Source organism: Pseudopodoces humilis, chromosome 8 (genome assembly GCF_049639895.1).
Source record: "Pseudopodoces humilis isolate 2021_Gansu_Grassland_sample_001 chromosome 8, ASM4963989v1, whole genome shotgun sequence".
Taxonomy (NCBI): Eukaryota; Metazoa; Chordata; class Aves; order Passeriformes; family Paridae; genus Pseudopodoces; species Pseudopodoces humilis.
In genome coordinates this window covers 15,457,452-15,526,651 of record NC_142207.1, presented here as the reverse complement: position 1 = coordinate 15,526,651, position 69,200 = coordinate 15,457,452, and the positions used below count along the sequence as shown (strand labels likewise).

The 69,200-nt window shown below is 51.5% G+C and overlaps 3 protein-coding genes across 4 annotated transcripts in view; all 3 read left to right on the top strand.

Moving 5' to 3' along the window:
- The window catches only part of IHH (Indian hedgehog signaling molecule), an 11,091-nt gene extending 6,828 nt beyond the window's left edge, over positions 1 to 4,263 (top strand). Inside the window, exon 3 of the mRNA XM_005519709.2 lies at positions 2,365 to 4,263. Within this exon, the coding sequence (XP_005519766.1) occupies positions 2,365 to 3,026 (662 nt within the window). The 3' untranslated portion in view covers positions 3,027 to 4,263. The remainder of the gene's footprint in view (positions 1 to 2,364) is intronic.
- An 11,908-nt stretch (positions 4,264 to 16,171) lies between these two features.
- On the top strand, positions 16,172 to 24,880 carry LOC102101941 (uncharacterized). The gene is made up of 3 exons (XM_005519708.2): positions 16,172 to 16,607; positions 23,516 to 23,676; positions 24,188 to 24,880. Exons 1-3 carry the CDS (start codon positions 16,172 to 16,174, stop codon positions 24,494 to 24,496), a joined length of 906 nt encoding a protein of 301 aa, XP_005519765.2. The 3' UTR covers positions 24,497 to 24,880.
- Positions 24,881 to 27,925: 3,045 nt separating this feature from the next.
- Positions 27,926 to 59,424, top strand: CFAP65 (cilia and flagella associated protein 65). Of its 2 annotated transcripts, XR_015773091.1 has the most exons (33): positions 27,926 to 28,296; positions 28,603 to 28,754; positions 29,412 to 29,514; positions 30,939 to 31,105; positions 32,204 to 32,403; positions 33,072 to 33,217; positions 34,310 to 34,532; positions 34,848 to 35,113; positions 36,323 to 36,523; positions 36,938 to 37,300; positions 38,036 to 38,173; positions 38,971 to 39,216; positions 39,645 to 39,869; positions 40,112 to 40,264; positions 41,496 to 41,661; positions 42,219 to 42,347; positions 42,844 to 43,069; positions 43,953 to 44,081; positions 44,362 to 44,538; positions 45,214 to 45,280; positions 49,047 to 49,157; positions 49,930 to 50,121; positions 50,914 to 51,072; positions 52,383 to 52,523; positions 52,967 to 53,083; positions 53,675 to 53,812; positions 54,322 to 54,387; positions 56,024 to 56,238; positions 56,607 to 56,738; positions 57,259 to 57,525; positions 58,184 to 58,321; positions 58,886 to 59,056; positions 59,162 to 59,424. XR_015773091.1 is itself a non-coding variant. In XM_014249266.2 (32 exons), the coding sequence occupies exons 1-32, from the start codon at positions 28,228 to 28,230 to the stop codon at positions 58,920 to 58,922; spliced, it is 5,259 nt and encodes a 1,752-aa protein (XP_014104741.2). In that variant the 5' UTR covers positions 27,926 to 28,227; the 3' UTR covers positions 58,923 to 59,424. The 2 variants fall into 2 exon arrangements, 1 of the variants encoding a protein (XP_014104741.2); XM_014249266.2 differs by having other exon boundaries at positions 58,886 to 59,424.
- Positions 59,425 to 69,200: the final 9,776 nt, after the last annotated feature.

Genomic DNA, 69,200 nt, shown 5'->3' with positions numbered 1-69,200 from the left:
GAGGCGGCCGCGCCCGGGACGCGGCCCCCGCCGACTGCAGGCTGCAGAGGGCAGCAGCGCCCCGCGCGCGGCAGCCGTGCATGCAGCGGTGCATGGGCCGTGCTGCGCCCACGTCTCCACAGGCTGGGGCGGGCTCTGCCTGTGCGTGGGCTTGCGTGGGCACGGGGGCAGCCTCGGCACACGCGGCCAGGGCCGTGTCCGCACACGCAGCCCTCGCACACGCAGGCACGGAGGGCCGTGCCAGCGCGCACAAACACAGCCGTGCCCGCGGCCCCGTGTGCCACGCACCGTGCGCGGCGGGACCGGGGCCGGTGTGCCTGTGCCGCCCCGCGTCTCTCGTCCCCGGGCTCAGCTGCCACCGCACTGTGCCTGTCCTACTGCCCTAGCCCGCAGCCAGCGGCTCGACACCCCCAGACGGCAGCCGGGCCCCCCGCGCTGACCCGCTCCCCGTGCTGATGCCAGGACGGGCACAACGCCGGCCGGCGATGGAAGTGGGGCCACCGCGCCGCAGAGAGGGAGTGATGCGCCCCCGAAGAAGAGGGACAAAACGTGGCCGGAGGACCAGGACTCCCGTGCCCCGGGGCACCCTGTGGGGCTGGCAGGAGGAGTGGGGCCAGGCTCCGAAGCAAGGACCGTGACTCCACAGCCATGAGGCTGGCCAGAGGAGTGGGGCTGCGCCCCTGGAGAAAGACAGAGGCTTTGAATCCTGGGATGCTCCCCTTCGACCAACTGAAGCGGGATGCCATAACCCAAGCTGCAGACTGGGGCCCTGAGACCCTGAAGGGCTTCCAGAGGCTGGTCATATTCCCCGCACTCTGCAGCAGCTCCTCAGGGCTCTGGGTCCCCCATATTTATCCCCCAGGCCATGGGCAACCCAAGATTGTGTGGTGGAGGCTGTGGGGCACACATCCTGATCCCCTCAGGACTGCGTACAGAGGGCAGCCGGGCTGCCCCTGCCTCTTAGTAAATGGCTTTTATTTTTGTATGGATGGCCACATGGCCTGTTGTATGTATTGTGTCTCCTCGGGTCCTTCCCTGCACCCACCTACCCTTCTGTGCCCAGCACCTATGCCATCCACTTCTGCCAGGCACCCCTCTCACCCTCCTGCAACCCCTCGCCACGGCTCTGCTGCCTGTTGGGGGATGCAGGGTACAGGATTTGGGACCTGGCCTCCGGGGCAAGGACAGGGCAGACGCTGCACCTCATCTGAGCAATAAAAGGATTCTGTCCCAGAGATGGATGCCTCTCTTCATGGGCTTGGGGGCTGGGATTTGGTTCTGCCCAAACCTGGGGAGAGATGGGGGCAGTGCCATCTGGGTGGGGACATTCAGGGATTAGATGAGAGAGCTGGGAGAGGGCCCTGAGAGGGGACTTAGAGCTCAAGGACTGAACTGTGCAGAGCTAGGAGCAGGACCCTGAGGTGAGATGCCACTGGCAGAGGGTGGGAGGGTGTCATACAGACACTAAGATGGGAGTTGCTGGGACTTGAGGGAACACCACTGCTGGGGTAGCTAACCACCATTCCTTGGGAAGCCAAGGTTCCACTGCTAAGTGCCAGAATGGGCCCCTGATGACAGCTTGCAGCCTCCATCTGGGGAGGGGTAGGAGCTTTGTGCCACCATTCCAGGAGACAAGCCCAGAGAGTTTGGGTCCTTTATCCTGTGGCAATCACTAGGGAAGCCCTACCCAGGAGGCTGGTGGCCTTTGCATGATGATGGCCATGGGTTGTGACAACTCCCTACAACCCAGAGAAGCAGGAGCTGGCTGACATTGGTGGTGAAGGGCTGAGCAGGTGGGACAAGTGAGCAGGACAGCCACATGGGGTGGAGGGGTGCTGCAGTGCTGGGGAAGGGTGCTGCATCCTGCACTGTTCCTTGCAGCATCCTCCCAAGCAGTACCCAGGGCCAGCACTGCAGGGAATAGGGATGCTGTGAGGATATGCAAAGTGAGACCAGGCACTCTGCTCCTCAGCCTGACACCATCTCAGGGCTCTGCCTCTGCTTTTTAAAGCTTCAGGTGTCCCCTGGTAGTGTCTTGCACATTTCAGGTTGTGGTTGTGTCCCACTCACCCAGCCTATTTTGGGCTTAGGATCTGGCTCTATACAGCAGGCCCAATACCCTGGGACCATGCTGGAGTCCCCAGGTGCCGCCTCAAGTGACATCTTGGCTGGGGGATGAGGTGCCTAGGGGAGATTGGTGGCCGGGGGTGCGTAGGGTACAAGCTTACATTGGGGATGCCAGGGCAGTGTTATGCCTAGGTGGGCAAAGCCGGGCAGACTGGGAAGATGTCTATGCACAGTGGAAATGTGGTGCTGAGGGTCTGGCTAATGGGTAACCCTCCTATCCTCTCTCTCCCTGCACAGAGCACTCAGCCGCTGCGAAGACAGGGGGCTGCTTTCCTGGGCGGGCACTGGCAACGCTGGAGGACGGTGCCCAGACGCCACTGTGGGCACTGCGCCCAGGCCAGCGAGTGCTGGCAATGGACGGGGCAGGCAGGCCCACCTACAGTGACTTCTTGGCTTTCCTGGACAAGGAGCCCCGTGCCCTCACCACCTTCCACGTCATCGAGACACAGGAGCCACGCCGGCGCCTGGTCCTGACGCCCACCCACCTGCTCTTTGTGGCAGAGAACGCTTCGGCGCCCACCGCCCACTTCCGTCCCATCTTTGCCAGCCTCGTGCTCCCGGGACATTTTGTGCTGGTGGTGGCTGGGGGAGGCAGCTTGCAGCCTGCTGAAGTGGTGCGGGTGCGGCACCGCAGGGATGTGGGAGCCTATGCCCCGCTGACACGCCATGGGACACTGGTGGTGGATGGCGTGGTGGCCTCATGCTTTGCTCTGGTGAAGGAGCAACAGCTGGCACAGCTGGCCTTCTGGCCGCTCCGGCTCTACCACAGCCTGCTGGGGTGGCCAGAGGTGCAGGGGGATGGCGTGCACTGGTACTCAGGGTTGCTCTACCGCCTGGGCAGGCTGCTCCTGCCCCCTGACAGCTTCCACCCACTGGGGATATCCCAGGCAGAGAGCTGAGGGTGCACCACAGCCCCAGCCAGCACAGCTGGTGGAGATGGTGGCTGCAGGATGACTCACTGGGGGCCAGTACCCCCTCCCAAAGCTGGGTGCCCATGGGGAGCTGCCTCCAGCCCTCTGCCTGCTTGGGGTACAACCGTCTCCTGGTTGGGGGGCACCGAAGCTCCATGGTGTGCCTCATCCATGTTCACCACCCCCTCCTCAACCCCTGTTCCTGGGGACAGGAGGGAGGCATGAAGGGTTTCCCCCGGGACAGGGGGCTGCCCCCAGCTGGATCCACATGCTGCTATGTGTGTGTGTGTGCAATGTGTGTGTGTGTGCAGAATTAGCTGACGGAGGTCTGATAGACGAGTGGGAGGGGGAAGAGGAGAGAGCCCTGGCTGCTCCACCGGGGCTCCCACCATGTCTGCACCCAGTGGAGAAGTTTAGGGAGAGGGGCCCAGGGCCCTTTGCTAGGCAGCCTGGGTGGGAAGGCAGGCAATTCTGTTTTCAGCTCTGGGACATGGCAGCTGCGAGGAGGGTGACCCAGGTACTGGGACTGTGCTTTGTCCTTAGCCCAGGTGCGGGGGGCACCCAAAATAAGCAGGGGTGGGGGGGTCTGGAACAGCTCTGGCATGAGACCTCCGAGTTGGTGACACAAGTGCCACTGGAGTGATAGTGGGGAGTGAGGTGCCAAGTTTTGCCCAAAGCCAGCACCAGAGTCACCCATCTGGGCATCCTGTGGGACTGCTGTGACAGCATGGGGCGCTCTGGCTGGCAAGGGGGGCTGTGGAGGCAGACACACGGGCAGAAGGGTGCAAATGCCAGCCAGGCATAGACACACTGGTAGGAGCAGGGGTGGAAAGAGTCAGGGCTGCAGCCCCAGCCTGCTGGGGCCTGAAGAAAGAGGCAGAGGAGAAAACCTTCCCAGCATCTGGCCTTGAACTGGCTCAGCCCAAAGTCTTTCCCTGCCCCAAAGCTAAAAAAACTCCTCAAGCTTCAGACTCTGGCTGGCCTGACCTCCCCAAGCCCCCAGTACCCCAAACCCTCAGGGTAATTCAGGTTGCTGCTCACCCACTTCTGGGACCTGGGGAGAGTCTCAACAGACCTGCAGCCACAGTTCCCCCACTCCAAATCCTAGCTAGAGCCTCAGCCTCCCCTAGCTCCACAGAAGTGGAGGGGAGGGGGCTGAGGGAGGCTGTGACCCATGTCCCCCCTGTAGCATCACGCATCTTTATTTATTTATCTGCTCTTTGTATGTACCATAAATGGGAGGCAGCGTGGGCACATCCAGGGTGAGTGGAAAATGCAGGGTGGGGGTGGGAAATCGTTTGGCTGGGTGGGGGGCGGGGGACGAATTTCTTTTTTAAAAAAAAAAAAAACAAAAAGCAGAAATTATTTAAAGATTGTTTTAAAGCACAGCTTTTCTGGTGATTGTTGTCCAGGATGAAGTGAGGGAGCGCAAGTGTGGCCAATGACAGGTGTATTTTTGTCTCTTCACTGGATGTACCTCTCCTGGTTGGGGACACAGCCGAATAAATCCATTGTCTCCCTGGTGGGAGCTCTGAATTCTGGTGCAGGGAGGGTAGCCAGGGATCAGGGGTGCTTACTGCACCCACTGCTAAGGGGCAGGCAGCGCTAGAGAGCATCATGTGCTTCTCTAGGAGCAAGATTTGGTCACCCCAGTGCCTTCCACTGGGAAGGATGACATCTCTCTCACTAGTTAATCTGTACCCAGGGGAGGTGGGCAACTGGGGGCTGTGGGATTGACCCAGTCTACAGGACCAAACTGTCATTACAGCCACCTGGAAACTAGGGCAAATGGGACAGGATGTAGTAGGACAGCCACTGTGGGACTGCCAGGGATACCTCCCCATCCCAGTCTGGATTCACCTCTTCAGTGCCTGTCCATCCTTCTGTACAACCCCCAATCACCGTAACACCTGCTAAGATGGAGCCTGTATCCTGCAGACAGGTTTCCAGTGTCACCAGTGTTAATCAGTGCTGTCCCTCACCCCTTGTCAGCCCTCTCGCACCCCTCTACCCCATCCCCATGCCAGCAGAAGGAAAGTCCACCAGCCAGCACCCCATCCAGCCTCCCCATCCCTCTCCCACCCACACAGCTCTCTGTACACACCCTGCCCCATCTCCAAGCTGCCCTGCCATGGTCTCCTGGGCCATGCTGGGATCAGGATCTCCCCAGGGCTTTCCTCGGACCCCACAGCCTGGCAAGTGTGAAGCAATTCGGCAGCAGGCTGTCAGCGAGGGCCCTCATCACCGGGCTAATTTAAGCGCTCTGCAAGGCGGCACAGCTAATTTAATTAGGTTCTTATTACAGAGAAGGACAAATTGGTCCCCAGGGGGCCACAGGGTCAGGCTTTCGAGAAGTGCTTTATGGAGTGAAATTTCAATCAGGCTGTTGTCGCAGGCAGGGGGAGCCAGAGGCAGAGGATGCATAAAGAGATTATATGCTCTTTGGGGTGCCCGCTGGGGGAAATCATCTCCAGGTCCAGGTTTTTAAGGAATCAGTGAATGTGGGGCAAGAATTCTTTGCCCTATTAGAAGGATGCTGCAGGGTGTATGGCAGCTGCTTTGGGATGGAGGGAGGGAAAGCAGGGAGGGCCTGGCTCTGAGCTGGCTTCAGGGCAGTGAGGGGAAGGGAAAACACCCAGAAGATGCTAGGGTCTTTCTGAAGCTCCGTTAACTCCCCCACAGGTCCATAACCGCACATGAAAAGAATGTTGAGGACAAAATGATGTCAACCTGACAGACAGGACTTATGGGGGTCTCTTCCTTGCCTGGGTGTCATCTTCTGCCTCAGCCCCAGGAGAACCAGCCTGGGAGCTGCCCCACTGCCCGTGAGCAAGTGAAGCAGTCCCATCTCCCAGCGTGCCAGTGCCAGGCGAGGGGTGGTCCCAGCAGCGTCCCAGCTGGGCGGTGATGGATGGGGATGCTAGTGGGTGGCCGGCAGAAGGGCCGGGCTGGAGGGTCCCACAATGGATGTCTCTCCATCAATTTGTCCTCATTACCATATAAATGGTGGGTGGGAGGGAGAGGAAGGGCATGTGGCGACAGGAGACACCCCCCAACATGTTCCCATCTGGGGTAGCACGTCCCCGCCCCCATCCTTCCAACCCTGTCTTAGCGTGTTAAACCAGCTCCAACAACTCCCGGCCTCTAATTCAGCAGAAGAGAGGTACCACCCCCTATTCAGAGCCTTGAAAAGGCTACAGGGTCCGGCGCTGTTAACAAGGGGGGGACATGGTCCCCGTCCCCGCCTCTCCCGTCTGTCCCCTGCCCCACGGCCTTCTGCCGTGGCAGCGCCAGCCAAGCTCGTTCCCGGCTCCCAGCTGACCTGCTGGGTGCTGGGGTCCCGGCAACGGAGGGGCAGGGGAGCACTGGGGCTTGGGGAGTGGGAGCGGAGCCTCTTGAAAGAAGCCCCTGTTTGTGGCACAAGGACGACAGCGGGGTGGGATCCTACCGGCCTCCCAGCCAAACCTGCCCTGCAGGGGGACAGTGTCTCCGGGCATGATGGTGGTGGCATGTCCCCAGCGTCCCTGAGCTCCAGCCAGGTCCCCACGGCCCGGGCTGTGACGTGACTGGGGTGTCGCCCAAAGTATCCGTGCCTGCGGACATCGGTAGAGCAAGTTGCAGGGACCCTCCTCCCAGCGAGGGCTGACCGACCCATAGCTGCTGGCCAAAAATCCCCGGAGGGGCTGCCCAGCCCGGCTCAGCCCTGCCCGCTGCCCGCCGGCAGGTGCCCGAGGAGGGAGCCGCTACCAGCTCTCACTTGCATTAGCGTAATTAAACCTGATGGCTTTTCGGAGCGCTGCTGCTCCGGGAGCGGGGGCAGGACCCCGCTCTCTGCAGCCCTGTTACGGGGGGAGGAGGAATGTCCCAATGCAATGTCCCCGAGCCCACGGAGCCCCGGGGGCAGCTGCTGAGCCCACCCTGCACCCCAAATTCCTCCTCTACCTCCCCCTCTGTCCCGAGCCCTCCACCTCTTGCCCCTCTCTCAACCGTGGCACCTGGGTGAGAGGGACGTCGGGAACATCCCCCCCACTACAGATGCTGCAGAGCCCCTCTGCCTGCTCGTGGCAGCTTCTCCCGGGCAGGGATGGAGGTGTTTTAGCAGGCAACAGCCTCTGGGTGTCAACCAGAGCCTGCTGTGCCTGTATGAACACCGTGGACAGATAGACAGATGCACGCATCCTGTCCCCTACACACAGCTTTGTCCCCTGGACAGACACCTGCCCACCACTGCACTGGACACCCACCAGCTCTCAGAATCGCCATCCAGTGCCACAAATTACTTTTTTTTTAGCTTGTATCCTTTATGTCCCAGGAGCACTCACATGTGGCTTTGTCCCTGATCTCTGTCCCCTCCAGGAATAAGCTGTACATGCAATTGGCCTATAGTGACAGCAAGGCAGTGTGAGGACAACAGGACATTGGCAGACCGTGGCAGTGCCTACCCCTGCAGCCATACCCACCCCTGCAGCCATGCCCACCCCACATCTGCCAGGTGCAGAGAGTACTCTGGACCCATGGAGGGGCCTGACAACCTCTCCCAGCACACAGGGTGAACCCTGCCAACCCTCCTGCTGCTGGGGCACCCTTAGCTCCCGCCCCCGCAGTGTGGGCTACAGAGCTGACACGACAAAGTCACCCTTTCCCTCCCCTTCCCCCCTCCCCAGTGACCGGGGCACACTCAGTACCCACAGCGGGTCCCTGCTGCAGAATTGACAGAGCTGGGGGTGATGCTGGTGGTCCCCACCCTCCAAAGAAGTGAGAGGCAGGCAGGGGCAGCTGGGGACAATGCAGGGGGCAGCTGGCATCAATTGCTACCTCATGTCCCAGCAGGAGATGGGGGACTCCGAGCGCTGTGAGAGCAGTGAGCAGGGTACAGCCCCAGGAGAAACGTCACCGCCGTCCAGCACTGACTTCCACGAGTGTGGTGTCACAGGGGCACTGGGTGGGGGTGTGTGAGTATGCAGCCACACGCTGCGGATGAGTAAGAATCTAATCAGGGTCCTTTTCTGTAATAAATCATTTGTCTTAATCCAACGCCCTCCCTCCTGCTCTAATAACTCCCAGCGCTGGGCCCCACAGCCACAACAATGCAGCTAATGGAACAATTTATTTTCATAATGGTGCTGGTGGGGAGAAGGGGTGGCTGGGGTGGGGGCAGCATGGTCTAGGGCAGGAGTTTCTAATTAGTGAATGAAATTTGATGTAAGGCTGGAGGAAGATGGATTTGCTTCCTGACAAGGGGCTTTTCAGCTCATCAAAGCACCCAAACAGGGAGGTAAATTAAATTATTTCTAATTCTTCACTAACCTCCAGGGAGTCACCCTTCCACCAGCAAAAGATGGGTCCATTCCTGAAATGAAGAGGCACTTGAAGGACTGAGGTCAGGTGAAAGGGACCAATGTAAGAGATGGGATGGGGTGAGACAGAGGAGCAGGACAGGCTGCCATTGACTTTGCTAGAAAAATAGGGAGGGAAAAGGTGGTGATGGAGGGAAGAGTTGCAAATGGTCAATAAATAAACAACTCCAGGGACTAATGACTAATTTGCTGTGAGTTTTCCATCCATCCCTGTCACCGAACTAGACCTGGAGCAGGGCTGAAGCACAGCTGGTGCTGGGATGGAGCAGAGCAGCCCAGCAGAAAGGAAACAGCCTCCCAAACCTCAGGGAATTTGAGCAGGGACAGCACTTGATTGTGAAGGGGTGACTGATGCTGAAGCAGGCAAAGGGCCCAGTGTAGGGGATTGCTTCAGCAAAGGCTCTTGTTCTCATGTCTTTGTATAATTTAAGGCCAACACCAATGAGGTTAATGCTCGTGGCATAAGGCTGTTCTTGGGACACACAGTGTTATTTTTTCTAAATGCCCAGCTCCTACAGTCCTGTGATGGAGATTTATTCTACAGAACAAGTGCACTCCCTCCTAGTTTTCCTCCTCTTGCAGAGAGACCTTCCAGTGTCAACCTGCCACTAGCCCAGATGTCCCCAGTACCAGAGTGGAAAGAAGTCTTGGTGCTGTGGCTGAAACAGCCCCTGGCTCTACGTGGAGCAGGGAGCATTATGAGCTGTCCTGAAAGCAGCCAGGGCTATGTCACAGGTCCATTTCCTGTGGGGCCAAGGAAGCCCATTCAGGAACAGCAGGTGAGTTCCTGGGGGACTTTCCATATGAAATCATGGACTGCATTTCCTGCAAGATCTGCCATCCCAACCATCCTTAGCACTGCCAAGCATCACGACTGCAGCACAGCCCAGGGAGTGAAACAGGGGAAATAGGGGGAGTAAGAGAGCTGTGTCTTACTGCAGAGAGCTGGGGAGGCATGGAAGAGCCAGGGCCCTGCAGCAGTGCCTGGGTTTGCTGCAGGCTGGGCAGCACAGTCCCCTCCCCACGGCTGAGCTAGATGGAGCTGGGACAGGCACAGAGCCGGCTGTGCTGACCCAACACTCCAGGAATTTAATTTGTTTAATATATTCCCTGGGAAAGAAGAAAATAAATAAGTGGCACCTTGCTTGCCCCCATGTCTCACTCTCACAACGAAGGTGTCAGCTTAACGAGCCGAGGCCCTCAGCCTGATTAACCAGCCGCTGCTCCCGCTAATAGGGAGCCGCCGAGCAGCGTGATTGATGTATTGAGTGCATTAGCCCCCCCAGGCTGGTGCTGGGCTGCAGCACCATGCCCACCCCAGCCCCTTCGCTCCTGCACTCCGTACCCAGGCCTTGGTCAAGGGCATGTCAAAAGCTTACTCTTGCCCCAGGACAGATTATCCTATCCCATGGCTCTGTGGCATAGACAGTAGTCGGGGACATGAAGCTGGGGCTGTTTTCAACTCTGGAGGTAGAGACAGACACTGGTGGGTCTGCCTGTGGGTCCATGTGGCACCTTATCAAAACGTGCTGAGAAGCAGAGTTGTGCAGGGCCTTTGTGCTGAGCTCTAGGTCTCATCCACACTGTCCCCCGTGGGCTGGGGTAGGGACACTTGGGGACACTGAGTCACGGGATGTGCTAGAGGTGATGGTGACAATGCAAGGGGAGTCCACGACTATTGGCAGTTCCTTCAAGGCTTTTATCCAGTGAGACCTTGCCATACTAGTAGGGAAAGATACTCCTCCTTTTCCCATCTGCTCCTCAGCCAGGCTCCTTTGCAGTCCTGTTTGCCTATGCCTTCATCTCCCCCCTCCCTGGGTCTTGCTGCAGGGACGTCACTTTCTCCCACCATTCCTGTCCCATAGCATCACCACCCCCTGCCCCCACCTTGGGAAAGGGTTAATCAGCAGCCAGGGAGACAGGGTAATAAATGGCCGTTATCTTGTTAATGAGCTGACATTAATTAGAGCCCAAGGTCCTGGGAGGAGCAGCTGATTCATCCTGTCATCCCGTGAGCAGGTTAGGTGCTGACTCCATGGAAGGGCCATTAAAAATGAAGAGGTGAGGCTGTGTTTGTGGGGAGAAGTGGTGCCTGTGAGGGTGTTCCTCCCCCTCACTCCTTCACCCCCAGACCCCAAACCTGGCTCTGTTCTCCCACAGACAGCAGTTCTGGTTTTGGGACAAGACACAGTGAAGCCAAAACAGAAGATTGTGGAGGTGACAGGAAAAATCAGAGCTGGGGGATCCCCCTGGTGCCAGGGGGAAGGCGAGCCTGCCTGTGCCTGGACACAATGTGCTGGACTGCTGTGCTGGGCAAGAGCTGTGGAAATGGGGATGTGGGGAAGCAGCAGGAGGGACAGTCACTTCCCTGCTTTCCTGGATGATGCTGAGCTATGGAAGATGCTGGCTTGTTTAGTCTCTCTCCCCCCAGAAGGCAAGGCCTGGGGTGAGGACAGACACTGAAGATGAGCCAAGGTGCTGTTCCCTCATTTGGGGACAGTAGGATGAAGGAGATCTCTGTGTGAATGCTGTGTGCTCATGGTGTTTCAGGATCAGATGTCACAGTGGTCAGGGGCTAACAGGACTGGAAATGTAGTAGTTATATAGTCTGAGTCCTTGTAAGAAGTAGATCCAAGCTGTGTCCCTGTCACTCCAATCCATGTGTGGATGTGTCACTCCATCCCCATGTGTTTATAAGGGGACAAGCCTTCTGAATACACACTTGAACCCATTTGCAGTGCATTGCTGAATCACAGGAACCTAACAGCTCTAGGGCATCCCCTGCAGCCCTCTGGCTGATTTTGAGTGTGCTGGGATCAGGTGTGACACTCCAGAGCTGCTCTGGCTGTTTCTGCTGGGGCAGGCACCCTCCCTGCCCTGCCAGCCTTCCTGTGCTGGCTTGCTGTTCCCTTGCTCCAGAGTGGGAGCTGTTAACATGTTTTTCTGCTCAGCCTTGCCATGTCCCATCAGAGATGAGGCTGCTTATTTGAGGAATTGCTTGGCTAAATAAACAGCTGCCCAGAAATCCCTGCAGGAGGCCTGTCTGAGAGGGACTGAGGCGTGTTTGCTTTGCCTGTTAACCCCTTCGCTGGGGGCTGGTACCTGGGGCTCTGTGCGGAGGGAGGGTGGAGGTTGGGTACGGTGGGCAGGGGGATGGAAGCATGGGGATTTCTACATTCCAGGACAGATCCCCACCTGTTGGGCTGAGCAGCTGATGTGCCCAGACGAAGAAACCCTCAGGATCCTGTGGCTGGCTTGGAAGTCTCTGAGGTGGGCAGGGTCAGGCCAACACACGTGAGAGGGGATCCAGGCAGGGACATAGCATGGCAGTGACCGAGCACAGGACCTTGGAAGCAGGCAGGGAGGCGGCTTCATTGACTTGTCCGCTGTCACCATCAGAGCAGGGGGAGTCCCCTAAAAACAGATGAGAAGCCCTATGAGTGTTTCTGCAGACATCTGCTCTGCTCCCATGGCAGTGGTGTGGATGCCTCTACCAGTGTTTCTGCAGAGGGAACAGCCCCCTAGCAGCCTGGGACCTCGGGGCTGGCTGTGCCAGTTCTGACACAAGGTAGATTCAGCTCCCACCACTGCAGGGCTGATTAAAACCTATTATCTGGTTGGCTAATGGCCCCAAGCCGCTCACAGGTAACTTAGACTGTTCATTTAGCCACAAATCATCACTGGGCTGGCAGTTTATTTACCTTCCCCACCAGCCTCCTGTGGCTTCCCAGACCCTGGAGATAGCGGGTGGCCTGGCTGTAAGGGGCAGGGCAAGGACAACTTCCTGCTGTGGGCAATAGTCAGGGCTCCAACAAAACCCAAAAAGGGGCTCTTGCACCAAGCACGTCTTACCAGGGGCTCAGCCTGTTCGGGGATGAGAGTGGGGTGCTCCCACAGCCTCTCGCATGGGGAAAGAGCTGAAAACACTTCTGAGTAGGCTCACATCCTGTCTCCAGTATTAGTGGTGACTCCAGGCTGTATTTCCCACCAGCTGGCTACAGACTTTGGAATGGCACAAGGTGTCCTGAGGCACCAATTCCACAGCAGCAAGATTTCTGCTTCCTCAGAGATGCTTTAAACAACGTTGACACACTTGGGTTTCTTACTGAGAAGTAATTTCTAAAGGTGGAAAGCTCTGGGGGCTGTGACCTGGTGAGTAGTTAATGCTTAGCAAACAGGTACAGCTATCCTGGAGACAGACAGGGAGATCTTTCAGCACCCAAAAGCCTAAATGGCCTGGTTAGAAACCAGAGTTTCTGTCACCTCTCTGGGATGGGCTAAGCACTGATTCCTGCACAGTCTGTGTGTCAAAGGTAACTTCTATTGACTCGAAGCAGGAGGCAACCCAAAGCTGACAGAAGGACCTGGTGCTAAATTGTCCGTCTAGGATTGTCCAAAATGAAAGGTTAAGTGAAAATCAAGACATCCCAGCATGGGTCATGTCATATATTGTGTCTGGGATGAAGACTCGCCCCTGGGAAAATGGAAGTCTGGTCCCAGTTGGGAATTTTTTTATCAAGGTATGGATTTTCCTCGGCACCCTTGGCTTTGATCTTGGAGCAGTTGGATTTGTTGGGGGACATTACGTTGCTTCCCAAGGTGATACTGAGGAAGTAGTGGGGCTGTAAAACTGAACTGTGCTCCCAAATACTACCTGTGATCCCCATAGCTTGTTTCTGAGGGCTCAGGTACTACTGGCAACAAACTGGGGAAGTATGTGAGGTGCTGTTGGTAGTGTTGTGGGACCCTAGAACTGCCAAAAACTTGTATACCCCAGACCTGGGTGTTTTTAGTGGCAATATGGGGGTTTGTCCTTCTATTTTTACTCCTGGTGCTTGACCTTACATGGATGGGAGTCACAATGGAGTCAATTCACTAGAGGCTGTGGACACAGTAAAGAGCTCCAGCTGTCTAGCTGTGTACCTCCTCATCAGAACTAAAATGCTTTGCAGGGCTTATGTGTACCTGCAGGGGTGCTGCTGTGAGTGCCTCTTTCAGCTGACTGAAGGAGGACTGAGTTCTGAATGTCCAGATGAGGCATCTAGAAAATTCCCTCCAAAATACAGCAAGTGAAAGAATGCTAGGAAGCTCTGAGCTGTGTGAACACTCCTGGAGATGCCCATTGCCCAGCATGGGATGCTATGATCAGGGTCTGCCCCAGAGATGTAGGGAGCTTAGGAACTTTACTGCTGCCTGGGCAGCATGGACTTCTCTCTGCTCTGCACTTTCTGGACAGAAATAGTCCAAGTGGTTAAAAGTGGAGGTACCTTTGGGGCAAACTGTACATGAGGTGCATCAGGCAGAGGACAAATGGAGATGTTGATGAGGTAGGTTTTAGCACAGGGAAGCTGTGGGGGGACTGGGAGCAATATGATGCTGACTGGAAACATATCCCCTTAAACTCCACCTCATCCTGAACTGGGGTGGTTTCCTGGGAAAATTTCTGTCCATAGTGCCCTGAACCCTCAAACTGGAGGAATGAGCTCTTTCTCTAGTTGGTACCTTGGGGTGTGCCACCTGTGGCTGATGTTTATGGTTGCCTTAGACCCTCCTGTGCAGGAAGCATGCTGGGCAGAGGTGAGGGGCCAAGCCACAGTCACATTCACTTATTACAGTCCTCTGATTTAGTTAGCAACCAGGTGAGCTGTCACTGGAGGATCTGATGGATGGGAAAGAGAGTTCCCTCCTTCCTGAGGCGGGAAATGAAGCTAATCAGACCTCGGACACCTTAATCCAGCTCTGATCTGATTAATGACCCTGAAGACTGTGAACTCATCAGCACCCTGGCATCTATCACTGCCTTACATCCTGCCCCTTCTGCTGTCCACCACCCAGCCCAGCTCTTCTGCACACAGCCCTGGATTCCATCTCTCTGCCCTGCACAGCATGGGCTGTGTGCCAGTAGCTGTGGTCCTGGACAACCCTCTTGTAGGGTCTCAGGGTCTAGTCTGAATATCTCCACTCATCATCCCTCCATGATTTTTCTAGATTTCTTTATTCAGATACTTCCCAATAAAGAAACCAGTCAGGTTTTATGGCTCTATCAGCAAAGATTTCTTGTTTGTGCAATTCAAAGGATGCAGCCTGGATGGTTGTATTTGCATCACCCTAGCATCAGTGAATTAGGCACTAGTGTGAGCTGCTGATCCTTGGGGGAGTTGCTTGTCTTTGGAAAACTTCCTTGGGTACTGTAGGGGACTTCCATGAGGCTGTGACTAAGAGCTATGACCCAGACCCCTCTTTCAAGACCTGCTTCCACTGCCTAAGCTATACACTGGGTACAGTCACAAGTGGTCTCAGGGCTTGCCAGGAGTTACCTGGGCTTTCCTGGGCTATCTACCTGCCTGTCTGTTCCCCCATGGTGGTGATTGAAGCCGTGATTTCTCTGTTGTGACCCAGACTCTGCTCCAGGTCACAAGGCATATTCCCTGTACAGGGCTAACAAACCATTGCAATCCTTGAAATCAGTCCTGAGGGCTCAGGTAGGGAAGTGATGGCTCCCCTCTTCCCATGTAGGCTATTGATCTGCAGCAGAATTGTCCTACCTTCACTGTGCTCTCTGTTCCCTTCATTCTTCTTTCTCCTCTCTGGGCAGCTGCTTGCTGCCTCTGTGGCACACAGGATTAAGTGGGGTGGATCCATCTCTTGCTCAGGGAATGTGCTGGAAATGCTGAAGGAAGAAGGAACACAGGGAATTTCCAAAGAGCAGGACCCACCATATGGCACTAAAAAGCAGAGGCTTGTGTCACTGTGTCATGAGGACACAAAAAAGTGGGAATCAGAGACACACAGGTGCAGACCTTTAATGGCAGAGATTCCTAAGGCCCTTGAATGCACTTTGCCTCTCACTGAAGGCCAGTGCCAGGGGATATGGACCAGCTCTGCTCCTGCTAACCACCATTCCCAGACAAGCCAAAGCTTTCCTCTATCTGTCCCAGTTGTTATTCTCTAAGCTGTATCTTGCCTAGGAAAGGAAAGACCAGGCAAATGAGTAACAATCTGCCTGTATGCGCCTGCTGCGTTGGTACCTTGGACAGACATAGGTGATGGAGGGTGGTGATCCTGCGTGTGTCCAGCTCAGGTCCACTGGTCTTCCTGGATGGCAGTGATGCAATGGGAGACAGCACAGCTGGGCACAGCTGGTGATCCCAGGTACAGGATGCAGAGGAGCCTGCTGGTGAGTGGGTGCCTCTCCTGCCCTCCCAGCTAAGCACTCTGCCCTCCAAGTGCCGGGGGGCTCCACGGTGCCAGGGCAGCACTGGAGCTTAGCAGGGCTTTGCCTATGTGTGCTGAAGTCTGTCTAGTCATTCCAGATCTCCTCCAGTCGCTGTAACCACAGACTTGCTTCCCTGCCTTGGGACTCTGGCCTTGGGACGATGGCCTCAGTGCCCTGGGTGGATCCTGCCGGCTTGGGGGACTTCTGGGTGTGGAGGGGCTGGGGAAGGGGCAGAGTAGCTCGGGTCGGTCGCTGCTGTGTGCCCACTGCTGTGTCCGAGGGCTGCGGAAGCCGGAGGTGGGCGGCCTGTGGGGAGGGCGGGGGGCCGGAGCGGAGCCAATGGGGAGCTGGGGTAGGTGGAGAGGGGGTTAAAACCCACCCCGGTGCCGTCGGGCGAGCGAGTGCCCGGGAGGCGGAGCGGAGAGGAGGGCTGCCCTCGAGGGCAGCCCCGCGGAGCGCGGCGCGGCCCCGCCGGTGCCGGGGCTGGCCGGCCGGCCTGTGCCCTGCCAAGGGAGCGGTGGGGCGCCGGAGGGCTCGACGGCTCCGCACGGGGCAGGGCGATGCACAAGCCCATGGAGAAGTCCCAAAACTTCCGCATCGAAGCGCTCCTGGCCGAAGAGCCGGCTCGGAGCGCCTCCCCTCCGGGGCTGAGCCCCGGGGGCCCCGCGGCGAGCCCCGGGCCGGCCGGGCGCTCCGACACCCCCTCACCGCGGGCGCTCCCGGCCGCTGCGCCCCTCGCCCCGGCCGGCTTCGTCCCCAAGCCCGGCTTGCTGCATCTCTCTGGCCCCGGGCTCGGCACCCTGCCTGCCCTCTACCCACCCGCCGTGTACCCGCTCCCGACCCTGGGGGGCCAGCACCCCGCGTTCGCCTACACCGGCATCCCTCACCTGCCGCCGCCCGGCGCAGAGCACCTGAAGGCGGCCGTGGCCGGCTCCTTCCCGCTGGAGCACTGGATCCGAGCTGGGATGCTGGTGCCGAGGCTCTCTGACTTCAATGGTGAGTGACCCGGGGACTGACCCTCCCGTCAGGCGGAACACGGCTCTGGACCCTTCCAACCCCCGGGGGCGTCCGACGGCACATCAGGGTGCAGGTCCCTTCGACAACCCCGGACTGAGGCCCCTTCGAGGCGGTCCGGGTCGGGACCCTGCAGGGACATTGAGCCCTCCGGGATGCCCCCGATGCGTGGCTCTTCCTGTACCCAGACCCGCTTCCCAGCTCCGCAGGGCTGGGAGGCGGGTGTCCCACTGCTGGGGGATGGGGGGGGGGGCACGACATGAATCGCCCTCCGGAAACCTCCGAGGGCTGTGAGGCCCTGGTGAACAAATCCGAAGGGCAAAGTCTCGCCTTACGCCGGGCCGGTGTTCCGGCCCAGCCCCGAGAGGCACTGCCAGCGGCTACCCAGGCTGCTGGCCCCGCACGGCGCCGCGGGCTCGTTGGGCTCCTTCGGGGCGGGAAGGAAACGAAAATAAAGAAACGGCGGCAAAAACCTGCACCGGGAAACGAATAAATCCCTCCCGGTGCGGCTGGGTACGAACCCACCGGATCGGCCCCCGTGCAGGGTCCTGGCTCCTGGCTAGTGGCGATCGGGGGCCGGTGAGTTCATTGCGGGCGGCAGCTGCAGAAAGCGGACGGCCCCACAGCGTGCTTGGCTCCAGCCCTGCCCCAGTCCCTCCTGGGGGGCACCACCAGGGCTGCGGGCAGGCACCGGATCCCGCACTGCTGTGATGGGCCAAGCCGTGAAGGGTCCTGCAGGGCACGGACGGAACAAGAATTGACTTAAGTCACTTGTCCCGTTGGGGACCCCTGGCAGGGTCCCCTGCCCTGTGCTGGTCAGTGCAGAGATGGGCGTTAATGGTTAATAAAGCCCCATCAGAGCATCCAGATTTGTTAGCTGAGTGTAGTGTCTTAAAAATCTGGAAGCCCGTTTGCAAAACAATAATAATTTTAAAAGGCTGGATAAATAACGGTGCAAAAAATTATAGAGAATTAACTTGAAAAATCCCATTTATTACCTGGTCAGGGAAACAGGCTGTTTTTTCCCCCCATGCTGTCTCCCTTAACCTGGCTTTCCCTAGACCTTAAGAAAGGTCCATCTGTGAATCTAGAGGTGTAAATAAGCCTCCAGTGCTGTGGGTTATGTGCACTCTTCAAACGTGTCACTAAGACAAGAAAAAATAAATCTTTATTATGTATTACATCTTCCTGCCTCTCTGCTGAGGCCATGTTATCTTTGAAGGGTCTGGATCTGTTGGTGTATCTCAGCATCCTGGTAGCTTCATACAGGGTTGTGTTTCACCAGAGTGGGAATGCTCCACTGCATCTGATCCTGTGAGCGCAGTGAGATCCAGTGAGCGCAGCTTCTGGCTGGGATAACATAGAGGTATTTATACATCAGCCCCATTCCTCTCAAAAACAGGATATGCTCTTCAGCTGGTTGTATCCAAAACCTCACCAAAAGGAAACAAATGCCAAATTAGTGGCATGAGAACAACTTGTGAAGGGAGCTTTGCAGAATGCACTGGATCAGAATGTCAGTGGGTCTTGTGGGAAACACTGAACAGGGCTCCTATGAAAGCTCAGAGGGAGGAAAATCAGTTTCCGACCCAAGTATTACTTACCTCGGTTCTGGAGATCCTAAAGCAAGGTAGACATGTGGAGGTGTAACAAGGATGCAGCAAAAGCTGCCAAAACTGTAAATTTTTAAATCAGAGTGACCACTGCCCCAGTGTCCTTACTAAAACATGTTTGTTCCCGGTTTTGAGGAGCCCTTTGCAGTGGGTATTCTTTCTCTCCAGAGTGTCCTGTCAAATACTCCAGCAATTCTTCTGCTGTGCAGAAGAGAACCTTATCCATCTTCACATCCTTATTTCTGTCCATTGGTAACATTAGGGTTCTCAAGTGCATCTTCAGCCCTTGCTCATGTGGGCTCACTGAAGCTCTGAAATCAGGGTCCTTTGCAGCATGCCTTCTCCTTGTGCTTACCAGGACTGGCTCCAGCTGCATGTTATGGCTGTGTCTGGGCTCATATTGCCCCAGTGTGCTGGCCATGCTGTAGGGACAGGGACAGTGGTGTTGGTAGGCAGGGACAGGAAAGGGCACCTTCCTAGGATGTGCTGCCTCCACAGCCCTTCCTCATCTCTCTGAGGAGGCTGGTGGGCTGGGCAGGAGCCTTCCATTGTTGGCATAGGGCTCCTGGGATGCCTGTAGTTTGTGGGAGTCCCTGTCCCACCACCCAGCCTAGACAGACAGATGGACGGACCTTCATGGCTGACATGTCCAGAGTGACGGTATTTAAGTGTTAATGCTGCTAGTGCCAGTCATGTTTAACTCTCCCAGGAGCAGTGGACCGATGGCTGTAAGAGATGAATCTGAAAGCGTTCTAGGACATATTATGGATCATCCCAGGGGAAGATTGCCCTTGACATTTATTTAAAGGGAATTCCAAGACTAAATTCTGGGATAAATTCCTTCTTTGGGTGCATGTGTAGCAATGTTTTGCAGGTGTGGTCTAGTTTGATCTCCTGGGGACAGTCAAGGAGGGGGAAGCAGCAGGACAGCCCATGAACTGTAAGCTCAGTGGTATTTGTGGCACACAATCTCCCTGCTATCACATGTGTGTGGGGAGATAGGATGCCAGGGAGACAGTCTGAGATACTTGGTACCCTTAGGAACCTAGCCTGGGCTTGGGTACTGGGCTCACTCAGAGCAGTGCCCCCGCTGCGAGACAAGCAGGTGCCGTGCCTCCCTCGCTTGCTGCCTGTGCAGAGCCGCGTGTGGTGCCTGGCTGCCTCTGCTGCAATGCGGAGTGAGAGCTTGTGGAAGGCCTGGGTGCAGGAGCAGGCGTGCCCTTGCTGCAGAAAGCAGGGATGCTCCCTGCCCAGGTTCCGCTATCCCCAGCCTGCTCTATCCTGGGACTTTGAGCACCTCCTGAACCTCCCAGGGGGAGCATTTGACACTGCAGTGCCATGCCTGTTAGTTTTTCTGGGAGCTGTGATTTATTTGCCCTGTTTGTCAGTGTGGAAATGCCGTGCAGAGGTGGGAGCCAGGTGCAGAGACCCACTGCAGCTGAGAGCTGTAGAAGTGGGGAGCAGTGACATACAGCTGTAGACTCTCAGGAAGAGTGAAGGATCCTCTCTGAGGGACCCAGTGCTTAGATGGCTTTCCTCGCACACCACTTCCTTGCATCACCCACTCACTAACTTGATGGCCTGGAGCCCAGATCAGACCCTGCCCATGATGGCAGAGAGCTTACTGATGGGCTGTGCTGGGCTAGGAGAGCTGTCAGAATAAGTCTTATTAAACTTATTCAAAAAGCAATGCCTTCCAAGGCTCACCAGGTGCACAGTGGTCTGGTGTCAGCTGGAAATATGGGCTGGGAAACAGCTGGCAAGCAGCAATCGAGGTTTAATGGTGGAGCAAGCAAGGGGCTAGCAGAGGTAGCAAGTGCCCTTGCACATGCTGCCCCACAGATAATGGCCAGGGCTGCTGGCAGGTCAGAAAAACCCTCTGGTAATGACCCTGATGACGAGACTACCTCCCTCCTTTCCAGCTCTGACATCTGGAGAAACACCTAAAGCAGTCAGGGTGTTAATTTCCTTTCCTTTATCTGCCAGACCACAAAGTTAAAGTGAACTATAGTTAAACAAACCAAATTAAAAACAAGTGAGTTAATATCAACCTAGGATTACCCTTGTTATCAAGTAGGCGGAACTGTATCAAATAAACCAACAATTCTTTATAAGCTTTATCTAATTATCCAGGAGGCAGCTGCCTTGCAGAGCTCCTGGCCTCAGACTTGGAGGGCATTCCTGGCCCCAGGCCAAGCAATTTATTTACTGATACTGCAGCCAGATGCCAGGCACCCATCAGGGGGTCCAAGCCCTGCCAGGCTGAAGGGATGTTGAGACAAGGTCTGATCCTGGATGGAGTGCTGGAGAAGATGGCAGAGCAGATAATAAATCCTTTGGTAAGCAAAGGTGTGATGCTGAGGCAGTCACTGGTCTTCTGGTAGGAGCCAGATAACATGGAGATCCTTCCCAAAGGGTAGTTCTTTCTGAGATGCTCATGGTGGTAGGGGTGGGTTCACAGCTTGGGTGACACTTACTGGAGAAGGTAAGCCCTGGGAAGAATGCTTGCTGTCCACCCCATAAGAGGATTCTTTGTCCATGTGGCAGCCTGCCACAGGACAGGGAGGGATGGGACTCAGCAAAGCACACTGACAGGACAGGCTGGAGCTACCAACAGCCACTACTTCATTCCCTCAGTCTCAGCTTCTACCTCCTTCCTTTTTTCTTTCCCCAGTGAGAATCAACAGATCCTCTTCTATCATACTGTCTCCACACAAGAACTAGAGTCCTTTAGGGAAGGTAGCAGCAGAGCTGATGCCGGAGATGTTGGTCATTCAGGTCCTGCTGCCGTGAGTGGCTGAAGGCCAGCTGTATTGGCTTGGGCTTACTCCACCTGGTGTGGAGACCAAATCTTGAACAAGTCACAGTGGGGGGCAGTGGTGATGGATATTTACAGCTTCTGAAGGGTGTATTGTCACAGATTAGATGGCCAGCCACATTCTGTAGGCTGGGCATTGGATTGGTGGTGGCTTGAACTGGTGGTGGCAGAGGGCTTTGAGGACTGGGGGGGTACTTTTGTCAGCACTAGGGAGGAGGCAGGATGAGTTTCCAAGGAAGTTAGGCTCTGTATGGTGTTTGTAATGGACACACTGCACTGAAACTAAATTGCATACTGAGAAGGGGAAATCGGGGCTGGCAGCAGGACCATTCTCCAGAAATCAGTCCCCTGCATTGGTAGTTATTTGGGATATATCCTGTTTGGATTTATTTTACTTTTGAACAAACTTTCTGTTCTTCTTTTCCCAAGCAGTCAGCAGCTTACCTGGGGAAAAGTGAGTCCCTCAAGAGGGTGCTGTCAAAGCAAGCTGCCTTACAGGCTCCTCTGAAGCTGGACAGACCAAACTTGCATTGCTTTTAGGACTGAGATTCTTCTGTGAGGCATTTCTGTACCTCTGCTCTTCCCACATCTGGTTTTAGTCTGGTCACATATGACCTTGCTAGAGGCGGCACAGAGGAGACTTTCAGGTTTATCTGAAGGATTTCTGTGCACCCTAGAGCAGGATGCAATGCCCTAGGAGCTGAGGATGCAATGCCCTAGGAGCTGAGCCCTGGGTTTTCTGCACTGGAGTGGGGAATTGAGGCTGGGAATATGGTATCTTTTCACTCCTAGACCCTCCAGCTCCAGAAAGCACAGAACTCCTGGATTATTGGATGCTGAGAGAGCACAACCTTTGTTCTTCTCTTTCCCCAAAATTTTCCCTACAGACCATGCTCAGAAAGAGGAACTGCTCAGAGGAGCCCTTCCCTGACCTGGTACAGCCAAACCGCACAGTGCAGCTGCATTGCGGGGAGGGACTCGGGCTCCAGATGCTCCAGCCACCCTCCTGTCTCTGTCAGCAAAGGGGGCTCACTGAGACCCAGAGTCCTTGGGCTGCTAGACACTGCCCAGGGCTGCTTTGTGTTGTGCCCCCCACCAACACAGAGGGAATTCATTTCCCCTCCAGTTGTCTCTGATGCATCTCTGGCCTTTCCCTCCTCAAGGAGCTGCAAAGAGTGTTAGCTTGGGCTGCCCCATCCCTGCAGATGCTAGCTCCCATAACACCTCCTTTCCTTAGCCAGAGGAAGCCTTTGCAGACCTGTTTGATCCTGTCTCCATGGAGGATTTGTACAGCCAGAGCATCCACAGCCAGTCAGAGCCCAGATGGCTTCTGAATTCTGCAGAGCTGAGACTGGATCTTTCATCTCTATGTGTCTTGGAAATCTTTTGAACCTCTCATTTGGTTTTAGGCTTGGATATGTTTCATATGCAAAATAATGCATCATGTTCAGTCAGTCCCTCTTTTAACTGGCTGGTGGTTACAAGGCGGGTCCCACAGACTGTCTGTCCTGACACTGAGAAGCTACAGGCAGAAGAAGGGGTTGTGTCTATCCTGCTCCCATGAGGCGTTTGCCCTAGCCCAGCCTGTGTTCTGTCTGTTTGACCCACCCAGCATCCAGGTACTTAGGATCAAACCTGTGTTGTGATCAGTTAATACCTCTTTCATAAATTCCTGCCTCATGCGTCATCACTGTTTGTGAAGGGTTCGGTGGACACCTCAGGAGATGGGCAGGTTGGGATCAAAGCTGGAATCTGGGGGAGATAACATGAATGGTGCCCCATGCCCAGCAAAGTGGGTGAGCTGGAGTGGCCTTTGCCAAGCACGACATACTTTTAGGGCCAGGATGGTCCATCTTGTTGCCCAAAATGTGTCAGCAGGGATGTGCCAAGGTCCTTTTGCATTAGCGCCCACCACCACCCCCCATTCTCCCCCAAACCCCTTCCTGCTGCTCCAGCACTTTATTCCCAGCTGCAAACCCCTGGGTTTGATTGCCACTGTGGTGCTGGGAGAAGCCGTAAAAGCTGAACCCCAGGGGGACAATAAAGCCAGTGGAGAGGAGATAAGCAAGGATCAAACAGAGTGCGGCAGCCACCCCATGCTGGACTCTCAAAGGTCCCTTTGTTCCTGGTGCCTCCTGATTCAGTGCCGCTCTGCCTTCAAGGGCTGCAGGCGAGATAGTGGAGCTCACGGACAGCCCCGCTGCAGCCCCTGGCCGTTGAGCTGCCACCTGTGCGGCCCAGCAATAAAAAAAGACAATTAATTTCAGTCACAGCACTGATCCCAGTTGTACACTGAGGCCTGATAACGTATCTCACTGGTTCCTATCGGGCAATAAAGCCATTATTGGGGTGGGAGATGATGGAGACATTTGCCTTCCTCCTTCATCCTGAGTTTGCTGGGGGGTTGTCCCCCTACCAGTCTGCTGTCCCCTGACCCCTACCCACTGTCTGCTCTACAGCTGCCCCACAATCTGGCTTGATGGGGAAATGCCGTCGGCCCCGCACAGCATTCACCAGCCAGCAGCTCCTGGAGCTGGAGAACCAGTTCAAGCTCAACAAGTATCTGTCCAGACCCAAGCGCTTTGAGGTGGCCACGTCGCTGATGCTCACTGAGACACAGGTACCTTGGTCCTGGGGGGATGGAGCATAGCACCATGGAGCTGCCATGGGGGCAAGTCAAGGTCATGAGCAATGCTAATGCTAATGCCATCAGCTCCACACCCCACTGCTCCCATCAGTGCCTCTTCAAGGCCATCTCCTGCAGAGGCCTGCCTGGTGGGCTCCAGGCTCTTCTCTTGTGAAGGGTACCCAGAAATACTGCTCCTCTTTTTACCTGGCACCCCCAGCTTGGGTTTCAGAGCCTTCCCATTCCTCAACATGCTTTTTGTGGGGCTAAAATGGAAGTGTCCCAGTGCATATCCTTGGCTGGAGTCTGGATGGGGGAAGGCAGCAGCCCCCATTATTCCTCTCTCTGTGACAGCCTCAGCCTCTTTGCACATACTTGTAGCACCATGGGATACCCCACAATGAAGAGGTTTTGGGGGGACCCTCCATACAGGGAAGGTGAGGGGGTGAGTGGGGACAGGATGGAACAGGGTACATCCTCTCCCTTGGGGGCTTTCCCTTGGCAGGTGAAGATCTGGTTCCAGAACCGCCGCATGAAGTGGAAGCGGAGTCGCAAGGCCAAGGAGCAGGGGGCTCAGGTGGAGGCTGAGAAGCAACGAGGGCTCAGCAAAACCTGTGAGAAGTTGCTGCCCAGCGAGCCCCAGGGACAAGCTGCTGAAAGTCCCGAGTTCATGGGGCACAGCCCTGACTCGGGCTGCCTGCACTGCAGCACCGCCGAGCTGAGCTATGGTCCGGACTCATCTTGCTCGGGGGGCGAGGAAGAAGAGGAGGACGAGATGGGTGCCACAGAGAGGAAGATTGGCTCTGTGTTGTGAAAGGCGAATGGAGCCAGCTTGGGAGAGGGGCCAGACTGTGTTGTGGGGGGAGTCTCTTTGCTGGCAGACACAGACTGTGCCTGGAAGGAGCAGGGGGCTGCAGGGCACCTGCCACCCTTTAACTTATGTGTGTTTGGATCCTATTTAACTTGTAATTATTCCTCTGTGTGTATCTGGAGGAGTCCCCAGATGCTTCCCCTATAAAGCTGTTATCTGGATGCCTGTGCTTTTCCTTAGGGCACGGGAAAATCTCCTGTCCTGCTACTGTGCTGTCCTACCAGGTCTCTGGGGAAAAGGGTGAGGAAAGCAAACTTGAATAGCTGGCAGCTTGCTGGCACAGCTGGAAAACAGAGACCTGGACCCTTCTTTGACTGCACTGCTACTTTCCTACAGATCTGACAGTGCCTGGAGCAGCACATCCCAGTGTGGTGCCAGCTTGTCCTTCCCCTTGGTGGCATGAAGAGCTGGGAAGGATGCCCAGGTTGCATGCCAGCCTGCCTTGCTTCCTCTTGCACCAGTTGCATCCCTGGTAGGGTCTGTGCTTTGCAGGGCAAAACTGTCCTGTGAAGCAAAGCTGATTTCCATGCTGCAATTAGCCTGGTTGCATTGGTGTGGCATTTCCCCAAGTAAGTGGGGGTGAAGTGAGGCAGGAAAGTGCTCAGGCTGCAAAGGCTCAATGCTGTGGTGAGCTCCCATTTTCCCATGGTGATGCTTAACCTAAGTTCCTTTCTGGGCTTGTTTCATTATGCTTTTGGGATCTTGCTCACTCTGACTGGTCTGAAATCAGCCTTTGGTAGCAGGAGGATGACTGACACTCTCTACCACTTCCCTAGAAACACTAGGGTTAAGCACTGAGTCCCCTTAGTTAAGCAGGCTGCCCATGTCCTCACAGGATGCTGGAGAGTTCTGGAAGGCCCTATAGATCTCCCATGCTTTCTGTGCACTTACTGGGTCTCCCCTTGGGGTGCTGAGATGGCAGTGAAGGCAGAGGGGCCAGCCCGAGGGGGCAGCCCTGCTTCACCACTCCAGTGCACTGCAGTAGAGCTGCAGGGGTGGAGCAGGCTGGGCCGGGGTGGGTGACCCATTCCCAGACAGACCATGATACTCCTCCTGCTGAAGTGTAACAAGTCCCTTTGGAATCCTGGGTCGTCTCTGGCAGTCAGTGATGGAAGGGACGGGTTAGCGTTGGTGTGGGGCTGTCATACATCGCAAGGCTGGGAAAAGCCTGTCAGTGTCTGGAGGGCAGCACCCTGGGCAGGGGGGACAGAGGGGTGAGCAGGGGAAGCAGGTGACAGGAGAGAGGAGCATGGAGACAGACAGACAGATGGATGACGGTCCTGTGCGGGGGGACAGTGACCCACAGTGGCTGCTGGCAGCTCAGCAGTTTACCCCTGGGGACATGGCATCCTCACTGCCCAGGTTCCCTCTCCCTAATCACTCCATCTCAAGACATGGAGGTGTTCAGACCCCTGGAACTGCACGGTGGGGACCTCTGGTTCTGGGGAGGCGGCAGCCCTTGCTCCAAGTGGGTAGATATGAGCCAGGGTAGGAGCAGGTGCCAGGAGCCTGCTGTGGTTGGTGTAACGTGGGGCAAGAGAGAAATAAAATATAGGGGGGGACAAAGTAGAAGGAAAGGAGGAAGGGATGGGGAAGCATGAAAGGATGGTACCTAATACCCTGCCTTTGCTTGTCGGGACAACAGAGGAGGAGAGACCCATTGCTCCAGGAGAATTGTGCCAGCTCCCAGCAGGAACACAGAAGGACTGGGCAGAGAAATGGTGGCACCTGCCAGGCAATGGCTGCAGAAGCATCAGGGCTGAAGATATCTATCACCTGATATGCAACCTGGCTCAGTAGGAGACCACAGGGAGTACCACACACTGGAGCAGGGCTGAAATGGGGGGACAGGAATTGTAGAGGCAGAGAAGAAAAGGCAAGAAGGAAAGCCACAAAAGTGCCAGGAAGGAGGAGGGGAGCTGAAGGCGTGTCACAGGCCTAAAACGTTCACCTTGATGGGCCATGACAGGTTTAATTTCCAGAGTACAATCATTAAAGTGATGGATGGGAGGCGTTCATCTCACGCCTGGTGCACTCAGGCCCACCGTGGCTGCAGGAGGGTTTGTTTTGTTGCTGTTATTTATGAGGTTGTTTCTGGAGGAGCCAGGCACTCGTCCAGAGCTAGGGGGACAAAGGAGGGGACGCAACTGATGCTGGAAGAGTTAGAGTGCTGATTTACAGCTGGGCTGCTTAGCTGGATGACTCATTTGTAAACATCGACAAATGCCATTAAAGCTGCATCTCCTTCCTGCCTCTGCCCTGTGCTGTTTGATGTGGCCAGCCTAAATCTCCACCATAGCACTGCCTGTGCACCCCGGAGGCACTCCCTGTCTTTCCCCACTGGAAAAATGCAGGTCCTGTCTCCTTGAGGGTCACCCAAGGCACTGGGAAGATGTAGGACTGTCCCATAGTGATGGCTGGTGGTGGAGCTCCGTGAAAATGATACCTGATGGGCTCTTTCACCCAGGGCTCCCCACCCTCTGTGCCTTTGCTGCTCTTGGCCCCGTCACTACTTTTGGCAGCCGTAACAACAAACCAAGGAGCTTAGGGTGACCCGGTCCCTTTACGGTGTCACTCCATCCTATGAGAGCACTCTCCACCCTGCTGCAGCCTGCAGCCTGACCCCTTGCCACCCTGCGATATCACGCTGTCCTCACTCATCCAACCGATGCACACACGGACTTCACGGCCCCTTTAGCTGCCTCGGCTTTATGCTGCCGCCCACCGCTGGACTCATCCTCAACACCCCTCATCCCACGCTCTCTCCTGCACCCCCGCATCCCTCCCTCTTCCACCCGCTCTCCATCTCCTTGCCCCTGAACTTCCCACCTGCCCTTGATCTCGGTCTCCCCCCTGCACTCCTGAGAGCTCCTCACCGGCCTCCTTCACCCCTCCGCGTTCTCCCGATCTCCGCCCGCCCGTTCCCTCTCCGGGCCCGGGCCCGTTCCACCGCCGCCTCCCCGCGCGTCCCTCCGCCGCCCCCTGGCGGCCGCCGCCGCCCGCGCCAATTGACCCGAGCCGGCCGCCGTTGTCGCTGCGGGAGCCGCTGTGTCTGGTCTCCGTGGCAACGCGGGCCGGCCCGCACGGCGCTGCGGGACCGGGACCAGGGCAGGGACGGGACGGCACCGAGGTGTCCCGGGCTCCCGGTGCTTTAGGGAGCCGGGCTGGGATCGAAGGAGCCGGACTGGCCCGTGGGCAATGGTGACTCAGGGCCTGGGCTTCTGCTCCGCTCCCGGGGCAAGCAGGGTTATAGCGGAGCGGGCCGTGCCCCAGGGAGCTGGAACAGGGAACAGGGTCCTGCCACAGTCATCCATACGGGGCTCGAGCGGGCAGGCCAGGTTACAAAGGCCAGCTTTGCTGTCCTGTGCTCTGCGGGCCGGTAGTGGGCAGGGCTGTGCTGTCCAGCGCCGCGGAGAGCGCTTCCACAGGAGCTGGGCTGGGAGTGATGAGCCGCAGGACATCGCTGATCGGGACAGCCGTGCTCTGTGCAGAGGGCTGGGCTCAGCCGCAAAGCGGGGACACAGCGGGGGCTGCTCCCCTGCACGGAGGAGGCTCAGCGCCGCCAGGAGCCTGAGGAGGGGAGTCGGGTGGCTGAGAGTGCCCGGCTCCTGGCAGCAAAGGCTTTGTGGGTGCGGGAGCAGCACGTGTGAGGACTTTTTCCTCTTGTTTCTCAGATGCTTCCTCGGGTGCACGACGAGCCCCAAAGCTCTGACTCTTTTCGGAAGAGTGGCTATGACAGGAAGGTGAGCGGAGGAGCAAAGAGTGCTACTGACGTGGGTGGATTGTCTGGCAGGCAGGGAGAGGAGAGAAAGAAATAAACGTTTAGCCTTTGCATCCGTCGTTCATCACACCTTTTAGTATCTGCTTTTTGGGCTGTGGCCAGGAGGTGTCCTCTCTGGGCCCCGGAGCAGGGCTTTTGGAGAGGCCCGGAGTTTTGCCGCAGGGTGGCTCCTCTCATCCGGTGCCAGAGTCAGAAGCCTGTAGCGTAGAGAAAAGGCTCTTTGAGTGATTTCTCCTCTCTTCCTCCAAAATGCTGCTTGCTCCCTAAGGTGTCGGCAAGAGAGGCAAAGAAGAAAGTCATATTCTGGGGCATTGAGGTGCCTGAAACACTCAGTTGGCATGGCTGGGAACTTGGAAAAGAGATGATCAAACACCTGACCTTGAAAAATGTACATGGGAAAGCCCAGAAGCTGAGTTACAGGTGCGTGGGAAAGTTTGTTTGTCTTTTGTACTCCTCGTGCTGTATCAGTCATATCAGCACCTTTTTATAGATTCACCTTTCCTCTCTCCCCTTGGGTGCTGTGCTGGAGACAATGTGTGCACCCTTATGTTGCAGGACAGAAACCTGCTAATTCAGAAACACAGGCCTTGTTCCTGGCAAAAGTCTGTTAAATGAAATGCCTTGTTTTAAATTCTGTTTTGCTGATACTTCTGTCTGTGAGGCATTTCCAGTCTAGTGAGATTTTAATTGTGGATGTATGCCAGCCAGTCACTAGTATGACCTAAAACCATTGCTCCCGGAGTCCCTTTGGATGTTGAGCCATTCCAGCAGTTCCTGTAACCCTCCCTGCTGTGAAACTCAAATGTGTCTACCCTATATGTTTTGCTCATACAGCATGTCCTGAAAACGTAAAATATTGTTCAAGGAAGGGGTAGGTACTTAGAGCTGGGGATAGGTTTTCTGGACACCTGAGTTCTGTCCCTCTCTACTATTTTGATGCCAAAGTACCCTTGAGGTTCAGTGTGTAAAGTGCTTCTAAATTGTGGGGTCTGGAGGTGTTGGTTATTTATTCTGTTTCCTGCTAACTTAAGCTCCCTATCCTTAGACAAAATCTCTTGTTTTGATTTTGTTATCTAGCTCTCCTTCCACGCCATTCTTCTTCACTGTTTTCCCGCAGCTGATTACTCTGAACCCTGGTATGTCTGTAACTCTGCCCATCGTTTTCCGGCCCAGTGAAAAGGTAAAGTAGCAACATCACAACTGCTCTCAGTGCTCAGGCTGCATTCTGGGGGAGGACAGTGGGCCTCTGCCTCTCTTGTCCTTTCTGATTTGTTTTCACCTGAATGCATGAGTCCTTGGGGAAATTTTAGCATAGAAGGAGTGGGCAGAATGACCTTCCTGTTCTCTCCACATCTTCATTACCTGAGGGAGCCCTAATCCTTGACTTCTCTGCAGAGTTTGCCAGTAGTTACGAGAGGAATCCTCACAAAAATTATTCCCAGTTTCTCATGTACTACTTTTACCTTTCAGCTCAGTAAGATAAGGTGCTTAAACTGTCCACACCTGGTTTGAGCCCAAGGGAACACATCTGGGTGGTTTTACTGCAGAACCCTGGGTTGAGGGACTCACTTTCTGCCTCCGAGGAGATTCCGAGGCCTCTACAGTCAATGGCTACCAGTTTTCTAAGGGGATATGTCAGGGGCCTCCCTTCTTTTGGATGGAGGGTGTTTCTTTAAGCTTTATTTTAAACAGCAAAGATTTTAGCCAGGCCCTTTTCTTGATTTTCAGGTTGTTTGTAGTGTCTGTCTTGGCTCTGAGTGTTGATCTCTGGCTCTTGTCAATAGCTGTATGTCTTTGATGTGTATCTCTGTCCGAGCCATAGAGCATGGTCATTGGACAGATTCCCAGTACTCTGCTCTCTTGGTGTCATGATTTTCTGATGACTGTTCAGTGTTTCCTTTATGAAATAAGCTACTGGCCTTGTTCCATCTTCAGTGAATAGTTTGCCTGCAGCACATCAGTTGCTAAAGCAGCAGGCTGCCTTTCTTAGAGAGAGCAAGGACTGTGTGTGCTGCAGTGTCCAAGGTCTCCCCTTACCTGCATAAGTGTTACTCAGGAGGGGTGATAAATGGGAAGCATAGAAAACACATATCTTTCAATTCCTTCTATCTTGGCTGGTTAGCAGATGTCCTGAGGCTATTTGTACACAGTGCTGTCAACGCTGCATCTTTGTGTGTTATGTGCTTGGATCTCTAGCTGACAAAGCATTTAATCAAAGATTAATACTTCTGTGCTCATGGAGCTCAAAGAAAGGCTGTACATGCTTTAGTTCAGCTGAATTTGAATCTTGAAAATACTGAAAGAAATCCATCTGCATTGAAACAAACCAGGTGAAACTAACGTGGCCTTCAATTGCTCTCCATGAGGGTGTTTGTGTGTTCCCTGACAGAGGACTATCCCTGAGTACCTTCCACACTGTCTGCCTTTCCTGAGTGATTCATATGCTCTCTGTCCTGCACAGAGGCCCCCACTGCTGCCTCTGTTGCCAGCATTTTTTTCCCCAGCACTTGCAGAGGTGAAGGTGACAGATATTCACGGGTGGAGCTGCAGCACCTGCAAGGTGGAATCCATCTAAATGCTCTCCCTTTGCTTTTCTGTGTGCAGAGGGATTATGAAGACCGCATCCACTTTCTGAAAGCTGAGGGTGAGTTCTCTGTTACCCTGCGTGCTATGCTTCCACGCTTCTGTCTGTCCATCCCGGCCGCTGTCCAGTTGCCTGTCTGTGCTATCCACAATGTTACGGAGGCGACGTTTCCTGTGTGCAACGTTGGGTGAGTGAGAGGTGGCTAAGCAGACACTCTTTCTGTTTTGTCAGGTATTTTTGCTACTTTCTTGGACTCTCCAGTGAATGCAACTCATTCCAGTGGTTATTAGTTCTGTTGGCTGCCTGAACAGGGAGAAAACTCTGCCTTCCCTAAGGTCTCAGCAGAAAAGGCAGCAGAATGGTTGTTCAGGTCACTGTGGGCACATCTTGGCATCTCACATCTGTTTGTTGCCAAAATATGCTGAGAACCATTCATGCACAGGAACTAGGTGGGGACAAGCACAGTGTCCCACTGAGAGCATCCCACATTCACTGGAGAGACCTGGGCTTCCATTTAAATGAAGGCAACCTGCCCAGCATGAACAGGGAGGGATGAGCTACCAGCTGGAAACATTTTAGTTATTTAGGAGCAAGGATGCTCCCAGTTACCAAGGTTTGTCCTATTTTAATGAGGAAGGATAGTACTGCAAAAAGGAATGCAGTGAAGTTCCCAGGCAAGGAGGAGGTGTACTTCCAACCAAGTGATTCCAATCATTTCAAGTGTTTCAGTGTCCACTTGGGGAAATAATCTGTTACAAGTGAGAGGCCCAGGAGGTTTGAGGATAAGGATGGTAAGCAACACACAGCTTAGATCAACAAAACAGTAAAGGCTGATGGCATATAATGTTCTTTGCAGAAATCAAACAAGCAAAGGAGGCTCTGGAAAATTGAAGGAGATATTAGGGAAATAGCTCAATCCTCTCTTCTGAATTGAGAATATAACAGAGGAACAAATGTTCATTTGGAATTAAGTAGCTGCAAATTTAGATGCAGGAAAAGCAAATACTTAATTGGAGAGCTGATTTGCTTGCTATCACCTTATGGTCATTTTTAAAGTTCTTAGCTGTAATAACTAAGATTCATTAAAGTGTGAACAGAGCATTTGCAGAGTCTAGAGACAAATTTCTTCACAGCATCACATATTTGTCCAGCTACATTTGGGATTCTTCTGTTCAGCACTGGTTGCTTCACATTCTGACTGAATAGCCTATTGGGAAAGGTCCATCCTATTGCATAGGCAGCAAATGATCCATTGACCTGCTTAAAATGTATCTCCATTTCCTAGTGATCTCGCTAGTGTCTTTGCCTGGGAGACACCAAGCCCTTTCTCAATGATTCCTGACAATGACACACTGAACCCAGGTGCTGAGCGTATGGTCAAGGTAATCTTCCAGCCCAAGGTGGCCGGGGTGCATGATGCAACAGCAACATGCTGGTTTGGAGGTGAAGTGAAACAAAAGAGGACAATCCAGCTAAAAGCCCTGGGTGAGTCTTTCTTGTATTTAACTTTCAAAGAAATGTGTATTACCCCTAACTCCAGAATAGCATTCCACAGGCATACATGGAGGGCCTGCACTCTGATTAGCACTCTGTGATTAGCAAGTAAAGCCCATGGTTTGAAAGTGGCCTGTGAAATTTTCTAATATACTTTTGCCAGTTGACAAAAATTTGGAAGTGTTATCTGAAGAGGCAGGGGTCCAATATGCCCTGTGGCATGCTTTGGCCAAACCAGCATTTCCAAGGCCTGTTTAAGTTGATAGATGGGAAGAAATGAGAGGAATTCACTGGGAAAAGCCTCCACAAACTCCTGGCTTTGTCTGCACTCAGCATCTCCTGTCTGTCCCTGCTAGACAGAGAAGCAGAGGGAAATTTCTAAAGCTTTCTGGATGCAAGTTAAAATAAGCAATTTCATTATCAAGTCCTTGCTTGAAGTGACTTGTGTGGCCACCGACAAGCAAAAAATGTGATTCTGAGTTAAGTAAATTAGGGCTTGAAGGGAGCTTATTTGGTTCAAAACAGGGCCAACTTTGAAGGCAGATCTAACTCCAGAGTTATCTGAGGTTCTTCAGAGGCTTGTCCAGTTGAGTGTTGAATATCCAAGAATGGAGGTTCCATCTGTCTTTCCTAATCCAGTATACTATTCTTTTTAACAGCCAAATACCCCTGGCTGTATGTGAGCGTGACAGGAGGGCAGTCTGAAGGTGTAAAGCCTGGAAAGTTTCAGGATGTCCTGTGTTTTGGATCAGTACCAGTGGGGACAACTGTGGAGAAGTCTGTGGAAATCTTCAACATGTCTGTGGTATGAGGAGAGGGAGGTTGACTTCTTGTGAGAAGCTGGCAAGCTGACATATTTCTCCGAAATATGTAGTCTTGTATATCTCCCTTAATGCTGCAATGATAACCTAAGTGTGAATGTGAATGAAGCAGAGGTGATGAGCCTTCCCCTACCAACCGTGCCATTCACCCTTGCCTTCCAGATACAGTGCTGGCAACTTAGCCATTTGCATCGTGGTATTGCAGTTTCCCCCTGCTTCCCTTCTGTGTTTGGTCCAGATCAGGCAGCCATGTCCTTCGCATCCTGCAGCTCTCCTGTTCAATCTGGACAAGCCCATCAGTCCTGTGTGGCAGTTGTGTCAGTTTTAATTGGTGTGTGTGTGCATCCTGGGCAACTGATGGATCTGTCCTCTTTGGACTGCAGCCCAGTGAATTGTTCAAAAAGTCAAATGGATTTGGGCACCTTGTTACCTGTGCCAGCTCAGCCCATCCCAGCCTCTTAAGCATTGGATGTACTCAGAGACTGCTGACATGGATGACAGCAGTGCTGACTCCTCCACAGGCCTTGCAGCTTGGGAGTGGAAAAGACACACTCATTTTTGTACTGTTACTATTCACATGGCAGTGGTGCTCAGCATTGCCAGGCAAGGATTAGGACAGTTTTATAAAGGGTCTTGAGTAAGGTATCAGAGCACCAGCTTTTTTTTTCTTGGGAGAAGAAGACCCATAAACAAGGTAGAACTGTGGACAGAGGGAAATGAGTTACCTGCCTGCATGTTCCCCTGGTGACAGCCAGTCACCTAGGCTATTTTGTCCCCTAGGGACACCTTGAGCCATTTTTCCACTGACTAGGAAGGGTACTCCAACCCCAGAGATCACCAGGAGTTTTGCTGTAGCCTGCTGATTTCTGAGCATGTTGTGAGCATGTTGTCACCCATTCTCCATCAGAACAAGATGGCAGAGGTTTGCTGCACAACGATTCTGTGGTGGCCTTGGTGTTCTTGGTGGTGTTCAGCACTGCTGAAAACTATAGCACTTACCTGATTAGTGTCCTTCACTCAGAGCCATCCTGGCTCATGTTGGCTCCTTTGTTAACCTATTTCTTTTCTACTTGTAGGTTGATGCACCATGTACAATAGAACGAGCAAAAGACCCTCTGCTTTGTGATTATGTTTTCTCCTGTAATGTGTCCTATGGTGTTGTCCCTGCCAAAGGGAAGCTGGTCTTGTGCATACAGTTTCAGCCTCAAGTAGTAGGAGAGCACAGTACTGACTATTTCACTATCACATCTGCTGGATACCACTTGGAGACTGTTCTGAAAGTGGTTGGCTCATGTAAAGGTACCAAAGCCTTTCTCATTTCTCCCTGTCAGCTTCTTACCAGTGGAGGGAAAAGGTTAGTGCTTGGGAAAGGACTAGGAATTATCATAGCCTGCAGTCACAGACTAAACTCCTGCTGGGATTCTGGCTGTCCCTGGTGTGCCATTTGGGATTTATGCCTGTTTTAAGTGAATGTCCAACTGTTTGCTAGGACTAGTGGTTTTGCTGAAGAGTTGAATCTGTTTGGGAATATCAGTTAAGTGCAGAAGTGTCTTGTGACATGTTGGAAGAAACAGCTATGACAGGTCCAGGATCTTTTCTTGCATGTTGTGCTAGGTCCTTCCGTGTCCCTGCACCAGTCTTCTGTGGACTTTAACTGGATCAGTGTTGGAGAAAGTTTGATGCAGACACTGAAAATCAGCAACACATCAGATGTCCCGGCCTATTATCAGTTCGATATTGATTGTGAAGGGAGCGTCTTCTCCTTGGATTGCCCCTGTGGAGTCTTGGAGGGCACAACAACACTAACACTGAAGGTCATCTTTCGACCTACTCACCCCATGAATTATCACCGCAGAGTCGTGTGCCTTGTCCACCACCAGGTATGGGAGGCAAAGGGTAGTTTCATTGCTGTGATACTTTAGAGACATCTTCCAGTGTAATCCAAGAAGACTGGCCTGTCTCAGTGGTCCCTGCAATCTCTTCCCACTGCATTTTCATTGATACCTATCATAGAATTGTTAAGGTTGGAAAAGACCTCTAAGGTCATTGAGTCCAAGCATTAACCCAGCATTGCCAAGTCCACCACTAACCATGTAGTGCCTCATCTACATGTCTTTTAAATACCTCCAGGCATCACGATTCAACTGTCAACCTCGGCAGACTGGGGTGACAACCATTTTGGTGAAGAAATTTTTCCCAATATCCAATCTAACCACTGCCCAAACACAACTCGAGGCCATTTCCTCTTGTCCTATCACTTGTTACCTGGAAGAAGAGACCAGCCCCCACCTGGCTACACCTTCCTTTCAGGTAATTGTGGAGAGCAGTAAAATTCCCCCTGAGCCTTTTTTTTTCCAGGCTAATCACCCCCAGCTCCCTCTGACATTCGTCATAAGATTTGTGCTCCAGAACCCGCACCAGCTTCATTGCCCTTCTCTGGACACTCTCCAGCCCTTCAATGTTTTTCTTGTACTGAGGGGCCCAAAACTGAACATAGTAGTCAAGACATAGTCTCACAAGTGCTGAGTACAAGGGGACAACCACTGCCCCAGTCCTGATGACCACACTATTTTTGATACAAGCCAGGATGCTCTTGACCTTCTTGGCCACCCAGGCCGTCAGAAGGCTCTCTGATGTTCAGCTGTTGTCAGACATCATCCACAGGTGCTTTTCTGATGAGCAGCTTTCCAACCACTCTGCCCCAAGCTTGTAATGCTGCCTGGGGTTATTGTGACTCAAGTGCAGGACCTGCACTCTTTTTTGAGCAGAATCCCCATGGTACAGGTTCCTATCAGCAATAGGACATGGACTGTCAGTAATGCCTATGGATAGGGTGAGGTGCATCCTTAGTGATCTTGTCCATTTAGGTCTCTGTCCTAACTTTAGTTTCATAGCTATTCACTGAGTGCCTTCAATTTTCCAGTTTCAAGAAAGTTCTTGTCTCACATTGAGACATATAGTAAATGGCAGCCTGAAACTGCAGATGCTAAGCCTTTCCCAGGCATAGTTTTGGAAGTGAGATACTAGTATAATGTAACTCTTAAAGCAATCACAGGACAGTTTGTTTCTTCTGTCTTGTGTTTTCCCAGAAACCCATGTATGTGGACTTTTTTGGTACCTGCCATTCAGATACAGCTAAGCCAGTCACCCTTCAGGAAAGACACCTCTCCTGGTACCGAACCAACATGGTGAGGGGACTGACCTTCTACCCCCCTGATATCCTGAGTATGATGCTGAAGGATGGGAAGTTGCAGATGGATGAAAAGGGAGCCCTCATGCTGCCCCCTGAGGTATGAGCTGCCCCCCCTGGAATCTAAGACACTTCTCTATATATCCTGGGTATCTGTCATACAGAAGACAGATCTAGAAGGGCTTGCTAGTGCCAGACTGATTTCTTTAGTATTTCTGCTGTTGATGTTCCCAGCACACACCAACACTATCTTTGTCAGCTGGCTTTTACCCTAACTCAGCCACAAAGCTTCTTTCTGGCTTTTACTCAATCATGGGGTCATATTTTGCTTGATCTTCAGTTTCAGATTGAGGCTTACAAACAGAAGCCTCCTTGAAGCCTACACTTTGAGCTGTCCTAGGAACTCTTACTGAAATGCATCTTGCATGCCTTCTTGGTCATGAAGACAATCAGTGCCTGGTGTCTCCCACAGGCACACTTTCCCTGCTCACACTGAGATATTTCCATCCTGTAGATTTCTGAGGACCAGCCGCCCAAGGAATACTTTGAACCCAATGCTATGACTGAATATTTCTACGATGGTGTAAGCAGTGACCTGGCCTCATTTCCTGCTCATGTTAGTGTCAGCCCCAGAGAGCATGATTTTGGATGCTGCATACTACCACACAAGGCAGAACCTCTTTCTCTCTGTGTGACCAACCATACCAAAGGAAGTATCATTGTTGCCTGGACTCCAAACCATGGCAGTGCCTTCCAAGTGCACCCCAAAATCTGTGATATGCCACCACTGAAGTCTTCAACCTTCCGTGTCTTTTGCAAGCCCACTCAGCTCAACAGTCTTTATGCAGCAGAGCTGGAAGGTTTTGCTGTTTACAAGGTTAGTAGGAATTACTAAGACCAGAGATGACCTAGCAAGCAACTGTTTGCAGAATAAAGTATTTTGGGGGGGTTAAAATTCAGTTTAAATCCTTAATTTTGAATTTGACAAGCTAGCACCTCTATTAACTATTTTGACCACTGCTTTGATACACTGTTGGGTTAAAGTTTCTCTTTCATCTGTATCCTGGCAGAGAAATGACAGAAACAAGTCACAACTCATGCATGTGCGCAGTACACTTGCTCTTACCCCTAGGGAACATGAAGCATGGTACACCTCACTGAAGAGGAAATTACTATGAATTATTGCACTATTAGTGTAGATGTGAGCCTGCACAAGAATGGTTATTGTGGCCTGGGTGATGGGCAATAACTTGGTCATAGTGCCCTCAGCAGCTTTACTTGTGGAGGGCCAGATACAGTCGCTCTTCTCCCAAGTGACATAGAATTCACATTGCACGAGTCTGCAGTTACAGGAGATTTAGCACCCAGAAATATCCTGGTAAGTAAAACTTAGCATTACAAGTCTCTCTCTCTCTCTTTGTTTCTCATCTGGTACTGGTCAGTCCTTCTTCCCTGAAAATGTCAATTCCTTAGCCCCAGGAATGTCATTGAACAAGCAGCTTCTTGATATAGTATGTACACTTGGTCTTTTCCAACTCAGATTAATCTGTGATTCTGGGAAGTTCTTGACACACTCCCTGCACACACTGTGCTGTCCCTTGTATGTCTGCAGGTGATGAGACACTACACCAACATTGAGAATGATGCCACCATCTGTCCATCATGGTGCCTGACTGTGAGGCTGAGAGCACACACATATGAAGCAAAACAGGAGCACTTCATTCCACAGTACATCCTGGATGTCCCCAAAGTGTGTAACAGATTGGCCTCTGGATCTTTGCAGAGACACTCAGTGTTTGTCTGAATTCTTTACTTTGTCTCCCATGGCACTGAGATGTGTCTTTGGTGGTTTCTGATAGTGTGGAGGCTTTTGCTGTGGTAGTAGTATGTAGTATGCTGTTTCTTCTGCATTAGCTTCCTAGCCTCCACCACGTCAGATGTACTGACCATCTCATTAGCTCTGAGAGAAAAGCTGTTGGGATCAACTTCCTTGCTGTTTAGGTGGACCTAGACATTAATAAGGGTGTTCAGCTCCCTCCCAGGAGCCTCAAAAACTCTGCATGCACTTGGGCAAACAAAATCCTCACTTACGAAGGAGAAGTGGTTGTAAGATAGAGGAGAAGATTCTCTTGAAAATCTCTTATAAAATCTCCTCAGCTAATCTAAGCCATGCAGCCTTTATTTGATATGCATGAAGTGGAGCAAATTCTAGCTTGCTGGAATTCTTCATCCAGGATGTCACTATTTATGCAGAAACTGCAGGCAGCAGCAAGCAGTTCGCTTACTGGATGGGCATAAAGCATGGCATGATGGAAAACAGCTTCACCAGTCCCATGAGCCCATGAGGGCCACTGTGGGAAGGGAAAAGACCATCATTTGTGTACCCTTGGGTGGTTTAATTTCTTTCCTTGAGAAGAAGCAGTTAAAAAGTTCTCCATAGTCTCAGGATAGTGCTTATTGGAACCTGGAATTGAATATAGTGAAAACTTTTTCTTTAAGCTGGTTTTTAACCCAGTGAAAACAACCCTTCTTGCTTATCTCCACCAGACTTTTCCTCCTGTGGTTTGTGATACTGATAGCTACTGCAGCATGCTGTTGTGCAACACAAGCACCTCTTTGATAACCTTCAGTGTGGGCCAAACTGCCTGTCCCTCTGTTTTGGTCAAGCCCAGCTCAGGACATATCATTCCAGGAGGCCATCAGATTTTCTTTCTCTCCACTCACCCAGTTAACACAGTCTTCCAGAAGCATGCCCTGCCTTTGGAGCTGAACTCTTACCCTGCATACACCAAGGTAAGGAGAGGGAAGATGGTGAGCAAAGTTTTGTTCCCTTGTAGTCTTCTGTTTTCATGGTGGCTTGCACTGTGATGCCTATTACATCTCCTAATGGTCAGTTAATATTTTGCTCTTTGGAAATAGGAATGAAAGAATATTTTCAACATTTAATATGGAGTCAGCATTGCAGAAAGAAGGCCTTTGTGGTGCCAGACATCCCGTACCCCTTGTTCCTTGCATTTCCTTGTCTTAGAATACACTGTATTATGCTAAGGGCCTGACTTGACTCTACAGCCTAAAGCCCTTCCCCTCCTTATTATGATCCAGTTTGCTCTTGCTTCTTTCTTGGAAGGAGCAACATCTTTGGTTGAGCAACATCTCTGGTTCCTCCAGAGGTAGCTGAGACTAGTAGCTAATGTCTGTTACTTTCTCTGTTAATTCCACAGGAGATTGTTCTGCAGAGTTGTGGGCAATCCCTTCTTTTGCTCTTAGAAGGTGATGGAAATCTCTACTTCAAGCCTCTCCATATAGGGACCTCCTCTAAACGAATGTACACCATTAAAAACTGCACAAGGCTGCCCGTGGTTTTCACATGGAAGATCCATCAGTCTGACAGTAAGGTTCTGTCTGTCAGCCCCACTGAAGGGGTCCTCCAGCCCTATGAAGCCATGGTAAGTTCAAGTTCTACCAAAGTTGTAGTTTGCTCTCTACAATACAACCTCAACCTGGCTTTGAATATCTGGATGTTCATTCCCAGTGTGAATCTTTGACACAGATGGAGGTGGTATGTCTGTAGGGAACTAGGTTAGCTGTAATAGAGGAAGGGACTGTGCGTTAAATGCAGTTGTTGAGGTGTTTGGGTTTATCTCTGGACTGGAGCTCCTATGAATACTTTTCCCTCTTGTGATTGCAGGCTCAGGCATGGACTTTTACTCCTGACAAGGAAACCAAGTATGTGCTGCGAGCTATGGTATTTGTGAGGTGGAAAAGCCCAGACCCTGTGTCTTCCAAAGGTGTCCATTATGTCTTACGGGTCATTGGAGAAGGGGCATTGGGCTCCATGAGGGTAAGGAACAGGGGCCCACTGAGTAGTACTAGAGGGGACTAGGGTGGGATGGGGGTCTTGGACTTTCCCTTTTTGCACAATCTGTACTGAAGGCAGCCAATAAGGATTTCACAGAAAAATTCCCAGACACTGTTTTCAGTGTAAATGACAGTACTCATTCTAGTGGCCTAATGGCAACATATTGTAAACATCCTGCCAGTTCAAATATGACCTTAACAAATCGTCTGGGATTGCTCTGTTCCAGTCTAAACCAAGCAAACCATTTGGCTCCTTTGGAATCATGGTTCTCTCTTCTCATTCTGTCTGCTCTTCTTCCCCATTTGTTTTGCTGTTAGGCTGATTTGTAAGTGCAATGGATCTTTTAAAGTGATATAGCACCTCCACCTGGCTTTCCTCCCGTTATCTACAGGTCTGTGCAGCCACTTTCTTTTTAGTCAGGTTTCTTAATGAACCAGAGATAAATAAAATAATACTTTGTAAGTCATTGTCCCATGTCAGTCATGTTGATTGATGGGTGCTTAGTCATTTTAAATTGTATGTGAGTGCACAGCTGGCCAAAAGAGAAGGGGACTTTTTAAGCAGTCACAAAAGGGCCAGCAAATATCTCTCAGCCTTGGCCCAAGTGCAGTTGGCCAGCTAGTGTTCTCACAGCCCTGGGTATGCTACATCCTACCCAGCAACCAGCCTAAAAAAACAGTAGGAGAAAACATTTGGAAGAGGGATTGAGTCCCTTGCAGACCTGTTTCATATTTCATCATGCTCCAACTACCTGAAAGGAGTTTGTAGGGAAGTGGGTGTTGGTCTCTTCTCCTGAATAATAAGGCAAGAGTAAATTACTTAAAATTTTGCCAGGGGAGGTTTAGATTGGATACTTGGAGAAATTTCTTCAGGAAAGGGGTTGACACTCATCGGAATGGCTGCCCAGTTAAGTGGTTGAGTCATCATTCCTGGAAGTATTTAAAAGACATGTAGACGTGGTACTCAGGGACATGGTTTAGCGGTGGACTTGGCAGTATGAGGTCAATGGTTGGACTCAGTGATCTTAGAGATCTTTTCTAACCTTAACAATTCTATCTCCCAGGGCATGCCAGGTCCTACACAAAGCAGGGAGTCCTTTGCACTGCACTACATGTGCCAAGGGATTAGCGTGTGGTGAGATAAGTGGTGGCTGCGCTCAACCACTACGCTTGACATGTTAAAGTGACCTCAGCATGGTGGGTTTGTATTCCAGGCACAAAAGGAGCATCTGGACCTTGGAAATATTCTAGTTGGTGATCAAAAAAGTTGCAGCATTGTACTGCTAAATGATGGGATCTGTAACCTGAATTACGTCCTCAGTGTGGAACAACTCATCACAGGGCCCTGTGACCCTGAGGAGGTCTGCAGCGATCCACTGGGTACTGTAAAGGAATTAGCATGGGACAGGACCTTAGTTTTCTCCTCTTTTCTCCAAAAATCAATCTAGTATTAACATGGAGGTTGGACTGCTTGCTGGCTGGCTTGCACTGATTCTCAAACCTTAAGTTGTCTGTTCCTTTGCATAGGAAATGACTTTTCCATCTTTCTGGAAAAAGCATAATCCAGAGTCTGACAATTGAAGTTAGACCAATCTGAACCTTGAAATAAGATATAATTTCCCAGCAGAAAAGGAAGTTAAATGAAGGACCTCACCAGAAGAAATGGTGGAGCTCAGCTCTTAGCTGCCTTTCTAGAGGATCTCTGGTTGGGAAGTTCCCTGTTCTTTACTGGCCAGAGGCAATCTGGGTACTCCTAATGAGATGCCTACAGTTGTAGTCTGGGAATCCCAAGTTCATCACCTGAAGCTAATCCTAACAATTAGGCAAGGGGTGGCAGTGGCTAGAGTGCAGGTAGACTTAGTGATCTGTATGCCACAACATGTGTGGTGTAAGAGACAATAATGCCAAGAGCTTATGCCACCTCTTGTATCCCACAGCTCTAGAGCTGGAACACTCTGGAGGAACAATCCCCGCAAGATCAAAAGCTTTTTTCCAAATAAAAGTAAGGCCAGCCCGTCGGCTACATTACACCTGGTCAATCAGATATGCTATTTGCACACCCAGAGGTGAGATGGATGTTTTGGGATGTTCAGAAGTGGGGGATGGTGTTTGTAAAAGAAGAGACTAGCAAGACAAGGACTTTTCAGCTTGGAAGGTGAAAAATGTAAAATCATATGAATGATAGGGATAAGACAAGATATAAATGTTTATGATTTTTTCAGTGTGAAAACAAGGGACACTTTATAAAATGATTAGGCTTTAGGCTTAAATCAAAAAAGGGTGTTTTCACATAGTGCAAAACTAAATTGTAAAAATACACTGTTGAAAAGGATCATATTCATAGTCTTTTGGGGATGTCTAAATGCAGAAATCAAGATACAACTAGAAGTGGGTGGTTTAGGGGTTTTGAGTGGCTGCCAAAGAAAAGAATTTATACTGGCCCATTCTTCCTTTCTTTGTTCTTGGTAGGGCCTCTTTCCCCTTTGCTGCAATCAAAATGACCCAGGCATCCACCCCTTAAATGATGCATGACTACTTTTTGGTGTTTCTTTCTCTCCCAAGCTGCAGATCTTACAAGCACAAAAGAGGAGCAGCAGCCCCTCTGCTGCATTGTAGCAGCAGGCGTCTACCCAACTTTGCGCATCACAGATGCTTGTACAACAGGGGTTGCCAGCAGTATCAGCAAGTTGCACCTCTGGAAGCTCTTCTCCTTGGATGCACTGAATGAATTCTTGGAGCGAGACCCAACTCCTGGCGAGCTCACCTACAAAGTTCCCACAAGGCACAGGTGAGATGAGGAGATGGTTCAGAGGATTTTTGAGTTCCTTGCATGAGCCAGACAGATTGGCATGTGTTGTAGCTCCCTGCTGTGTGTCACCCTGTTATTCCATCCTAACTGTTGCAGGCAGTTGCTCCTCTCCACTTTTGTGCTTGAGCTTCCTTGAAAGGAGCCACAGAAACAGAGAATAATTTAATTGCAATGGACCTCCAAAAGTCTCTGGTGTAGCCCCTTGCTCAAAGCAGGGACATACAGATCAGGTTGCCCAGGGCCTTACCCAGTTCACTGCTGAGTATCTCTGAGGATGGAGAAACCACAGCTTGTCTGAGCTCCTGTTTAACCATTTCCATGGTAAAATCTTTTTCTTAGTATCTTATCAGAATATCTTGTATTGCAACTTGTGCAATTGCCGTCTATGAACCCTTGCTTCATAAGGCTGAACAAATCCAGGTCTCTTTGTCATCCTTGTAATCACAGAATAGTTTGAATTCGAAGGGACCTTAAAGATACCTAGTTCCAACCCTTCTGCCATAGGCAGAGGTGCCTTCACTAGATCAAGTGCTTGGAGCCCCATCCAATCTGGCCAATGTGCTCCAGCCCTCAGCCATTTTAGTGGCCCTCCATTGGGCCTGCTCCAGTATGTCAGTGACTTCCTTATACTAGGGAGCTAAAGAGAGAGTTCAGGCTAAGCTGAACTCTCTTATGTCACTCTCATTACACATACATAAAAGATTTTTAAAAGAAAACCAGAAGGTCTGCCTTATGCGCAGTATCCTTGCTTTCAAAAGGGCCAAGAACATAAGGTCAGACAAGAATTATAAGGAAGACAGCCAATGTAGAATGACCCTTCCTCCTGTTTCGGTTTAATATCTTCTTTCTCTCCTGTGAGCAGCACATGCTTGATCCCTCCAGTGTATACCCCTCTCCTGCTGGATTTTGACTTTGGGTCTGCTCCAGTGGGCTCAGAGCCTACCATTGTGATGCTTCTGCTGGAGAACAAGGGTGTCATACCTGTGGACTGGTAAGCAGTGCTCAATGGAGCTCAGCCTTTTGGAGGTCTGGAAGTGCTCAAAGGGCTGTGAGAAATTTTCAGATTAGTAGGGTGGGTTTTGTAGGTACAGCTGCAGCTGAGATCTGTTGGTGAGTCTGGGTGGGGAAGCGATTGGTAGGAGCTGCATATCAGACCTGATGAAATGTGATGTAGCCACCAGCTGGGCTAAGCCCATTTGGATTGAATATGCTGACCATAGCCTTGGGGAAGTTGCATATCCTTGTTGCTGACCAGCTGATTGGTTCCCTAGGGCCTTCTTGTTTCCTTCTGATCAGAAGATGGACATGGAACGCTGGGCAGAAGATGCTGACTTTACCCCCCAGGAGCTGCACCAGATGAGAATTCAGGATAACCAGCTCTTCAGTGTTTCCCCAAAGTCAGGAACACTTCTTCCAGGGCAGGATAAATCTGTCCAGCTCTCACACAGGTGATGACAAGTACCTGTTCTTCAGAGCTTCGTGCTATGTGCCAGAACATCACATGCCATCAGTCCCCTGAGTTTCCATGCCAGATTTTCCTTCCTCATCACATGTTCCTCAGCAGAGGCTGGACAAGTAAAATGTTCTTGAGCATGTCCAGTTTCTGGACCCCACAGAACTTGTTTTCCTCAGGAGAATGTTTTCATGTCCTTTAACACTGCAGAGCAAAAGGCGTTTAGTGTGACATGCTGAGGACACTGGTCTGCCTTGACCTGACGGTTGAGGAGATGAACAAGATGCTGCACTTCCTGTGCTTTTGATTATGTAGTGATATTTTTATTATTGTCATCAGCTAGAGCTGCTAGCCCTTGTGTGCCTGTAGAAGGAATGAAGAAAGCTGAACACTTTCCCTTTCAAAGCAGACTGTATCTAAGAAGTACTGGCATTTTGTTGGCCTAGAAACTTGCATCCCTAAATAGATGTATGACTAAAATCAACAGTGTATCACTCATTCCCACCCAAACACAGCTGGGTCCCCCCACACCTCCCCCAGGCCCTTATGCAACAGTGACTCTTTAGCTGGGAAGTGAATTGTCTCTAATGTTCTCTGTGACTCTGACTCTATCATCCTGGACACAAGGTTGATTTCTACTATTTTCCTCTCTCTCCTCTTTCACTGTTAGACATGATTTCATTGGCACTGATCGCCTCCCTGTCCTGCTGAAGATTTCCTATGGCCATGAGATTCTGGTAAGGTAGCAAGTGTCCCTTCCTTCCATTTGCAGAACAGCAGGTAGGAACTGAATTAAGAGGTGTTTTCCCCAGAAGCTGCATAGTGTACAGGGGGATGTGGCCTTCCCCTGGAATTTGCACTAGCCAGTCAGTAACAGAGGACCAAGCAGAGACATAAAAACAGTGTTCTGACAAACTTGTGGTTCCATCACAGAGTAATGTGGGCAGTGCACTGGCAGAATGGCCTTTGGGTGTTGCATGTGCTGTGTTCTGCAGCAAGAGGACTATTATTTATTTATTATTAACCTTTGTATTTTATTAATGGTCTTAGTGCAGAATTGCTTCTTCCTTCAAGACAACTCCAAGTCCAGAACAGCCTTCCTAGGTTTTATAGTCCCAGTATGTTTTCACTCTGTTTTTCACTCTGTTGTAACTCATGGTCAGGATTCCTGTGCGTGCTTCCCCTCATTTAATATGTCTCACTGTGAGTTGTTCCATGCAGTTCTTGGAGTTCAGATCTGCAGCCCATCCTGCTTCTCTCCTATGCAGCTTTCCTGAATCTCTCCATCTCATCAACCCTCCATACTCTTCAACCCCCTGGGAATGTGCTTTTCTCCAAATATACCACCTGCTGTGATGGTAGTTTGGGAATGCACAGGGTGGCAGCATCTTTCAGCAACATTTCCAGTGTCAGCTTCTTCCCCAAGCCCAGAAGATACTCCCTGGGTTCCTGGTTGGCTGCAGCCTTTGTCCACCCACTTATTTCTCCTACCAATGATAGAGGAGGTTCTTACTTATTCTTCCTGCTTCGCTGTTTTCTGTAGCATCCCAGAGCTGATCTGTGGTGTGTTTTCCCTGAGCATCTCCTCAGGCTTGGAACTAATTTCTCTCTCTCCCCCTCTCTCAAACTGTCAGTTAGAGTCAGTCACCTTGTGCTCTGCCAGGCACCACTCATGCCCGGCTGAGCCTTCCTGTCTGTCTCTGAAGTTTCCTATGAGACCATTGTGTTCACACATCTCTTTTATTTTTCTTTTCTTTCAGGACTGTTGTCAGCTGAAAATCCAGCCCTTTGACCAAGCTGTTCAAACAGTGGCTTAACTGTGCCTTCCCTCAAAGCCCTTGGACAGGCTCCCTGTGCTCTGCCTGCCTGGCACAATCCTGAGAGTGACTGTGAGCCTTTCACCAGTTGGCCAGTGAGGGAAGAGGCTTTGGAGCACCGAAGCCTGTAGGCCGTACATCCTTTCTTGCCATATAGCCAGTGGCTCTGGTGGCTACCAGAGGCCATGCTGTCACTGCAGATGGGGCTAGAAAAGTGTGGGATGTCCCAGGGAAGAAAAGATCCCATGGTGCCTTTGAGCTCTGGCAATAGGAGCTGTAGAAGCCAGTCCAAGGACAAGGAGCAGTGCAGGTGGTTGCAGCCTGCAGAGATACAGTGCCACTACTGAAATGCTGATATTGGAAAGTAGGAGTGGGAGATGTTTCTTCTGCAAAGAGGGCAGCTGAGGGACTCAACACAGCATGCCTGCTTTCCTTGCAGTGATGGCACGAAGCACACAGAGTTTCCAGCTTGTGGCAAAAACTGCTCTAAGTGTGCTAACATTCCAGGGCTGAGCAAATCCTCACCTGTGATTCTGGTGAAATGTGCAGAACATATCTAACATTAAGGGAAGCAAATGCTCTAATGTTACCCCAGAAGCTGGAAATTTCAGAAAGCAACAATAAACAGAGGAGACCATTGGGCTGGGGTATCGCTTTGTCAAATTCCAAATTACTTGGCTTCAGAGCCTTGGGGTTAGCCACATGCAAGCCAATGCCTGTTTTTCCTTTGGGTTTAAATTCACTTCTGTGATGACTTTACCTATATGGATAGATTTTGACCTCCTGCTCCTCTGTTTCCCCAACTTAATTTTCAGGAGAAGCTTCTTCTCTGTCATTCCTATTCAGTGGCCAATTTTTAGTTCTCTGATGTACTCTGAAGGACCCAAACTGATTTCCCATTGGCAATTTCTTCTGGCTGTAGGAGGAGACATCTGTAGGGCTTGTTTGTTACCCAATTCCTTGTGCAGCAGGGAAACAAGGCCTCCCACTGCCTAATGCTTTCACATATTGTCCTTTGCCTCTTCACCTGTAAGACTGCTTGTTCTCAGAGCTCTGAGATAATTTAGTCAGGCAGAATTTTCAGCCCCCCAGCAGTTTTAGTAGGAAAAGCCCAGCCAGCTGCATCTGTTGCAGGCTGAGGTAGGCTGGTTCACAGAACTCCCTGGAGAGAAGGGCTGGATCCCAAGAGGAATCCCTGAGCACACAGGTTTTATAAACTGCAAGTGTTTGTACTTTACTGCATAGCTGCTAGTTAGGTTCTGTGAGATATTATCAACTGCAGCATGTGCTCTCCAGGCAGCTGTCCTCCCTGGGGAATCTGGCATCCCTCTTATGCTCTTAAGTCTTCACTGTGGGATGAAGTCTATGCACTCTAGGAGAATTGATTGCAGCAGGTCTTCACTTTTCTCCATTTGTCTCTCTTTAACTGATAATCCTCTAAATGTCATATCCTGTGTCAAATGGAAACTGATTACAGTTTTTCCTGACCAGTTCTGGTCTGTTGGAATGCAAGCTGGCTTTTTGACTGGGAGTTATGTAAATAGGTGTTTTCCATTTTCCTCGGAGGTTCCTATCCCTTTTTCCCTTGAAGTTTGAAAGGAAAGCTTTTGTCTTTCTCCTACTTTCACTTCATCAGGCAAGCTGTGGTTCTCAGGAGGCTGATTACTCATGTAGTGCTTTGAAAAGATCCCATGTAGGGCCTTGCTAACATTTTATTTCTAGTTCTTTCTTCCTTCTCATTTTGCTTATAGATCTGAACTGGAGTGGGTTGTGTAAAAGGAGTTGTCATTTTCTGCTCTTTTTTAAGCAGCTGATACATTATCTCCTGCAGGTGTCTATCTTTACAAATATTTTCTGTATTTTACACATATATTTGAAAAATAGCCAAGCTTCAGGCTTAACTTCCTGTGAATTGCAGCAACTTGTCTCCTGTTTGCCCACACAGAGACATTACTGGGTGACTGCTTTGCAGCCTCTACCCCAAAGCAGACAGCTCAGGGGTACTTTGGGGTGATCCTGCAGAAAACAGTGCATCATCAGTGCATCTTCAGCCTGATTGTGGTTTTCTCAAAATGCAGGAGCCTGTGTGAATGCAAAATCCTTTCTATGAAATAGCTCTGTAAATCTCTCCATTTTGCTTGGAGTGCCTGGTGGCTGCTTTGCCAACAGAATACTGTTGATCATCACTTGATCTCTTAAAGTTCAGCTGGGATCTTCTTGCTTTTGGACTTGCTTCTACCTTTTGGACTGCTAGATACATTCTTGGAGCACTCTAGAGGACATCCAGGTGGTCCTTTCCAAGAGGAGGCCATTACTTACCTAAATCCTGTCTTTCCAAAGTATTTGCCTGTCATGGCCACACACTTTCCTATGTGCAGTCCAGATACTTTCATTCATGGAAGATTTCCACCATCCATTTGCACAGAGAAGCACTGATGTTGATGTCTGGCATAGCAGAAACAAAAGTACAATCTTTCTGATACAGGAAGAGAACCTTTCAGAGAAAAACTGGAGTAGGTTGTTCATCTCCTTGATTTTTTTCTTAGGACATGCTATCCTGGTATTACCAATTTAAGTTTGTAACCATGTGGCCTTCAGTTTGCAAAGTACTTCAGAATCCTTGTGTAGTTGTTAGTGATGGGACCGAGGCCCTATGAGAAACTGACTGCATTTCTTTGCACTGTAGCTGACCTTCAGCGGTGTGACAGTGGAACACGACCAGCGGTACGTTCATTTTGCATCCACTAAGCACCTCTTCACACCCATTGCTGTTGGACGCTCCCACCCCCCCACACAGGTGAGCATCTTGGAGCCAAACCCAGCAGCAGGTGTAGGGAAGGAGCTAGTACTAATGTCTCCCAAGGACAGCCAGTATCTGAGGCAATTCTCAGAAAATGGATTGGCCTTCGTTGGAAAGCATCACAGGAGAACTTTGAGGGTAGTTCTAGGCAGAGTCTGGAAATAGCTGCTGGGACAGCAGCAGGGAAAGTACTTCTCACCATCTTCAGCTTGACTCTAATCAGAATGCTTATGAGACATGTTGGGTTGTTCACTTATTCTCTTGCATTGGATCTGAGTGAAAACTTGCCTAGCTGCTCCAAGTACTCTGGAAATAAATCCTGATTATCTTTTTAGTAAATTAATTTAACTTCCTTAAACACTTATTCAGCAAAAAGGCAGCTTTGATTCTGTTCTGCCTAATTTACTTGGGAAATGAACAAGTCTGAATTGAATTAAGAGCACTTTAATACAAGTGTTTTTGCATTTTAAGTAATCCGCTTTACAGTGATCCCTTTAGCTAATCTGTATTAATTTTCCTCTAGTGTGAAGTGGCAGGACACCATTTGGAGAGGCACTTTAGTTATCAATGTACGTGTGTGGTGATAAACCTTTAGCACAGCTGCCTATCAGAGCCTCAGTGTTAAATCTTGACACTATGAGGTCTCCTCATTCTTAGGAGATAAGCTGATTAATTAAATATTAATGCTTATCAGCATCCTCTGGGGAAGTGTTAAATAGTTTAACTTGTACCTGGTATAATAAGCACTGCTCTTTCTGACTCACTTCAGATTTATAAACTTTACAATGGTGGCTCCATGCCTGTGACATTTGAGGTTCAGTTGGACAACATTGTGAAGATACAAGAGAAGAATTTTCAGCATCCTGTGTTTGTCTGCCTAACTCCTAGAGGAGAAATACCCCCTGGTGAAACAGGCCACATTGAGTGGATCTTCTCACCACTGGAAGCTAAAACATACACGGTAAGAGCCTCCTCATGACTGAAAGAAACAGATGCTGTTGTTGATCTAAAATTATTTTAAAATTCTTTTAAAATTATTTTAAAATTCTTTTAAATTTCTTTTAAAATTCTTACTGATGGTTGGTCCATGTAATGCTACAACTGAATTCAGCTCTGTGCCTCTAAGAAGCAAAGAGTCTTGAGAGAAAATGAGTGGCTGGTCTGGTCTGGAAATGGAGCAGATAAATTTGTGTCATAAGTTTTTTCTTCCCAGGAAGAGGTATCTTCCACTGCCAGAGTCATCCCAGTATATCTTTTTCAAGGATCAATCAGTAACTGGGGATATCAATAGTATTGGTTCAGATTTGTGGTTCATTGTTGGCCTCCAAAAATTCCCACCAAAGAGACTGAAGTCAGTGTCTTCTATCATTGCAGTGTATGCTGCTGCAAATCTCTGAAAAAAGCTTTCCCAAAGACCTCTGTCCTGGGCAGGCAGGCAAGGCCAGAACTGTAGCACTTGCTTCAGTCTGTGGTGAATGCATGGATAAATAAATAAATTTAACTTTAAAACTCGAACCTTTGCTCCAAGAGGGAGTCTCCATCTATCTCATACTGTAACTGGCTAATTGACTATTTAACCAGCTTTCCCGGGCTAACAGGAAAGGCCAAGGCCTGAAAGAGCAAAAGAGACTGGATTTGTCTTTATCCGTGCATGGGGTGTATTTAGACCAGTCCATTAGCAAGTGTGCTAGTTTACTGCACATCTCTCCCAAATATGACTCTGGACTTAGAACCTTTATCTTGTCTGAGGCAGGTTGACATTCTCATCAACATCCTGGAGGGTGACTCGACCCAGATTACTTTCCAGGGAGTAGGCTTCAATCCAAATGTTGTAGGAGAGGCTGCCACATCGAGCCAATTTTTTTCTTCTGCAGTCATTCCAGGTTCTGCCAAACTAACTGTGCCTGGGCAGGTAAGTCCAAGTGTGGGATATGAACAATATGATCAGTCCAGAAATGTGTGACAGAGATTGAAATATACAAGTGATCCCATCTTGCAGTAGCCTGTGTTGCCAGAGCATTTGTTTGCCATGACATAGAACAAGATATTTCCCTTCCAGCAGGTGATCAAGAGCTTAACTCATGGAAGCCGAAAGGTGTTTCCCTTCCAGCTTGTCACTTCCATAGCCGTTAGAACAAAACTGAGTTTGGGTTTGTTCATGTACTGAATTGTTTCTTAGAAGTTACCTCCCATCACAGCTGCCTTTCTTCTGTGCAGTTACAACACCTTTTTCTTTGCTAAATCATTCTTAAAAAGACTGTTGTACTCCTGCCATACTCTGGCAGGGCTTGGCTGCCACCATTTCCCAGCCAAACTCAGGTGATTCATAACTGAATGCTGACTGCAGGATGGTCACCTATTCAGGCACATGCAGAGGAATGCACTTGTTTGACCTGCCACTGGCTCAGCAGGGGCTTGTCTGGCCTGGCTAGAGCTGGCCTGCCAGCCTGGACAATCTGTTGTTAAATTCATCCACACATCCAAGCGCAGTGAATGAGCACTACACAGCAGCAGCAGATGCTTTCTCCTGGCAGGTAAAGGATTCAGCCTGTGTGACATTAGCATGCCTTCCTTGGAGCATGCTCTTTCACTTCCAGCACGGCAGTCATATTCCTGAGAACAGCAAAGAGAAGATGATTGAACACTGCCTCAGGCTGACAAAGAGGACAGCATTCTCTGTTGTCTGAAATCAAGTTTCTTTTTCTAATGATTACTGTACTTAATCAGAGATTGCATTGTGCCTGGAGAATGGGGCAAACTAGTACCATACTAGTAACAAGATGTATTAGGGATAAATTTCCCAATACTCACAGTCATGTTGATAGGGATTTTGCACAAGCACACATCTGATGTTTCTCAACTGGCATAAGAAAAGGCCTGGACTGCAAGTGCTGCAGAGAGAATTGGGGTGTTACTGGTCCTCTGTGCTCCTGAGATCCTCTCCTGTCCAGCAGTCTTATTTTTGTCTTGAATTATGTCTTATTCATTGCTCACTCAATCCCACTGCAACACAGCTGGCCTTTTGATGTAAAGTCATTGTAACCAGAGCAAAATTGAGAGAATTGTTATGTCCTTTCAAGTTGTTATAGTAAAGATACCTGGATAATTTTATCTGTAAATTGCTGGACAACTTAGAGATGACTGTATGACTCCCCTTCCCCAATGGCTAGGTCCCATCTTCCCTCCCTGCTGTTCCTCCTGGTTTCTCCTTGCTTCCTGCAGGCAGCCACCTTGTCCCATCACAGGATTTGCCTTGGAAATATCCCTGACTGCACCAAAGCTGGTCGACTTGTCTTTCTCAACAATATCTTGAAGAGCAAGGCAGTGGTGTTTTCCTGGCAGATAAGCTCCTGTAAAGAGAAGGTGAGTCCTCGTTGATTTACAGCCTTCCTGCCCATATCTATTGTGCCATGAAAGGACCTTACAGCTCCATTTTCAACAAGACACTCAATTCTAAAAAATTTGCTTTCTACTAGATGATGAAAGGAAAAGTGAAGGCAAGGGTTAGGGCAGGGGGTGCAACTGGAATTCGGAAGGGAAATCTGAAGACCTTGATGGGGTTATATGAAGCTGGAGCTACAAAATGTGATAACAAACATCAGGACTCTGACCACCAGCAAAGGCATGTTTGTTCTTAGAATATATTAACTGCATCTCTCTTATGCCACATACCTCTGAGAAGGAGAGGTGTGTTCCCTACAAAGACGAAGCACTCAGGAAGGTCCCAGGACAGTGAAATAGCTCCTCTGGGTTTTTCTCTTTTTTTAAAAAAAATTTTGTTTTCCTCCCCCAACTCCTACACCCAGGTGTTGGAGATTTCTCCAGAGTCAGGGGTTGCACAGCCTGGAGAGAGTATCCCCTGCTTCATCACACTGCAACCTACAAGGAATCCCTCCTTCTGCAGGATAAATTTGGTGTGTGAGGTGAGACCCAAGAGGTACCTGTGTATTACCATGACCTGAGCACATTACTGTGGTTCCCAAATGGCTGACCACAGCAGTCAGCTGCCTACTGCTTCCAGCTGAAGGAATCCTTCTTTGATACACACTTCTCATTCCTGAAGACACTTAGCTTCATCCTTCCTGATGCTTTAAGCATCCTTTTGTCTGTGTGACTCACTAGATGAAGTATAATTTTGCAATGTATGGCTTTGGGAGGGGAACCCAGCTGCTAAAAGTGATGGTTTGAATGGGAGTGGCTTTCTGTGAATGCCAAAGACTTGATATCTGTAAAAAAACAAGTCTCGCTGCTTTAATATTACTGGGGGCACAGACTAAAAGTAGTGTCCCCCTCTACACTTTCCAGGTTTTCTTTGGCAAGAGAGTATGTCTTCTCTGTATGAGTCGTAAAATACCACTGTTTTTCCCTCTTCCTGCCACTGGAATACATGGACAGCAAATGGGTTTCTTTCTGGGACCTCCTGAAGGGGAGAAACAGGCATGGACTTGAGCCAGAGGCTGTTATTTGCAACTCTTTTCTATCCTTGCTCCCTTCAGTTATGATTTGTTTCATAGGTGTACATCCAGGAGTCCCTGGTTCGGTATGAGAGGGACCTGCACGAGTGGGAAAAGGAGAAGGAACGGCAGGCTGTGGAATTCACCATCACAGAGAAGGACCTTGGGACTAAGAAGAAGCTAATGTCACCTTCAGTGGTAAGTGCTCTCAAAACCTTGCACCAACTTAACTTGGCTCAAGAAACAGCAGCCAGTGTTGACAAGAAACATTCTTTAGGAAAACCTAGGCAAGTTGTTAAGAGGACATGAGGCTCTGATCTGCTAAAGACCTCAAAGGTTATCTGTGGCTTGTGGAAAATGAGATACTGTTTGCTAGCCAAAAATCATCTTACAAACTCTGAAATTGCTAGTGACCATCTGAAATTTGGAAGTACATGAGAAGCCTTTGGAAAAACAAAGCCAGTATCTCTGGAAACCAATGGTTGGATTTTTAACCATGAATAAACACTGGAGAGAAATGTGTAGCTAGCAGTAAGAATGTGGTCTGAGTGAAGAATGGAGGGTGAGATCATTGACTCTCAGCTGGCACAAAGTCTAATAAAAAATCCTAAGGTCTTATTCTGCTCTGTGTCTTTCCCACATGGTATTCTTCCTCCTTTTTTTTTTTTTTAATTTTTATTTTTTTTATATTTTATTTTATTTTTCAGAGGTTATCAGATTCTGCTGAAGCAGAAAATCTTCCTGAATCCTCAGCTGTGATCAGGAAATACAAGGTAGGTCAGGCCTGTCTCACTCATGGTAGAATCAAACTGACTGCTTTAGAAGAGAGGCAGATGCTGGATATCAGAGTGTGGGAGTCTGGACAGAGAGCACAGCAGGATTTGTAGCTTCAAGGCTTTGGGAGACAGACTGTTTGGAGGAGCCAGAAGAATCAGACTGACTGGCTGTGTTCTCTGGCCAGTAACTTTCCAGCTGAGGTGAATGGGAACTGAAATTGGCATCAAACATGCACCCATGACTGGAGAAAGGGGGAAAGGTTTCAAATAAGCAGAAAATATGCACATAGACAGGGCAATTGGTACCTGTACTGTTTTCATTTTGGGGACACAGTGGAATGTGTGCCGCAGCAGAAAGCAGCAGGACCCTGGCAGAACGTGGTGCAGACTTTGCCCTCACCTCAAGAAGAGCTGTGCTCTGTTCCTCAGGAGAAGCTGCAGGCAGGAATTGCCTTGTTTTAAATACACAGGAAGTTTTAAAGCTCAATTTGCCTGGTTCATCAGTTTCCATTCAAATGCACAACTGTATGCACTGCTGTAAGACAGCTTTTCCGGCAGTGGTCGGAAGGTGTGAAACAAGATCCCAGTGAGCGCTCTGCAGAACTACCTGGGCCCAAAGAGCCAGCAGTGTCTATAGCCATCAGCAGGATGTGCTGTAGGAATGACAGGCTCAGAGCTAACCCAAGATGTTGAAAAATTTGGGGGAGCTGAGGGGAGACTGGGCCTGAGAGGATTGAGGCAACAAGGAGATGCAGCTTGTTATCTCAGGAGTGCCACCACAGGGCGGCTGTAGCTCCTGAGACCCTGTGGAGTGCCTTTGCATGCCCTGTACTGTTCCATGTGAAAGAATCAGCTCAGGGCAACTCTAGCTTGGACTGTTTGCCCTGTGCTGTTTGGTGTGATCAGTGAGGCAGGTCAAGGCATTCACTGAATGAGCATAAAGATGGCTGCAGAAAGGTGAAAACAGTTTCATTTAGTCGTCTTGGGTTTTAACCTTTAGTGATAATTTGGAGCCTGCTGTGTCTTGTGTAAGGAGCAGTGAAGGCCCCTAGCCTCATTCCCAGAGGCAGGACAGCCATGTCTCAAAGATCTTTGAAGTCCTGCGATGCCTGAGGATTTCTCCAGATCTTGGTGGTGTCCTCCTGGCCCAGGCATCCTGGCTACTGCTCTTAAGAAAAATCCTCCAACCTGACTGCTGGTAATGCAATCCCAAGTTGCCCCATATAGTGTGGCTGGAGCCAGTTCCTGGTTTCCCTTCAGGTTTGGGGGAGGCCAGTTTCCCCATGTATTCCATACATGTATATCACTTCTCCTGCGGCACTCCGGGTGTGCTTGCAAGAGTTTCCACAGTGGTGGATTGGAGAACAACAGCCCCAAATACCTTAGGGAGGCCCTGAAGCCCTGTTGACACTTGGGGCTGGCACACTGGACAGTGAGAAGGGAACAGACCTGATTGCCACTGTGGCTGTTCATGCCTGTTATCAGTACTGTGGTGCTAAGATTATTTAGACACCCAGGATCTGGTGGCTCTGGCTGCTGGGCTTTCAGTTTTCATGCCTGTGCTCACACCTACACCAGCCTACTTGTGGCCAAAGGACCAACTGTATACCTTCCATTTCTTTCTCTCCAACAGACATTACCCCCTATTAAAAACCACCCTACATCCAGTCAGCCACCTGGACACATTAAGAGGGGGCTGCTGTTGGACAAAGACACCAGCCAGGTGCGGGTCAAACCAGAGCCTCCCACACCCTTGCTCTTACATCTTGATGTGTCAGCCAGGTCCTACGCTATTGAGGACTTTCTCAGCAACTTCGCCTTGGATTTTCCCAGATACTTCTTGTCCTGGTAAGAGATAGAGTTTTTTTGGATTGGCAGCTTCATCTGAGCCAGGGCTGCCCACGCTCTGGTATGTACTGAACTTGGCTGTCTGTTCTGCTCTGCTTCTCTCTGGTGCCTCTGAATTAGGTAAGAGGTATCTTGCTTTTCCCAGCATTAGCTGACAAGACCTGTTTCTCTCTCCACCTCAACTGTCAGAGCTCACTGTTCCTCTTTTATGTCAGTGTCCCTGCTCCTGTCACAAATACGACGGCTCCCACCCCTCCCCTGCTTGCCTGCACTCCTTGCCTGATGTGCTGCTGCAGTGCCAGGAGGGTGCTGGTCTTTGAAATCTTGGTTCTATAGTGCTGCCACTGATGGAACAACTCCTTTCCCAGCCCTTTCAGCGCCCAGCCCTCAGAGAGCGAATCTGTGGATGGAAATAGGCATGGAAACAAATGGCTGTCCCTGGCTACTGCTTCTAAACAGGAGCTGGAGATGGTGACTGACATACTCACAGGTGTCATCAGGTGCGTGTCCCTTCACCCTCACCTGGTTTGGAGACCCTGTCCTCCAGAGAATGCGTGCAGCATGGCCAGCCCTCTGCTAATCCTAGAGGAATCTGTGCATTCTTGTTGCCAGAATGGGAGATCTGCCTGCCAAAGGCTGTCTTGGGAACTATGAGCTTGGATCCTGGAGTAACAGCCAAGGCAGGGACTTCCTCCCCAGCCACCAGTTGACCCCATCTTACCAGAGTTCCTATGAACCAGGGAACTCCACTAGCTGTGATCTTGGAAACAGGCTGCATTGGGGTACACCTGTTTGGTTTGTGAGCTGTGCAACTGTAAAGAACCAGCTCTGGAGAAACAGAGGTAGTTTCACTGGCTCAAACCCTCTTACTGCTTCCCTTAAGCCCAGAAAGCAAGAAGGCACAGACTAAACACTGATATCAGTCAGTGGTTTTCTCTGATTTGTGCTGTCTTGTAATAATCCTCTGGGTCATACAGATAGCAAATTTGCTGGAACTTACCCTTTATTTTCCTCTTCTAGAAGCCTCTTGGAGAACGGCCACTTCCAGAAGTCAGTGAGAAAAATCCAAGATGAGCCTATTCCATATTTCTCCCAGTTCAAGTCTGCAAAATCAGCAGAGCTCCAAGACAGTAGACACGGCTCCAGGGTCTCTGCTTCGACAGATCTTGACCTTGAGAAGGGTGGAGAGAAGAAAAAAATTGGTCAGGAAACCTCTCCCAGTGATTTGCTGGAGTCTTGCGAGACTTTTCACCATAAGCAGTTGAAGGAAAAGGAGATAATAAATAGGTGAGGAGAGTTCACAAAGCCAAGAGCTGCACTTTCAAGAGAACCGTGGCAGCACACTGCCTGGCAGAAATCCATTTCTCCTGCAGCTCTGCAGTATTCTGGTGTGTTCTGTGTTGTTTGGGTGGAAGTCGATGCTAGCCCACCTAGCCACTCTCTCTTAAATGTGGTTTGTGGGGAGACATGGTTTACTGTGTCTGGGGTTGAGCCATGGGCAACCAGGATGCTGGTAGTGAATGACATCTGCTTTACTCTCAGGCAGTCCAGGCCATATTAGACATTAGGGTGCAGTATGTGCTTACCTTTTATTTTCACTGCAGTATTTCACCACCTTGCATTTGCTGTGGCTGCTCCCCTGTACACTGCTACAAGCTGCAAGCATTAATCACTAATAGCAGCTACAGCACAGCTTGGAGGGAGAAACCAGTAAAACTGTAGTCACCCAGCTCTGTCTAAGGTCAGGGGCTGATGCCAGCTGGTGACAGTTCTGGAACTAGGGTCAGCAACCCATTGCTTAAGTCTTTGGTTCATTGGTCTCAGTGTGTAGGAAACAGTGTATGCTCCGCTGCGGTGCCTGATGATTCCTGGCAGGAGTCACAGCAAGCAGCCTGCCTTATCTGCTTTCTGATAGTTGTCCTCTGCTGTACTTCTCTCCTTCTAGGCAGCCAGCTGTTGGGAACCTTGTGGAGCTGGTGCTGGAAAATACACTGCAGAATATCCTGATTGAAGCCAGCCGTGGAGAGGTGGTGCTGACAGCCCGGCCCAGGGTCATTGCTTTACCCCCCAACCGCTCCCAAAGGTAGCAGAGTATATCTGTGCTCTGGTGGGGGACGGGACTTGTCCTTAACATGTCAGGCTGAAGCACAGCCCATTTTCTAGCCCTTTTGGGTTAGCTGAATCCCTGACTATCAATGCCAAGGCTGCCTGTGCAAAATGAATCTAGTCCCAAAGTCTCTGCCCCCTCTTGGCTTATCCTGAGCCACAGAGCAGAGGTGGTAACAGTACAGCCCTTCTGTGGACCTGAGACCCTCATGCAGCTCTAGGGCAGGGCTCTATGTGTGAACAGCTGGTCTGAGGCACTGGAGTGTCCAGCAAGGATGGTGCTTTGGGAAAACAGGTCAAGAAGCAGGCAGCACAGTCTCTGACAGCAGAAAGGGAGAAAAGTTTTCATAGTCCAAGGTGGTGTGGGATCTAGTTAGGTTGAGGGAATGGCCACTGGTGGGGAAAGTAGATTTGGATCTGAGTAAAAAGCATAAGGGTTTTCCTTAGCCTGGGCAGAATTGTAGAGAGATGGGATTGAGGGTTAATGGAAGGGGGCTGTTGGATGTAGATGTCATCTCCAGAGCTGCTCTTTCTTCTCCAGAATCACCAACCTGGCACCCCTGCCCTCCAGAGCATAGCTGCTGGGTACTGTACTGCTTAAGCTCTTCAAGCACATCAACTGTCTCCATTTCTTTATCCCTGTGATGTCCAGAACAACTTGGACCCTCCCACACCATGATCTTAGCTCAGCATGGTGGCTTTCTCTGAAGAGGTATGTCCTGATTATGTTCTCAGCAAAGATTTGAATCCTCTGACAGCTCCACAGCAGAGTTCATGAGATCTCTTCTTTCTGTGGCTGGCCACATCACCGGAGAAGAACTCTATGCTACAGGGAGCACATGGACAACCACTATGACAATTCTCACTACCCTCAGTCTGTACCAGCTGAGAGGAGTGGAATCTGCTTTGAAATGACATCTGGGCAATGAGGTGATGACATCAATAGCATGCAGGTACTGAATCTTCCTCCCCTCCTTGCTCCAGTGGCAGCTCCAGGCTCCCCTTACAGTGACCAGCTCGAGGGGGCAGCTGCAGCACCATCAGCACATGCACAACCCAATAAAAGCAACTTGAACTTCAGACGCTGACAGTGTGTGTAACATATGTAATTCATGCATCTGAGTTTGTGAGCCCTGGACAAGGTCTTCCCTTTTGAAACTGCAAGGCTGTCACCTAGGGAAGGGGATCCTCTGAGCCTTGGCTTGGGGGGGTCTGTCAGGCTGTGAGAGGTGTCACAATGAAGGAGCAGGTTTGTCACAGCCGGGAGGTGGCAGTGTGAGATGTGAGAAATCCCAGCAGCCAGCACAGAACAGGCTGGTGCTGGATTCCAGCTGCTGCTCCCAGGCAGGAGCTGCAGGATGGCTGTGCCAGGCAATGGGAGCTGCGTTTGCAGCTTCTCCCCTGTTCTGCCATGCTGCTATGGACTCTGCAACATGGGGCTCATGCAACCACCCAGCTCTGGTGAGGATGCAGCTTTGGTGTCCCCCTCAAAACCCTCATGCCTTGTTTCCCAGTGCCAGGACCCAGCCAAGACCAGAGCTGCATCTTCTTCCCTCGCATCCTAGGAGAAGATTGTGCAAAAGGCACAGTGGAGGGCTTTTGCCCCGCTCAGCAGAGGGCAGTTGCCTGCTGTGGCAGGGGTACTGCGGCTCGCCCAGCCTCACCCCAGCACTCCTCTCTGTGCAGGAGCCCTGCCTGCGTAACCGTTACTGAGCCCCAGGGCTGAGCTGTCTCTGCTGTCAGAGACACAGCAGAGGCACTGCCAGCTCCTGAACTTGGCCTGAGTGCCTTGGGCCTTCACGGCTCCTGGATCCTCCTCATGAGAAATGCAAACCCTCTCCTCCCTTCCCAGTACTCTGTGTGCCAGGTCTCCTGTGTCACAGCAGACTTTCTGTATTCCTCTGGGCTTTGGCTAGTGCTGAACAGGTAATGCAGAACCACTTCCTTCCTTCACAGCTCCAGGCAGCAGCAGGGCCTGGCTGTTTAGTCCACTTGGACTGATTCTTCTTGGTCCAGGCTCCATGCTAGGATTTGCTCACTGCAGATGCTCTGTAGTCCCACAACAAAGTTCCCAAATGGATATCAAAGGCAGGGGCAGAAACCTCACTATTGACCTAAGGCAAGTTGAATCCAGCTACCCAAGGGCAGCAAGGAGCAGTGAAGACAGGGTCAGTCAGTTTGTCCATCCTCAGACCTGCTGTGTGATCTAATGCTTTCTGGGCTGCATCACTGCAGCTGCACCATTGCATCCACTACCTGGAGGAGTTAACATGGGAAATGCTGTGTGTTAGTCTGGTGTAACACCCAAAAACAAATGGAGAGAGCCCAAGTGTCATCAAATGTGCAGGGAATTTTTTTGTTTTGGCCATTTAAGCTCTTGTTCTCCCCACTCTCCTGTGCTTCCAGCCTGAACCTGGAGAAAACAGATCTCACACTCTGCTTGCCTGTTGGAGCACTATTAGAGGGAAATTCACTTGTTTGATAAGCATTACTCTAGTAGGAGAGATCTCAAAGACGATGCCTTAAACAACAGCTGAGTCAGGGAAACAGATTTGAGAGCTATTTACACCTTAGAGAGAGAATTTTTTCTTAGCTCTTTTTAGGTGAGATGGTAGTGTGTCACCTCTGTTGTAGGTCTTCTCTGGTGCCTGTTAACCAGAACCACTCTGAGTGCACTAAGCAAAGAGAGTAGCAGCTGTCACACACTTCTTTTATCCTCATGCTGAAGTATCAATACACCAGGGGCAGCCTCTTTCCCAGGTTGAGGAAATTTCCAATTCTTCTTCTCAGGCTGGGACCTAGACCCTGACCCTGGTTTTGGAAAACACTAATGTGTGGCTGATCCACATCACTGTCCCGTTAGCAAAGAGAGCAGCGCTCCCAGCTGGTGCGCTCTGCATAGTGTGGAGCCTACAGTGTGGATGTGCTCACCTGAGGGCTTCTACCTCGATTGGAGCTTTGGGGCAGTGGTGATGTGAGGAGACGGCAGAGATGTGCAGAGCTGGCAGGGAGAGACTTTGCCTTTGCAAGAGGTTTTGTTGGTACTCACTGCCAAGGGTGATGAACTTGTGGGACTATAGCAGGCTCAGACTCACAGCCCAGCTCAGCTCCCAAAAGACGGGAGAAGTCCTGTTTCTGCTAATGACATTTAGGTCTCAGGCAGGAGGAAGTTTGATCTTATTGTACTGTCTCCCAGGGCTGGATTTGGCCCCTGCCCATCAGAGCTACGTTTCTAATGCACATCTCTCCAATAGAAATATGGTAGGTACAGGTCCTGTTTCTTCCCACTGGGTGATGTTCCCACGGGACTAGGGTTAGTAGCCAGGTAGATGGCCGGTACACCAATGGCTGAGCATGAGCTTGGCAAGCTAATGGGACTTGCCCTCTCCTTGTAGGAATTATCGGGAGCATTCAGTCATCAGGCAGTTAATGCAACACAACAGGCACTTTCTTCTTGGCTGTTACTCCTGGCTCCCGGGGGGATGGTGAAATGGCCTTGGGGCAGGGGCGCAACAGAAGCTATTCTGAATCCCATTAAAACATTTAACACCTGCTGAATTGAGCTATTGTGTGGGAGATAAAGGGAAGGGAACAAAAGCTGCTCTTGGGCTTCCCTGACAGGGTGTCTGCTAGGCTTTGCTGTCCCATTGCAGCTGGGGGGACTGAATCTCCTACAAAGCCCCACTTGGCGGGTCTCTGCGTCAGTGTGGGGAAGGCAGCAGTGTTAGGGGACAAGGAAGAAACCACTCCCTGGTTGGAATCGGCCTCTTCTCCCTCCGTACAGCGTATGAGGTAGGAACCTGGGGAAGTCCTGCCCTGACCAGCTTGCAGTGTCTGAAGAGCAAAAGCATGAGGGTGATCCTTCCAAAACCCCTGGCAGAGCTGAACAAATCCTTCACCCCTGGCCTTCTGTCTCCAAGATGCTGGGCTTTGCTGGCTCAGCTGTTTCATTTTGGTTTTTGGAATTGGGGGCCATGCTCAGGCCAGGCCAGGGCACCTTGCTGGCTCCTGATGGACACAAGAAGTGCTGTGATGTGAGCTAGTCAGTCCTCATCGGACAGTGAGGCAGCACAAGCCCTTGGCTGCTGCAAGAGGAAGCTGAGGCTGCCTTTCCAAGGCCAGCCCTACTTAAGAGCTCGGTCCCAGTGCTGCCCACCTGCCTGACAGGGAAGGGCACAAGCTGGTAGATGCTGCCCCAGAGATGCCAGAACAGGTGGAAGATGTTCCCCAGGGTAGCAGTGCAGGGCAGGGCACTCTGCAAGCTCAAGGGACCTGTTTATCTCCTGTTTTCTGTAGAGAAGCCCTTCAAGGACAGTATTCACTGCTGTTTGGTGAATGGTGGGGCCCTGCCCTTGCAGTAGAGAGGCTGGGGTGAAAGAGCATTTCTGACACAACGCATAGGTTTGGAGATGTCTTCTGATACTGTGGTATTCAGGATTTTTTGCTTCTCTGGAAAGAGAGGGGGAAGCCAATTAGCCTATGCCAGGAGCTGCAGCTCCTCTGTGCTGGTGTGTGCTGGGGCAGGGAGGGGTGGGAGTCCTGTCCCGCACATTTCCCATACTAAGAAAGGAGAAATATGCCAAGTCCAAGCATCACAGTCTGTACAGCATCAAAAGAACGGGGAACATCGCACTTCTTCACTGCACCACAACCCAGAGTATTGGTGGTATTGCATTTCCTTTGCTGCCAAAACTACTGAAAAAGGACCAGGATGAGCAAGGGCAGCAGGTTGGCATCACTCCAGCTCTTTCCAGTGCCAGACCTGGAGGACCCCAGCCTGCAGAGGCAGCAGCAGGCACAAGGGATGGAACCTGCCTGTCAAAGTCCTGAGTGTGAGAGGGTCAAGTCTCCAAGGAAGAACTGTGTGGCAGTGGCCACTAAGGATCTGCCACTATTCTCTTACATTTGGGAATCCATTTACACTCCAGCTCTGGAGGGAGCAATGGTGATGGTTTCTAAAGCACACCCAAGACCAGGATTCCTGCAGGTGTACACTGTGGGGGTTAAAGCAGTGTTACCCCCTTCCCCACCCACAAACACACCCATCTGCACAAACAAACAGGCCACTGCACTTGCACAAAGGAGCTTCTCCTGCCACCGCTGCTGTGCTTCATGCTCTGTTATCCAAGGAGCTGTGGGTGCCAGAGTAACTGGGAGAGAGAGCCCAACTCCTGCTGACTGGCTGAGATCAGCAGAGGGCTGTCAGGGCTGAGCAGCGTGGCTGGGCACTGTAGGAGTGTGTCTAAACTTCTCCTGGCTTCCGTGAGCTCTGCACACTGCTCCCAGAGCCAGCACGGGGCTGTCTGCACCGGCTGCCCTGCTGGGCAGTGGCACAGTTGGGACACGGGAGTGCTGTGACTCTGGGATGCAGTGACCCACAGGGAAGCATGTGCACATGCTGTACACATGTACACATCCTGTTCTTGTTGCTGTGTTAGGACACCTGGCTCCTGGCCTGTGTGGCCATGTGGGGGACACTCCCAAAGAGAGTGTTCCCAAAGTTTTGTTGAGCTTTGCTTTACTGCCTAGCTCAGAAGTCTGTGGACTGCTCTAAATGAAGTGTGAGCATTGTCCTGGTGTGCCATGGGGATTTTCAGCATGAGCAGAGGGATTGGGCTGACAACAAGGAAGACTTTTCTACCGCTGGCACTCAGACTGCTTGGGCTAAGCACTAGATTTGCTTTTCTGCCCTGAGACTTCACAACTCCCTGACCTTTCTGCAGCCCAAAACACTGCAAGAAAGCCACTGCCATCCTAGAGCTGCCCAGGTAGGGTATCCTCACACCTGCTTCCCCTGGCCCCCCGTTCTCCACTCATCTCGGCTGCAAAGTGAGCCAGGCAGGTGGGTGGAAAAGTGACAGCTGGTGTTGTTCCAGTGCAGGTTAATGAATGTCTCCTCCTCTCCCCCCCACCTCCTCCTCCCCACTACCCCAGCACCCAGGCTCCTGGCTCCTATCAGCCCATCAGGCTCCCATTAACAAAGGCAGCCCTGGAGAGTTTGCATAGAGACCTGCTCTGCCTCTAATCTAGGTGGGCTAATCGCCTCCCTTGCCCAGCCTGCCTTCCCTGGGTCAATATTTGCTCTGAGCAAACACAGAGCTGTGACAGGTGTGCTGGGGAGAAGGCTCGCCGCCGCCAGCCCAGCCCTCTTGCCTGTCTCTGCTCAGTCACATCTCTCCGGCCCCCCGATCACCGGCCAGCCAGCGCTATTTTTATCAGGACTATAAAAGCCCCATCCAGCCAGCGTCACCCTCATTTTCTGCTCGTGAGCCAGCGGGGGAAGGCGAAGCCACTCACCTGACAGCTGCCAGCGTGTCACCAGAGCCAGGTGAGCTGCTATAGCCCAGCACACCTTGGCCAGGGTCCTGCCTGCCTGGCTGGGAGCAGGGTACTGGGCATGGAGAACATCTTGGGGACTTTCCTGGGACAAATACTGGGAGTCTGGTCACACACCCGAACTCCCGGGAGGGACGGGGATGGGCTCAGGAGACACCGTCCAGCCTGTCCCCTTTCCTTAACTCTTCTCTTTCACCTGTATTTTCCAATCCTTTCTGTTCCCCTCCCTTCCTCCATTTACTTTCTTCCTTTCTTCCTTCCTTCCTTCCTTCTTTCCATTCTTCCCTGTTCTTCACCCTGCCATGCCAGTTAAAACTGCCCTGCTCTGTTTGGCTTTCCCAGGCAGCAGGTGTCAAGCATCCACTTTCCGGACTTTACCCCCGGAGGAGCCGGTTTGGAGCAGCGTGCGCAGCAAGGACACGGTCTCCCAGCCTGGAAGGACCCAGCTCGGGAGGAAGGGTGCGGAGGGGGCTGCTGGCAGCCCAAGGCAGAGCACTCTTCCAGCCCACACTATCCAAAGTCGGAGCATCTCTGCACTTGCCTGGCGTCGAGCCCCACGTGCAATACCTGACCTGAACGTTTTGTTCGTTCGGCTCGCGTTAGGCAGGTCCAGCCCATCTGCAAGCGCATGGCTGGCGCTCACAGCCGCCAGCACCGCGCTCCGCTGCAGCGCGGCCGTGCCCCGGCAGCCCGCGGAGGGAGCGCACTCCAGCTTGCAGCTCCTGCGTGCCAGGATGAACATCCAGTCTGTGTGCGGAGCAAAGCGCGCAAGGGACGTGCACAACACGCAATCTCACCCAAACACACGCAGCAGTGAGCAGACAGTGCACAAAGATGAAGCGATCCACACGTAGCATGCATGAACACTATGGGACTTCCACGAGGCACTGTGGAACAAGGGACCCAGGTGGCAGCGGTACACATGGCATTTCTGGCACTCAGCTTTTCAGGCTGTGATGCACAGGACCCATGTCCACGTGCCCATGGCATGGCAGGCACACGTAAGACACTTAGGCACACGCATCCTGCCTGTGTGGCTGATCACTGCTTGTAGCAGCCTGCTGGGAAGGGCAGCCTGGCCCGGGCAAGTGCAGCAGAGCCGTGGCAGGCACAGAGAGCCCTGGCACGGTGCTGGCCCAGGGTGGAGTTTGTCAGGCTCTGCCAAGCACCCAGGTAGGTCTCAATGGTCTGCTGGCACCAAGGGAGCTTTAACTGCTGACAGTGAAGCAGTGGGGAGGGAGGGCAGGAACAGGCAGCAAGGAGCAGGGCAGAGGATGAGGGGTGTCACATCCTTTCTTGCACCCCTCTGCCTTGATTCACTCCCAGTACCTGCACTTCCCAGCCCCCCCCAGGGACTGTCTGACTGTCCAGGGCAGGTGTTTCCTGTTGTGCACCCTAAGCCTGCAGGCCAGGTGCCAGGTCCTGCTGCTGGCAATCCCTCTGCCTGTGCTTGCAGTGGAAGGGTATGGGGGATGGTGCTGGCAAACCGGTGGGTCTCTTTCAGGACAGCCCTGCTCACTCCCTGCCTTGCTCTCCAAGCACAAGTGCTTGACCTGGACTCCTGTTCCATTCCATGTCCTGTCCCATCCCTCTCCCCCAGCAGCCAGAGCAGACATTCAGAGCCTGGGGCTGCTTCTAGCACCATGGAGGCTGCAGGGAGTCACAGAGAGCTAGGAGATGGGACAGCAGTGAACCTGCTTTCCTCCCACCTCAGGATATTGTTTGGGAATAGAAAGATCCCTCACCTCCTGACTGTCTATGCCTGGCTCTGCCTGTGATTTCTCTGTCAGCCCTGAGCTGCTTCTGCCCCATCCTCAGGCACAGGTACTTCTGTAGCACAGGATCCAGTTCTGGTCCCACCATGCTCAGGGATGCTCTGAGTATACAGGTGGATCCTGAGCCCATCTGCAGCCTCTCTGCAAACACCAAAAAGACTCAGCCCATCCACCCACTGTGGATGGAGGAGAGGCTGGAGGTGGAGGAGCTCAGGAGTGTGCTCAAGGACAGGATGATTCCTGCTGCTTTCCCTCATCCCCATGCAGCTATGCACAGGACAAAATTCAGCAGCTTCGGTCCCAGAGCAGGAGAGTCCTGTTCCCTCCTTGGGATGCCTCTGCAAGGGGAAGAGATGAGGCACCTCCTAGGCCTCCTGTTTGGGCAGATGCTTTGGGAAGTTTCCAACAGGTGATGTAGATGGGGGCCAAAATCAAAGAGCATCTCCAGTGTTCCCATGCTCCCTGCATCCCTCCAGAGCTAAGTTTGCATCCTAGCCTGGGAACAACCCCCAGCTGGTGCAGTGATTGGCCATCATCGTGATTATGGGCCCCTTGGGGCTGTGTCTCCAAGCTCTGTGTCTCCTGCTACCAATCCTGGCAAAGTTGAAAAGCTGAGAAAGCACAACACATCCCCCGATATGCACAACCCTCTGCAGCTGCCCTGCTCAGGCTGGGATCAAACAGAACACGATTAATAACTCTGAGCAAAGCCAGACCCTGCTGTCCATGTGCTCCAGTCACTGCACGTGTGTTCCTGTGAGGGCAGAGCCTGGTGGAGATGGTATCTGGCAGAGCAAGGCTGTGGAAATGTGGCCATGCCGCCTCCACTTTTGCTTGGTTGCTCCAGCACCTCTGGGCTGTATTATACCTCAGCATAATTGTCCCCCTGCCACCTTCCCAGCCTGCTCTTACTGCCCCAGCTCTGCCCAGCAGAGCACTGTTTCCCAGTGGCTTCTTAGTGCCATGAAACTGTTCAAAGGTGGGATGGTTCTGGGAAGCCACATTGCCGTGAGGGCTGTGTTACCTGGCAGGATTAGCACCTAAGGGTGAGCTGCTCCTCACTTAGGCAGAGCCAGAGGTGTTAAACACCCACTCTGCACAGCTGGTACCAAGGGCTGCACCAGGCTGGCATGGGATGAGGCACAGTGGGGTATTGCTGTCTGTACTGTGTGTTGCTGTTCCCCAAACCCCAGGCTCTGCATGGTCAGTGGCACAGCTTTGGGGACCTAGGGACCTGGGCTGGGGATTTCCGTGGCACGGTTCCGCACCAGGAGGATTTGCATGGAGAGGGCAGGGTGCAGGAGGAGCACTGGGGAGACTCAAGTGCCCAGGTTTGGATTTGCACACAGGTGTAGTTTCACACAGGTGTGTATGTGCATGCATGCCTGTATTTGCATAGGTGTTTCAATGTGTGTGTCCTCCCTGGCAGGCAGAGCAGAGCTGGTGCATCCCTATCCCGTGTGTGTGTGTGTGTGTGTGTGTGTGTTCTCCTGCTGAGCTGGATGGGTGGTGCTGGCCATGCCCCTGCTGTGCTTGCTGCTCTGCTTCCTGGTGTGCGTGCATCGGGTGAAGGTGGGTGTGAGCAGAGGTGTGCACTGCTGCTGGCAGCCTCTGGGCTGCTCGTGTCCTGCCCAGCCCGGATGGGGTGTGCCATCCTGGGGCAGGCACTGCTTTACTTCAGGATGTGGGAGAGGCAGCTGGTTGTCCTCAGCACACCGGTGCCCTGGAGGGGACCAGTCCACAGGGCTGTGTGGGCACCTCAGGGGCTGAGAACCAGGGTGGTGTGAGCATCCCTAGACCTCAGCTGACCCCAGTCAACCTGTTTGGCACATCTCTGCTGTGCCTGAAGGAGGTGCCCGGGCTGAGCAGGAGCTCCCTGCCGCTGAAAGGCAGTCTGTCCCAACACCACTGCAGGTACCCAGTTTGCACAAGGAGACAGGCTGCTTGTGTCGCTGGGGATGAGCTAATGTTGGAGGCCAGGGTGCTGCTCCATCCTGCTCCTGGCATGGCCAGACCTGGGCCGGGGAGCATAGGGACTGTCCTCACTCTGTGCTGGGGTCCTGCACTCCCCTTGCCAGGCTGTAGCTTCAGATACCAGCTTCACTGTCACCAGACAATGAGTCCATCCCACACATTACCCCCAGCTGAAGACAATATGATGACGCAGTCTTCAGTCTGCCTGGGCTCTGGGACAAGCTTGTCACCCTCTGTCAGACCGGGTGGAGGGGAGAGGTGGTTCCCAGGCATGGATCTGCATTCTGCTGAGGTGAAACTACAGGCAGTTCTGCACACTCCAGCCCCTTACTGGCCGTGGGACAGTACAGGGACAGCATAGGTACAGCCTCGCATCCTCCCTCCACTGGGGTGAGGGGGACATATCTCACAATTGCCCCCAAAAAATGTCTTTGAATGCCTGTGAGAGAAAGGAATAAGGGAGAGCCCTGATGAAGGATTCAAGGTGCTGGGGGGAAAAAAGCAGAGTTTATACTAGTCCTGCAGCTTGGAGCATATCAGCCCCATCCTCCCACGGGGCCTCTAGGGAAGGGGTGAGCAATGGGGCTCCTCTCTTCCCAGCCGGTGGCTCTGGGAAGTGCGTGGGCAGCCTGCCCAGGGGGGACACTGAGAAGCTTTCCAGGGCTGCTGCTTCTGGCCCAGCTATTGCTGGCTTCGGGAACCCTGAGGCAGGATGTTCTGTTCTCGCCGCAGCGCCTGGCTCAGCCCCCGCCTGCGCTGATCCTCGGAGCT

Bases quoted from the DNA above. Each gene is read 5' to 3' on its own strand.
- LOC102101941 (XM_005519708.2), top strand. From the start codon at position 16,172: ATGCACAAGCCCATGGAGAAGTCCCAAAACTTCCGCATCGAAGCGCTC. The intron at 16,608-23,515 runs GTGAGTGACCCG...TCTGCTCTACAG, and splicing joins GAGGCTCTCTGACTTCAATG to CTGCCCCACAATCTGGCTTG. The intron at 23,677-24,187 runs GTACCTTGGTCC...TTCCCTTGGCAG, and splicing joins TGATGCTCACTGAGACACAG to GTGAAGATCTGGTTCCAGAA.
- CFAP65 (XM_014249266.2), top strand. From the start codon at position 28,228: ATGCTTCCTCGGGTGCACGACGAGCCCCAAAGCTCTGACTCTTTTCGG. The intron at 44,539-45,213 runs GTGATGACAAGT...TTTCACTGTTAG, and splicing joins TCTGTCCAGCTCTCACACAG to ACATGATTTCATTGGCACTG. The intron at 45,281-49,046 runs GTAAGGTAGCAA...TTTGCACTGTAG, and splicing joins CCTATGGCCATGAGATTCTG to CTGACCTTCAGCGGTGTGAC.